Source organism: Clarias gariepinus, chromosome 6 (assembly GCF_024256425.1).
Source record: "Clarias gariepinus isolate MV-2021 ecotype Netherlands chromosome 6, CGAR_prim_01v2, whole genome shotgun sequence".
Classification (NCBI taxonomy): Eukaryota; Metazoa; Chordata; class Actinopteri; order Siluriformes; family Clariidae; genus Clarias; species Clarias gariepinus.
The window spans coordinates 37481291-37538606 of NC_071105.1; the positions used below are offsets into that span (position 1 = coordinate 37481291).

A 57316-nucleotide genomic window follows, 5' to 3' on the forward strand; every position below is an offset into this window, starting at 1 on the left:
GCATGGGGTTGGAATGATGTGTGTGGGGTGGATTTTACTGCTGTCCCACGCAAAACTGTGCATTCAGTGTGTGGCGCGAGGGTTTAGGGCGAGCATCGGTCGCCGCTCTGGAGAACGCTTCAGAGAAGAGCTTCTTTTATAGGGTTTTACAACGGCAAAAACGCACCGTAGAGTTCAGCAAGTGACAGCAAACCGAAAAGGCTGCTCTGAGCAAGTTCATGAGAGTGATGTTAAACTGAAACGAGCGATTACATCCTGTCTTTACAATCTGCGCTCAGGAAACGACATTAAACCAAAATGTCTGCTCGCTTTCAGTCCTCATCTCAGAGTAACTCGCGTAAGGTCATCGACTCCGGGTTCCAATCAGAATGTCTGAAAGTCTCCTGTCTTTAAATCAACAAGTGACGACAGATCGACACGGCTGGTCCAGTGCAGTGGAGTTCAGAAAGTGACGTCAAATCGAAATGGCCAGAATGTCCGCTCCTAGCATGTAGTCGGCTCTACGGTCATCAAGGAATGCTAGATTGAAATTTGCAGATCATGTTCTGTCTTTACCTCTGGTCAAATAGAAACAAAGTGCCTGCTCACGTCACATCACAGTGTTAACTACGAGTTGATCGAGTGACTTCAAATAAACACGACTGCTGACTTTCCGTCCTCAACTCAGAGTGAAGCAAGCGACGATCAACTCGAAACAGTTGCCCGAGTACGGTCGCCAACTCGGGTTCAGCACGTGGCGTCAAATCAAAATGTCTGAAAGTACAATCATATCCTCAAATTTGAGCTCAGCAAGCGACGTCAAATCAGAACGGCCGCTCGCATAAGGTACTGTCTTTGTCTTCGAGGTCAACAAGCGACGTCAAATCAGAATGGCCGCTCCTATCTTGTATTCGGCTCTACTCTAGAATCATCAAGTGATGCTTAAGTTCTGTCACCTCTGAGGTTAGGAAGTGAAGGCAAACCAAAAATGCCCGCTCCTAGCGTGTATCCAGCGCTAAGGTCATCAAGTGGTGTTACATTAAAATAGCCGACCACGCCTTGTCTTTACCTCCGAGTTCAGCAAGTGACGCCAAATCAGAATGGTCGTCAACTGGCTGTGCAGGAAACGACGTCGAATCAAAACGGCTTGTATTCTGCTCCATAATCATCAAGGGATGCTGAATCAAAATGGTCGATCACGTTGGTCATGTTTTTAACCTTTGAGTTTCGAATCGAAGTGGCTGCTCGCGTCATGTCTTCAACTAAACGCTCTTCAATCAGATTGGTCTTTAACTACACGTTCTTCGAGTGACTTTGGATCAAAATGGCTGCTCCTAGCGTGTCTTCAGGAAGCAACATTGAATCAAAATGGTGGATCACACAATCTTGTTTCAAGTAGGAATATTTACATCACATCACTTGTCTCATTTATCTGGCTAGCTTGTGGCTAGGAAAGAACGAACATGGAGATACCTATGTGTTTTTTCCCTTCACGTTGTACAGTAGCTCAAACATACTAGGTTAATCAGAGCTTTTCCAAGTTAATTTCAAAACACACACACACACAAACACACTGATGAGCCATGTCTTTGTTCCCAGCCTACAGTAGAACCTCACAGGTGAGAACAGGAAGCAGAACAGACCCAGCCCTTGAAAAAAAAATGAAAGGGGTCATAAGGTTTCCCCCAACGAGGTGTTTTGATTGACAGCCGTCTATTGTGATGCGACGAGCCGCTGCTCCCCGGCTAATACTCAATCTTATCAGCACACCCGAGGCCAGTGACAGAATCCCCCCGTGCGACAATGCGCCGGAGCGCTGATGTGGTCACCTCGGCCACGGCCACAATGCCGCACATCTGGAGCAGCTGTGATTATTCCAGTGGCTCGATAGCCACATCCGTCTCCTCGGTCCGAAGTGATGGCGGGGGGAGGACGGGGCGAAACCGGAGCAGAGGGGGCTGAGTTTATGCAGAGCGGAGCGCCGGCCTCTCACAGGACTCCATTTTAATTTCTAATTCATTAATCTCTCCTGTGCAGACGCTCTGGGAGGTAAGAAGATGGGTCTCGTAAGAGTCCGGTCCATGCAGGGTCATCAGTGAGGATCTCTGTGGTCTGAGGAGCGATGGTCTGAATGCGTTAATGAGCCAGAGCAAATCATTTACGCCAAACAACGATTTAATTCGTGTTTAACGTGTTAATCGTAGCGGGCTTTAATCACATGTCCGAGATGGCAAATCTATTATAAAAAGGAAAGCCCATGACAACAGAACTCGTGCTTGTAAATTAAATACAGCAGAGAAAAGATCTCGTAATTATAATTGTTAAATACTTATTCATATGAGCCTAGTGTACAGTATATTACACTTCCTATAGTATATATGTTTAAATAATATCACAACTGAAGTCGTACTGTTGTACTGATATTGCTTTTATGCAACAGTTCCAAAGACACTATTTATAATCAACAGATTATGATGTGTTTCCTGCCCACACATATCCTTCTGCAACTAACTTATTGTGACTTTGATTGTGAAAGAATTTCATTATGAAATTCTTACTGATACTATGTACCCAGAATAAATCATGGAGGTGGTGGACAGTCCTGAGAAACTTAGGGCCCAAGCACTATCCATAAGCCCTATGCCATCATGGTGTGTGAGGACTCTTGTTCTTCTAAGGACTTTTTTTCCCTCCAACATCTGGGGCTTTTTGGGGGTCTTAACATGCTTAAAAAGTCATGAAAATTGGGAGACAGGTTGGAATCTGCTGCCATTAGGATGTCTGACAGTCTGGGCCCTGGGCGTGGGATGGGTGCCCTCACGCAAGATTTTACTGCATAGCTCATACACACTTGCACGCATGCACACGAACCCCGGTACTCATTTACATCTCATTAGGCTGAACAACTTTCACACTGTACAGTATCATGTGTCATGGGCTCAACTCAACAGGAAGTCAATTATTTTGGGACATTTGCAAAACGCACCCGATAGATTTTAATGTACTCCTCCTGGGGAATTTATACAATCGCCACCAAACCGGGCCTCTGTGATCTCAATACATCAAGGATGCAAAATTGTGGAGGAATATTTGATATCTTGGATGGTTCAGCTATGCTGAAAGGTGGTTAATAACCATAAAAATTGAGTCACATCATCGTGTGATGCTTTTTTCCAGCATTTGGAAAAAAAATTGAAGGTCTTGACTTAATAGTCAAGTCATAATGATATTGGTATGTCCCCTTCAAGTGTATGTTAACATGTTTAAAAAATCACACAGGTTGTTTGGAGCACCCGGAAAGCGATAGCGCAAGGTGCTTGGGCCCGCTCATCGCTGCTTGCAACTATATTTCCACTTATTCCACTTTAAAATATCAGCACCTTTTCTGGGTTTGAATCCCAAATAGCAATAAATGGAAAGATAGTGCACTGTGTAGGTTGTACAATCACTTGTTCCACACACCAATTAGTGCCCTTGATCAGGGTTTAGAGATGGCCTTGTGTTTGTAGCCACATGGACGGGTCAGATTCGATTCTAAACAGGTATTAGGGTAACGGCGTGTTGTTTAAGATGACATAACGTTATCAGGTGTGTGTTGTTGCTGAAAGTGGTTCTGTGACTGGTTGTAAATGTGGGTTTTGTCAGGCAGCTGCTCTCTCCGCAGTACTGCGGACGGTACAGACCTACTCTCACCCACGCAGGTGACCGACAGTTGGTGTAATTAACCACTGTACAACATCTGGAGCACAGAGTAATAGAAATGATTAAATGTGCCGTTCCCAGTGCTGTTCTGCTCTATATCTATATCACAACTCGTGGAATACCTCTCGTCCAATCAGGTTACTCGGTTGTATAATGAGGTTTATGTCATTGATTTGAGGAACTTAAGAATTAATATAGATTGAGGAAATTAATCAGGAAACAATATACTGTTGTAATGAAGCAGGGGTACAGTTACTGCTCCAACACTGATTATTTTTCTGTAACAGCACAAAACTGTTTTTTTTTTCTTTTTTTCTGAAGATTCCCCTCTGACCACAGGATGGTACCCATGACGATCCATTCAGCGTATCTCCGGTGCTTGACGTCAGAGCATTGCATATTCTTTCCAGGTTTCTAACTGTCTGATCTGGCTTTAATGGAAAGGTTTATATCACCATGTGCGAGTCGAAAAACAAAGATGGAAATCCCCTATTATTAAAAAAGACCTGTGTATGTGTGAACTAACAAGACAAAATAGCAGAAAAACTGTTTAAAGCTCTAGTGTTTGGGATTACAACATGCTTAACCTGGAGACTCCTTCAAAAAATCTATAATATAATATAATATAATATAATATAATATAATATAATATAATATAATATAATATAATTCTATTGAAGAGAGAAAGAGCACAGGTGGATCATAAGAAAGCATCATAAAGCTACACAAACATGCCGTTAAGCAACAAAGGAATTTAATATTGATTAAAGAACCTTTTATCCAGATTGTTAATGAACGACATCATTCCAAACGAAGAGTTTTGACATCTTCATACATGCAGTATATGCAGTGCTTATAACTGTGTTATAAAGGCCAAACGGATGCCCCAATCTAAGATGTGCGTATCGGAGTCGAGGACGTGATGTTATTGAGGTTGTAGAATATAGTGTTCTGCGGGTCCGAGGGCAGAAAGTTCTCAAGCCAAAAACACAGAGAGACCACTGTTTATAGGGACTTTCTCACACACACACACACACACACACACACACACACACACACACACGAAAAAGAAACTGGTTCTGTTATAAAAATTACATCAGATGACTTTCAGTATGACTAAGTGAAGAACATTACGCATATCTTTCTTATTTGCTAAACAACAATTTGTACTTTTCATCCATACGAATGGTCCAAGTTGCGTCTGATGTTGTGGAGTGTGCATGAAAGTACTGTTCCTTCTCATCATCACTTACATCTCAATAACCTCTTGTTTTTCCTCGCTTTTTGGTTTAAACTGAAGGTTGCAGCTTTACTTCTGACTGTTACAAAACGCTGACACTGGAGACTCCTTCCAAACATTTTACACAAACGTCTCCCTTTACAGTAAGTATAAGAATGAGCTCATTAATAAAAAAATAAAGCCACCTTCATTGAAACTTAATCAACACACATCCTGACTACAGTAAAGTAAATGAGATGAATAAATCATTTCAGAACTCTGTGTCCCTGCTACTTCCTAAACTAGCCTACAGGGGGCAGAATCACATCACAGCCTTTCCCCAAACCTCTGTTTGCCTTGCACAATTTCTTTTTTTTTTTTGTGAAACATTTTTTGTTTTCAAACAAATTCAAGCACTAAACGTTAAAGAATTTGTTTAATTCTTTAAAACATCGTCCCAGTGTTCCTTCTCCGTCATTCTATTTACACTCTTCGATTCGTTCCCTTGAGCTGCATTCTGATTGGTCAGATCTGGTCTTATGAGAGTAAAAATTCGCTTTATTTCTCTCTATAATCCCCTGCTGTACTAATGCACTTATCCCAGTGTTTCACTAGTGCTTGAATCCCATCAAGGTGGAAAGTTCTCTCGGTACGCTGATCGGACTGCCTGTCTGATTCAAGTCTGAAACGCTGGCCTCCCAGGAACTCCTTTAACAGCCAAAACATGTGGAAACGACTTCAGGACTGTTTTTATAGAGTATATCTTGCTACAATAGAGTATTTAATATTTTTTGTTATTGTCTACATTTTGTTGTATAGTCTATATACCCATATATTCAATCTCGCTTCTTGTTTTTTAAAAGAGAGTAGACTCATAATTAACACAAAATTAACAAGCTGAAAGATGTTTAAATGATGATATTTTATATATAATAGATTTATTATATACATTATATATACATTACAACACGACTTAACTAAAACTTAAGCGAACTCTTAACTCTCGAGCATGTAAAGCCGCTCACCCTGTCGATGTTGTGTTGATCAGCTCCTACTGACTGTGTGCTGAAGGTGTGTACAGGATTTACACACATCCTGATTCATCTCTCTGATTCATATTAGTGGCATTTAAACAAACTTTTTTCAGGGTATTTAAATGTCCTCCGTCCTCCACCGAGAGCCTCGGGGAACGTCCTCGGCCCAGATCTCTCATTTCTCACTGTTTGGCTGCCATTTATTCAAATATATTTCCTTATACTTCAGTGTATGAGGATCTCACGTGGCTTGAAAACAAACTCTGTGAAGTGAGGGAAGAGAAAGAACAGCTCTGTTAAAGAGAATGGTTTTTTTTTTCATCGCGTGTGCGTGTGTATGGAATGTGGAGCTAGCCGAAGTTTTGGTTTTTACTTTAAATTTTGGTATAATAGCAGACGCCCTTATCCAGAGGGACTTACATTTTAATCTCATTTCACATCTGAGCAGGTGAGGGTTAGGGGCCTCGCTCAAGGGCCCAACTGGGACAACATAGTGGTCATGGGATTTGAACCTGGGACCTTCGAACCAAAGTCCAGTGCCTGAACCACTGAGTGACCCCTGACCTCAGATGAAGTACAGATGATGTGAAGAAACTACAAAAAAGCCTAAACTCCTCCTGAACTTTTGGGAAAACTTCCTAAGTCTGGAGTTAATAAAAGATATAATAAAAGTTTCCCTACAAACAACATGTCAACTTATTAACGACTTTCATTTGTTACCATAGAAACATCAGAACAAGCGGCGTTATTACATAATCCAGCCGTTTGTCCGAGACCCTGTTACAGGAAAACGAACCCCCACCCTCTGATGAATCAGAATCCAGAATTCAGCATCGCAGTCATATAAAAATATACCATAAAGCCATAAAGCGTTATTAGTTGCTTTCTTCCACACGGCCTATATTTAGGAAGCTTCACCACGCTCGTCACTGACGCGCCTCATCCACGGCTCAGCCATTAGATGTTTTTTTCTCGTGTGCTTTCTGTAAGACGCCGATGGTTAAATGATGCTAAATGACGGCCGGCTTTGACAAAGAGCGTCTGCTTTCATTATGAAGATCTGACATGAGGATGTTTCCCGAGATGGAGCTTCCCGAGGTCCTTTCAAACGCAAATGCTTTGACCGTGTGGCGCAAAAAAACAAGTCGCAGGGCATTTTCTTCTCCTGATATATATATGATATATATAAAATCACTTTGTTATATTTAGGCTGAAAGACAAAGGGGATTGATTTTGATATTTATACACTAAAAGTTTAAATTCAAACAAGAATTCAGCTCTGTATTTTCAGCCTAAGCACCTGGGTGAAAAAGTGAATTTTCAGACAGGCAGACAGGATCATATAACACCATTTTTACTTAAATGCGTTTTATCTTTAGACCCATGCTTTGGTTGTTTGTAAATATGCTACACATTTACATTTTTATCAAATAAAAAGAAACACATTTGCCAAACACAATCTCATGCCCTTTTATGTCTGTCGTGTCGGTTACTTTTTTGAATTCAAATCTTTCAACGAACTTAACTGTCATTCAGATGAAACTTGGCCAGTTCTATTCTATTTAAATGTAAAATTTTTAAGATATTGCGACATGAATTAGACATGGTTACAGACACTACAGATTTTTTCCTTTTTAAGCTTTTACCAAAAAACTATTTAAGCAATGATTTTTACAGGCCATACGCTTCTAGAAGCTTGTACAAATTTTTGTGTTAATACTAAAATAAAGAATAATTATCATTTTAAATGAGTATTGTCTGACGCAAGACAATATCACGCTGAAAATTTCCCATTTTTCGGTCACATACTGTATCATCTCACGGCTGAAGTTATCAACCTGAAACTTTTAGGGGAAGCGAGATCGGTCACATCCATGTTTGTATAAACTTCAGAAGTACAATAACTCTTTTAGCACACACATTTTCTGTTATAAATTCAAAACTAATTTAAATTCAAACCTTTATTTGTCACATACACAACCATACACAGTATGATACGCAGTGAAATGCGAGGAAATCTATGAGCAAGGCATAAATGCTCATAGGAAATAAAAACTAGTATAAAATGATCTTTTGTTACAATAAAATAAAAGTTAATAAAATTAAGTGTACATGTAAACAATGAAAAAATGTAAGAAGAGGAAGAACTGTACAAGTAAACTGTATTAAGTTTGAAATGTGCAACATGCGGGCGGCAGCAGTACGGCGTGCTCATGGAGTGTGAAATAGAATGAAATAGAATGATGATCTGCGGTGATATTGTCCATCTTTAAAGTGCAGTACATACTGTATGAGAGGGAAATCAGGTTGCTGCTCAGGTTGTTAATAAACATTTTTTTATTTTTAAATTGTAGACACTTAGCAGCCTGTCACAGACATTTGTTGTTTATTTTAATTAATTGAATCTACATCATGTAATATTATATACAGTAAATAGAATTGGGGGGGGGGCGGCAATACTTTTGCACAGTACACTGGCGACTCCTTACATAAGTATACGTATAAGTCCTTTTTAGAAAAATGTTTTCACTGGCTTATATGAAGCGTTGCCTTAAGAGTCCCTGTGAAAGAGCTGTTACTGGATAAACACATTAATATCACACTATAAACCTGTGATTTAGAAAAATTTATCAACGCTTTCCGACCAATCAGAACGCAGAGCTCAGTAATAGAATAACATATAATAAGCTTTTAAGTGCTGTAATATACGAATGCATGAAAAGTGAAGGATGCAAGAAATGGCCTAGCTCGCTACAATACGTGTGTTTATCGAGTTGCTATGGCAACCCTGACTCGTGTTCTTTCATGACCATAATTAGGGTGCTTAAAAATAGGCTGGAATACAGGATGCAACCGTACATGAAAAAGAGGAAGAAAAAAAAACCAGTGGTGGTCTTACCTGACTCAGAGCTTAGCATTAATAATTGTCCTCATGTCTTTGGTCATTTAATGATAGTAAGAATAAAAAAAACCAAAAAAACAGATAACTGCTTTTTAAATACTCGGAAATAAAAGAAAATACAAATAATAAGGTATTAATGTAATTTAATGTTGGATTAAATATGAACCTGGAGTTTCTGGTTAAGCGTGTGTGAAAAAAAATGTAGAATGCTTAAATTTTAAAACTTTTAATGCTTGTAATTTTTATAATTGAAGTTCATATTCAAGAATTATTAGATTTCAAGAATTAAACACTTATAAGTAACAAAAATGATCAGGCAATATACAAAAACGAAATCGACTCAGAACAAAGTTTAAATGAAGTTTAAAAAGTTGATAATTATTTTATTAATTTAATATTACATATAATAATAATAATAATAATTTTTTTTTTTTAGAAAAAATTGGATCTATCTCTATTTTTATATAAAATATTAACAAAATGCATGCTATTAATGCATGAATGTAATTTGAATCCTTAGGCTACCTGTAGTTTCTTTCTTTCTTTTTTTTTTTTTTAAAAAAAAGTTTTTTTTACATCCTAAACTGTTATTCAAATCTATAACGTGTAATAGACAGATTATTTTATTTCCTTCAAAATAAATAAATAAATAAATAAAATGAATTTTTTTAGCATAATATACTCTCATAATAAAAAATATACAATAATTTTTTCTATATGCATTCGTTTGTTAATATATCATTTGCCTGTGTGTGTGTGTGTGTGCGTGTGTGTGTGTGCGTGTGGGTGTCCTTCTCCTAATTGGTCTTCGGGGGAAGGTGAGCAGGTTAACAAGGATCTTAATGCACGCCTTAACGTTACCGCGGCGTCTCGCTGGGAATTGTTTGTTCCTCGAGGACTCCAGAACGTTCCTCATCTCCTGTCCTGATGAACTGCAGCTCCGCTCCTAATGTCATGACTTTAACTAAGTGCACCCCTTGCCACAGTAATGCTGTGTTCACTGCACATGACTATACACACACACACACACACAGAACAAATATCGTTTTTTTACACGGAACTACGGTACAGTACGCAGAAGAGCTGCTGTTTCTCCACAGAAGCCCGGAGGTTATTAATAAACTCTGAAGAGCTGTTAAAGCAGGGATGTTAAAGCAGGATATTAGCGAGTGCTTGTTTATGTATCGAGGATCAAAGAGGGTCTGGACCATGTTTTTTTTGTTTTTTTTAATCTGAAAGCAGTGATTGAGAATTGAGGTTATTAAAGGGCACCATAATGGGCCGAAAAGGAAAAATCGGTAAAAACACAAACATTAAGATGCACACCGAGAGCACCTGGGGCTTAATCATCCTATAAAAAAATCATGCACTGACTAGAGTTTGAGGGCAAGGTGGAAAATATAATGTCTTAGAAAGGCAAAAAAACAGTACAACTACAACAGCAATATGGCAATTATCAAAATGACTAAGGTGCTTATTAATGACGTCATCACTGACATCATCACCATTTTAACATTAAACTTGCTTAAAGTTCTTGTCATGTTACAAACAAACCACACACGGTGTAGACGCCTCCGTTCTAAAAAACCCCACCAACAAGTTCGAGGCACGGACACTGGAGACTCCTTACTTACACACTTCAATAAGTCAAAGTTCCTGCAAGGATTTATGTATTTCCAGGTGGTATCAAAAAGTTTCAAGACTAGTTTTGTAACACGCCACCAGATGGCAGCACAAGGCCGCACACACAGTCACATGGAGCTCGGAGCTTCATAAGTCAGCGTGCCTAAAGACATGGTCCTGTGTACACCAGGAACTGTGCGACTGGTGCTCTTCTGACCCCGTGCGTTATCACGTCTGCTGTTCCTATTAAAGCAACAACAATGTTTTAGAATGCGAGTAACATTAGCATTTTATCGTTTATCATTTGTACAATTCCACCTTATATTAGACGCTTACATTATTTATTATATCTTGAAAAAGAATCCACATTTTTTTGACCAGATTGCAACAAGTGACCTAATCAACCTTTAGCAAACACGGCAAGGCGTTCTCGAAGTGTTCCTCAGGTGTCTGTTACTGATAGCGACATAACGCTTATTCTCAATCTCAGACTCTACTCTCGCCAGTCTCCTGTTTAAAAAAAAGAAAAGAAAAAAAAAAGCAATTAAACCATGCTAATGTCCGTATTCCCTGGACAAGACGGACTCCGGGCAATTACGGTGTTAATCAGGACCCTGGGTAATAAAGTTTTTTCTCTTTCCCATGGAAAAAAAAAAGAATCCTGGCGTACAGGACGAGAGCGAGATGAGGCCGAGTGAGACGTATGAGAGGACACGGCTCAGTGTCCGGGGATCGTTTCACCTTGGACCAGTCAGCGCAAAGACATTTAAGGATGTGAACTCACGTGTGTGTGTGTGTGTGTGTCTAAATCTGTCCAATTTCTAAATTCTGAATGGACTCTATAAATCACACACAGGTTGGCTCAAAAGTCTGTATCCATAGGTGTTTTTATTACAGTATATGGAATTTAATATTTGTCTTTCTTTGTTTGTAAAACCCAACATGGCTTTGAAACTAAAACAGACCAGTTTACACTTTTAATGCAGGTTTACTTTAATTCCGTCCCGGCTTACTGGGCTAGTAACCTGTTAACAGCTTACACAAGGTTACCTTTTATAGCTGTCTTATAACATATTATACACCTCTTATAACCTCCTATACTTATCTTATAACCTTTTATATGTCCCTTATAATGTCTTATAACATCTTATTCCTCTTCTATACAATACGTCTCTTATAACCTCTTGTTCTTATAACACTTATTCCCCTCTTATAAGCTTTCTATAGACCATGTTATACCCTCTCATAACTATTATTCCTCTCTTATACCTCGGTTATAACCTCCTATACTTTCTTATAACCTCTTATAACCTTTATTCCCTTCCAAGACCTCTCTTTTAACCTCATTGCCTTCTGTATAACCTTTTATGTCTCTTCTAACCTCTTATAACCTTTCATATGTCTCTTATAACCTCTTAGACCTCTCCTATAACATTTTGTACCCCTTTTATAACCAATTATACTCCTCTTATAACATATTACATCCCTATTATAACCTCCCAAACCTCTCTTATAACCTCATATTCCTCTCTTTTACTTCCCTTATACCCCTCTTATAACCTCTTTTAATCTCTTACTGTATACCCCTCTTACAGTATACAGTAAGGCCAATGACATGAAAACTACTGAATGCAAACGAATGTCATTTTAATGGAGAAGATGGAGAAGAAGCATAGAGCTTACATTTTGAGTCTGGTGTGTGTGTGTATTATTATTATTATTATTATTGTCATTATCATTATTAATATTAATATTTTTTTATGATTATTAGGCTTGTGAGTGCGTTTCACCAGGGCCTGGCGTTCCCTGCTGACTCCGGCTAATTCTAATTAAGCCTAATTAAAAGCTTGTTTATGAGAAGGCCTGTGATAGTTATGCAAACATCCCCGGTTGGCTGCGGCTCGCATGGTAATGACCCTCTGTCCCGCCTGTTAAATTAAGACCTGCTCCTTAGCAATTAGGAGCACCTGACACACCAGTGCCCTCTGCAAGCGTGCAGTGTGTGTGTGTGTGTGTGTGTGTGTGTTTAAACAGAAGGACTGGGATTGGGATTTTTATTCAACCTTCCACAATTACCCACAGGAACCCCTAATGACCCCGAGTGTACGGAATCCGCTCCGCCTCATTGTTAACGTCTCAATTCTTAGCGATTTACGGTCGTCTGCTCAAACGTAGCGCAGTTTTCATCCATGCAAATTATGATTAAGTATTACAAGGTTTGTGATATTTTATGGTTCTACAGCTAAATGGGAAAAAAAAATCCACAACAACGATGATCTACAACAACGACTTTATAATGAAATTCTTTGGAATTCCAGTTATTTGCTTCTACATTACCCAAAATGCAGTGCCAACTGTGTTAACCTGGGATTTAACCCCACGCTTGATCTTCGTCTAAAGACAGCGATGCGGCGGCGCTTTAGTTCTCCAGTCTGACTGAATGTGCACAGCATCAGCTGCATTGCATTCTGGGCGTTTGAGACTTTATTAAAGTTTTTCTTTTAATAAACCATTATGTACAGCTAATCACGAAACAAAGCCATTAAAATCTCTCCACACACTGCACATTACATTAGTTAATTCTTGGACTTTCATTTTCTAAGGCTTTGTTCCTCCCACAAGTCTCACACACACACACATCAGCCCCACGGTTATTCCAGTCCCGCTGACGTCATGGTCTCAGAGCTGGCCTTGTTGACTCAGGCAACTTCCGGCGCAGACATTATTATTCTCACTCACCGCTCCTTTCACTCAGCATGACTAAAGGCATTATGCCAGGCTAATAATAATAATAATAATAATAATAATAATAATAATAATAATGATGATGATGACGACGACGGTGATGATGATGATGGTAATGAAGATAACGCAAAGTAAACAGGAGCCTAACACTTGCATGAAATACGACCGCTCACAATAGTGGCGCCGAGTTCCACGGCTCTTTTCTCAAGACGCTAATAAAACAGTTCTAGGACTATTAATGGCAGGAGGGAGGGTTAGAGCTCCAGCGCTCAATAATACACACGGATTTAATCTCACAGATCTGATTTTAGAGGTCTGTCAGAAGACAGAAGGCTTTTTCCCAGGCCCTTGTACACAAGTTTATTTATTTATGTATTCATTAATTAATTTAATAATAATAATAATAATAATAACAATAAAAAAAAATAATAATAACAATAAAAATAAATAATAGTAATAATAATAATAATAATAATAATAAATTTAAAAAATAATAATAACAATAAAAAAACAATATAATAATAATAAAAAAATAATAATGTTAAATAATGCGTATGTATGAATCCCAAGAAAAAAAACTTAGAATATTATTACTCTAAAAAAACTTTATAAATTGCCAAAGAAAACATTAACAGTTAAAGTTAAATGTAAAAATATACGGTTAAAGATTTATTTTAAAAATTTGAAAAATTGTACTTAAACAAAAAAAACTTTACGTTCACACAAGTTCTCCATAAACAAAAATGTTATTTAAATTATTTAATTTAAATTTTTTAAAACATTATTTAAATAGTATTATACTGTATTATAAAATATTATATATTCCAGTACATAATACACTTTATATAAATACATAAATTATATGACTTATTAATTTATTTAAAAAATGTAAAAAGTGTATTAAAATTTTTTTTATTTATTTTACGTGCACTTTATTTCAAAGTCTACTATAACTTTAGGCCAGAACTGTTTTACAATTAAATACACCCTCGCACTTTCTTGTTGTGAAATTGTCCAGGAATGTAGATGATGCTTGTTGTTGTTGTTGTTCTGTTTTTGTTTTTATGTTTGTGCAAGGTGTGTGTGTGTGTGTGTGTGTGTGTGTTCACATAACGCTGTTTGTTCCCTGGTGCTTTTTTCCCCCCAAATATCAAACAGGCCAAAGAAACTGTATCAAACATCTGAGAGAAGGAGCTGCCTTTGTTGGAGACAAAAATAAAAAGGCCAAAAAAAAGAAAAAAAAAAAAAAGAAACATGGGTTCTGACTCTCTGACTCTCCAGGAGCGCTGAAGATCTCTAGTCATCATTTTAAGGACGAGGTCGCCTGGGGGACACTTTGTAAGGCGAAATGACGTTGTAGCCTTATAAAGTGCATTTGTATATTTTTAGTGCTTGAAATGCCCGAATCCTGGTTTTGAATGCTAAGTTAACACTGCCATTACGCCTTAGAAATGCTGGAAAACACCCAGACAAACCCAAAGTCCCCACGGTGGCTCAAATACACCAAACACAGCCATTTCTCAAACATGATGCCCTGAGGACGTTTCTGGAAAGCTCGCTTCTAATAAGGCGACTCCCTTTCAAAACAACATGTACAGCACATTCACACTCCCAGCCTGAAGTCACTCTATTGTGATTTTTTTTTACCCCTAATGTGACACAGATCTTGTTTGAGATCTTTGACGTGTTTCGGGTCGGATCCGAGTCACTTTCGAACGCAGTCCTAGTTCGGAGACACGGCCGATACGTGAAAGAGAACGGCCGGATGGGAATTCATGGGACTTTCTGGGCTTAGAGCACACAGAGCGCTCGCTGACGTCATCCATCAGTATGTGATAGCAGCGCTAGCAAACAGCTGCCTAAACAGCTACAGTGAGACGTCTGGTTTTCTTCCTTCTTCTGGACGTCCAGAAATACAGCCGACTAACTGCTCGCCGTCCTCCAGAGAAAAACCCTGAGCGCTAAGTTTTCACTAAAATTGCATCTATTGTTTGAAATGAACGAGCGCTCGCACAAATATCACATGTTTTAACCCAGACGGCGCGAGCAAAGACATATCGATGTGTGCGTACGTGGAGATCCGATCTGGCAAAAGAATGGGAATGAACAACAACAACAACAACAACATGGCTTGTAATGTGAATCTAGGCTTTCGAACAGCAGTTAGTCGGCTGTATTTCAGTTTGATCTGTCAGGAGATCATATGTAAGAATCGACTAAAAATATTGGATTTTTTCAAATCATCCTTGGGACGGAGTTCTGCGCGTCCCGAACCCTCCCACTTTTGTTCGTAACGAATCAATATTGTTTTTAAATATTTGGGTTCATGTGATTGGACCATTCTCAACAAGTCTTATTAACGGTCAGCAGATCGTTCACACTTCTTATGGCTATTTACAGGTAAATATTAAAAGTTACATTTTTATTTTGTTGCTGCTGAACATCAGGCTCGCCTATCAAACACCGTGACACGGCCCGTAGTTATAGGAGCGTTCCCCCCGTGCTTGCTCGTTCTCCATACATGTTCTGGGAGCTGGTCTGACTTTAGGCCTTTTTGCTCAGCTGTAATGTATGACCAGATGTCCACCGCTTTGATCCCCACTGCACTTACACGCTCCCTAATCCCTTCTTGACACCTGCTGTAGCTGGAGAACACGTCTCCGTACACCCGCCAGCTCTGTAACTCCTTATTCCTGGAAATTAATGGCTCTTGGTGGTTGTTGGATCCGGCGCACGAAGACATGTCCAGAAAACAGTGAAAATTAGGAGCCGAGGACGTCGGAGCTGTCACTCAAACCTCATGATGACCTTTACTCAAGCTTCGACTCTTCTTCTTTTAACAGCGGCACGAGAAAGAGCTCTAATTGGGATCTAATCTATTTTTTTCCCGGCTCAGGTAGTGACGGGTTTGTCAGCGCTCAGACCCTGGGAGTGCTGCCCGCTAACCTCGTCCTCACAAGCTGGCATATACTGTACTTGTGCCATTACTAAGCAGATAGAGCTTTTTGTAAAACTTTATGTTTCAGTGCAGAATTGTTGGCTCATTCTGGGGGACAAACTTTCTTTTCAGGAACTTCTTTTTTTTTAAAAACTCTTATCTCTTTGAATAAAAAAAAAAAGGACAAATACAGGTAGCTAATTAAGGTTCCATGTATTGAACCAAACTTAACATCGTGTCCAGATTTAAGCGTTTAAAACTAAAAAAGAAGGCTATTTTATTTATTATTTTAAAATATCCAGTCTATGGCTCGTTATGGGCCTGTTATATGTCCCAGAATTTGATTCCAAACTGGTACGATCTTGAGGTTGCCGGGAGTCCTAGGGAGTTCTTTAGAAAGTTTATCACAGCTTAGCGCAGTTCAAAAGAAATCGCAGAATTTATAAGACGCTAGAAACTTTGAACTGTAGTCACTTAAACACATCATCGCAAAAGTATAAGTATCACATGTCGTCATATCGTATTGTAGCGTATCATAGTGTATCGTATCCTATCCACAGCAGCACTAAGTGAGAGTAAGTTGTTCATATGTGGATCGTAGCGGTTTTTCAGGACTTCGTCCATAATTCATGCATCTTTTAAATGAATAGTGACTGAGAATATGAACCATTTATAACCAGCTTCCTGTTTCTTCAGGAGGAAAAACCGAGACAGCAGGAAGTTGCAAAAGATGGATGTTTTTCGTAAATGTTAGGTTAAGGCCTAATTTTTTTAAATAGGGAAAAAAAGTCTTTCGGGCCATGACACCACAACATTATGTCTAACACCTTACTCTGAAATCTCTCAATGGTGTTAGGTCAAGATCTGGTGACTTTCCGCGAGTCCATGGGTCCTGTAAATGTGGATGGGGTCATAATAAAAAAGGCCACGCCCATTAGGGGAGAACTGTTTCTTAGGATTCAGTAAAAGTACCTTTAGGATAAATTAAAGTCAGAAGAACTGCCTCATGATTACTTGAATGTGCACTGACTGTCTTATACAATATTCTCTATAACTTTATACAGGAAAAACAATCGTATCGTATCACATTGCATTGTATCGTAACATATTGTATCGTATATTATCATCTTATATTGCATCCAATACCTATTGTATTTTACCATATCATATTGTATCGTATATTAGCATATTATATTGTATCCTACCACCTGTTATCGTATCATATGATATTGTATCATATCCTATTTTTTCATATTATATTGTTTGGTATAGTATCATATTAGATCGTATCATATTGTTCATATCACCTGGTATTGTTTCATACTATATTGTATCATACTGTATAACAAAGTATCATATTGTACCATATCACATAGTATCGTAACATATTGTATCGTATCATATATTATATTGTATTCGATCCCATAATATTGTATCATATCATATGGTACCATATCACATCATAGTGTATCGTATCATTGAACCGTATCACATTGTATCATATCATATTATATCACATGGCGTCATCATATTGTATCACATGGTATCGTATTGTATCATATTGTATTATATATATATAAAATCATATATTGCAACGTATCACATGGTATTGTATTATAACATATTATATTGTATTATATTGTCTTGTATCATACTGCATGATATCACATTATACCATATGGTATCATATTGTCTCATGCTGTATCGTATCTTATCCACAGCAGCACTGAGAGAGACCCAGGATCACTTGTTACTTTTAAACTCCTGATGCAGTTCCACATCCCTGACTTCCTGACCTCCAGTGCCTCTAGTTCCAGCAAAGGCTGACGCTGAGGTTATTATGCTTATTATAATCGTGCAATCTTGGCGGATTGCCACGGCTAGTCTTACATCTGCTCAGACGAGGCCGAGGATTAGCGGCAGCTCTGCGGCTGCGCTGCTGGTTTAATTGCATTGTCCTGGAAGCTGATCGCACCGCCGCGGCCTTCCTTATCCCTCGCTGTGGAGCGGTTCGTCCCAGGGATTATTGGACAGGCAGATAAAGGGACACCTTGCTGCTGAAACATGGACATATGGGCCACGTATCTGTGCTTCTCATCAATCAGGAAAAAAATAAGCGTGTAATAGATTTCGACTGCGGATTTAAAGCCAATTAGTTTAGACTAGAGAAGAACTGTACTGTATATGCAGATATCTGTGTGAGTGTGTGGAACGAGAGGCAGGAAGAGAGAAGGAGGTGAACTAAAGAAGAAACCCAAAATGATGCAACCAGATATGTTTAATTGTGTTTAATTGTGTTAATTCTGGATTCTCTTTCAAGAATGAATAGAGTGAAATATCATCCGCATACGACACACACAATCAGTCAACACTGTCATACTGTACGCTGAACACTGGCACCGGAGAACATCACAAAAGTTATTGTATGAACGGTAACAGTAATAACATAGACAAAGGAATTAAAACAGTAAAATATATAATTGTGCAATCATCATCAGTGACTTCTTGCTAGAAAACAAGGCACATTAAATGTCTTCCGTATAAACGCTAAAGCTAGCACAAACTGAAGAGCGCAGTAGTACATGGTATGTAACTCCTGAAACATATATACTAATCCTAATGATTATTATAACACTAATAATGATAATAATAGTTAGATTAAAATAACAATAATAATAATTATAATCATGCAACTAGCAACAAGCTGTAAAGATTCAAGACTACAAAAAGTTATTTTCTTTTTGGTTAATTGACACTGGTCCGAAAACATTGTGCGTATTCAGGCAAAGAAAAAAAAAGACAGCAATTAAATATTATCCAAGATCTTAATTAAGCAACGCAAAACAATTTAATAAAAGCACAAATGAGTAATACATTCTAGTGCTATTGGCACACGACCGTGCTAGGAAGCGATCACAGTGTCCAAGCACTAAAATTATGAAATAATAAACTTTTTCATTTGGTTTAGTATTTCGATAAGACATGCACAGTACTGTAGACAGACCAGGTAAACGGCAGGAGTGCTGGAGAATCAGTCTCAATACCAATATCAGTATTGTATTAGTGCATGTGTGAAATTGTGCAGCGAGTGTAAACTTAGACAGGAAGAAGAAGAAGACGTGCAGGAAAAGTGCATCACAGTAGCTCCGCCCACGGTATCACGTTCTCCCATACAATCGCTCAGGAGTGTCCTTGTACTATCACATTGTACAACCTTAAATAATGGCACAGCTATAGAACTGTAATATGACATAATATAATATAATATAATATAATATAATATAATATAATATAATATAATACATGTGCTAGGATACTAGGACACGAGGACGGCACTCGTCTCACTCATACTGTACACACACCAGTCATGCTAACCAGCTATGAACGTTAATGGCACCGCATGCGTTTGTGACGGAGCATCAGAGCAGAGTTCAATTATTATTATTATTGCACAAGTTTACGAAGCAACAATTTGTTAACGACAATATAACGCACGCTAGTAACGAAACCAACGAAAACAAGTTTTGCAGCGTATTTCAGCTCAAAATTTACTCAAGGATGCCAAAAAAAAAAATTTATTAACAGTGTGTAAGACTTCCAACTGTATTATAAAGATTTAAACGACGTTTTATTTTCATAACGCGATGGTTTCTAACAATCTAACTAGCACTATAGCTAATAACAGCACCACCTGCTGGTAAAACGACATCTGACGTGGACGCGCGATCTTTCGGGTGTGGTCAAGAGATAGTGGGTTAAATCTTCCATTTTTATCATCACCAATGATGATAATTTCAACTTTGAGGCTGAACAGTAAATCATATTTACATTCAAACAGTGATTAAGGGGTCCAAGCACCTAGTAGTAGTAGTAGTAGTTCTGTTCAATGATTATTCAAGTGATTCAGTTTAATGTTTTCATGAGCATTTGATATTCTCTATTCATCGTCACTCTGATGGTGGAATAACCTTAAACTCTTCTACTTGATAATGGAAATGAACTTTATTAGACACGGCCTCAATTCTTCTTCCTTGGCATCGCTGTTAACTTTCTCGTCTGATTTTGGTTATGAATTACATACGTGTACTCATTGCTAGCTTTTGTTTTAGGCCTGGTTTCGTGGTCACGTAACTCGAGTTCGGTGATGACTCGAGTTTCACAATATCGTGGCCACTGCAATATAGCAAACCTGGAATCAATCAAACTCAATAGATGACCCACAGATTCAAAGGAAATTAAAGCACTTCCGGAATAAATTGTCCGATTTTTTATCAGACTTAAAAGACTGATCAGATGAAGTGTGAAACTGATCCAGTGTCCCATGTTTCATAAAAAAATTAAAATGCTCGTTGACTGTTCTGTTGCCTGCCATAGACTTTCATTGCATGTTTAATCAATTATAATCAAAATAAGAATAACAAAACACTATAGTATCCCTGGACCCCAAAACAGTGTTACGATTCCTGTACTTTTTCCCAAAAAAAAAAAAAAGTTCCCGGGAATGAGGGTCAAACCAAAATCAGTAAAACGACTGGACGGCCGTGTTGTAAAAGTATTCCCAATTAAAACGTTCATTATTATAAACGTTCACGACTGCGCTAGCATACAAACCTGTAGTGTGTGCGCGAGTGTCTCTGTTCTTGGGTTGCCAAATATTCAACCGCAGGGTTTTCAACACTGACCTGTTTTCAAACAAGCTTAATTTGCGAAATAGAAAATGGAAAACGATTATAACCGACGTTTGTGTGTTTAAACAACTTCACAGATCCTGCGATCACCAGGTAATATTCTATATTAATATTCTATAACAAACTTCGGAAAAGTGTTGTTGATATGACCCACATTTTCTTGCCAACATCATTATCCTAAAAGAATGTTTCCCGGGAATAATGTTCAAGTGCGTCACAACTAAATAAACGATTATAACGCGGCGTGGGTTGTAATTTAGTATACAGTCTTGTGAGTGTAGTGTTAAAAGGTTCAGAGTTCCCAATGAAACATTGTTGTCATAATAGTAACAATTACAACTCACTTGGCGTTGCTCTAACGTGGACACGGGTTCGTGGGTTTGCGTTCTGGGCCGTGAATGCTTATACAGTAGAAACAATTTTAAAGTATGGAATTTAATAAAACATCAAGCATCCAGGACCGGCAATTACACCGACGCTATTGAGAAACAAACCCTAACCATTTTATAGTTTGCTTAATCGTTATCATTTTTGATTGCTCAGATGGTCGTCAGGTCACGATGACGCGGTTTCAGCACAGGCTCAAGTAAATGTTGTCTGAATTTGCAGCCTCAATGATTAAGAGATCATGCATATCCAAAACTTTTACTGTTAAATAATTGCGTTAAATAAATGCGATGCAAGCTTAAAATTAATGAAAATGAAACAAAGCAATTTTTAGTTATTTTTTTCCCACTTGTCCAAGTGGACACCTCCTGAGATCTGTGACTCTGGTCGAAGTTCTCGGGCCTCACACTCCTCCGCCGCTGCGGTCCACAGACACCGGTCGCCTGGAGTCCAAGCTCTCCTCCGCCGTCTTCATCAGGATGGCCAGTCTGCTGTCGGAGATCTGTCCCCTCTGAACCGCACTCATGAGCTGAGCGGATTAAAAGAGCAGATCTAAATCAGACGCGTCGCTCGTGAAGAAACGTCCTTGCGTACACGCCTGTCCGTGTCACGTGACATAACATTATCTCGGACACATGCACAAAGTCCGCACCAACCAACACACGCAGACACACACTCACACGGTGGCCTCTCATTAAGTCCATATTAAAACTAACAAGTCATCATCCTACAGTACTTTAACACCTGCCCTCTAGCCGCTGTCAATTATCCCAGTAATCTCAGTCATGCTCGGTTGCAAGCGGCCAAAAAAAAAAAAAAAAAATCCACACGCCTCGCGCTAATTTACCGCACGCTCGTTATCGTAAGCGCCGCGAGGACACTCCAGCGCTTTTAATTACAGCTGGTCTGTCAGGACCCAGGTGAGGACGCACATCGCGCAGTAGTTAAGTGTCCACACCTTTGTCCCTCCCAGCACGACTTTCTATCAAGCTAATGAGGCGCGCGCAAAGATCCATGCGCTATAAATACAGCGCTTGCAACGTAATCATCAATCTGTAAGTCTCACTGATATCGTACCTGCAGGAACTCGTCCAGTTCCACCTGTCCGTTTTTGTTCAGATCGACCTCGTTGAGGATCTCGTGGAGGGCGTTCTCGTCGATCTGAACGCTCAGTTTCTAGAAAAAAACAAAAAACAAGACAGACAGACAGACAATACAATCAGTATTCATATGAGAACACAGGAACAGATTTTTTCCCTTATAGCGAGTCAAGAAATTGTGGATTTTTAGAGAAAAAAACAAAAATATATTGCAAATAAGTTAAGGGAAATTCCTTTATTTATCTGCTTTTATGACAACACGTGTTTGTATCTCATTACAGTACCTTTACTGTTTCCATAGTAACAGAAACTAGCAAGGTGGACGCTCCACAATAATCCAAGTCTCATGAGGTCTTAGTCAAACTTGAAACCATCAGTGTTGCGGTTTAGTCCGCCCCGTGTGCCAGAACTACCTTTAAATCCCCCATTACCCCTCTGCCACTCCTAGATTCCACTGCTATAGAGTACATTATATAGCCTTTGCCCTGTCAAGTGACCCCAAAACATGTCACTCAACATAATATTAAGCACATAACATATACAAACATGATGCAACACTATCAATTATAATCATCTCATTCATATACTATAAGCTCTTGAATATAAATTTGTACTGTAAAATAATAAATAAATAATAAACAGTCTATAACAGACATGCAAAAATTATGCAAAATAAACTTTTTGGTCATTACCTATTACTATTATTTAGTCTTTCCGCTGTCCGGTCCCAAGTTGAGACCAACAACAACTATTTATTAATTTTTTTTTTTGAGCTAGCCGTACATTAGCCAGGTTTAAGCAAGACAATTGGATTTTTCCCTCTAACATGACCCAGCTACTTGCTCAGCTCCTGCTGCAGGGGCGCGGCTCAGCCGTATCTTATTTACATAGACACTGAAACAGCGTGCATAGAAGAGGAGTGAAACAGAGAGAGTTACATGTATGGAAGAGTTATCAGACTGATGCTTCGGGGCTGACCCTTAAGGCCTGCAAACCTTTTAAATCTACTTTAAACATGAAATGACACTATTTCAGACAGCTGACCTTGCTGTGACCTTGATAATGTGTGAAATGATTTCGTAATCTAATCAGTTCATCTTCTGGTTATGATAATCGTTCCTTATTTAATCACCCGTTCTTGCGATGTCACTCTACCGAGAATCTCCCTCTATTGAACAGTTAACACATTCTATTATCATATGTTTAGGTTACCATAGTAACAATGACGCATCTGATACACTATAATATATACTATAATATATACACTATGTATATGCTGTAAACCAGCTGCACTACCTTTGGCGTCTAGGGAATTAATCAACACCTTCCAACCCATCAGAATCCAAATGTGACCCAAATATTAAATAAATTAACAAATAAACAAACATTTCATTAAAGTGCAACCTGACTATAATATAAATAAATTAATTAAATGCATCATTGGTTATTTGTCATTTAAAACTGACACCCAAATAATTTAATGTTTTTTAACTGCTATTAAAATTTTATATATAATTATGCATTAAAAAAATTTTATTAATAGTTTTATTAATTCATGAATAATAATAATAATAATAAAAAATAAAATATTTAAATATCAATATATTTTTTTCAATATCTAAGTGTCAATTAAATTTTTTTTCAATTAATGACATATCAAATTATTTCATTCTACTTCCCTTTTTCATTCATTTATTCAATTTTTTATATTTTTAAAAATAATATTATTGTGGTATAAAAGGTTCTCACCTCCAGGACTTGCTGCACATCTAACGTCGTAATGAAACCTTTGCTCTCTTTGTCAAACTTATAGAAGCGCTTCTTATACCTGGAACAGTTAACAGATAATTAGTGCAGGTTATAAACACACACACATGGACACACACACGGACACACATACACACACACAGTGTACCTGGCCACTTGCTCGGGTGTGAGTGAGATCTCAGACGTCTTGGTGAGCTGCTCAGAACGAGCTTTGTAGCCCATCTCCTGGTACAGAAACTGTTTAGCTGCCTTCAGTTCCTCCTGAAAAAAACACCCAATACGTACACACACACACACACACACACCGTTTCCAAAAACCACCCAAAAATTACTACATAAACATATACAGTATATACTTTTTAAGAGTGATTACAATGCATTATAATGCGTCATAATCATACATATGATATTGAATATTTAATAACTTACAGCGTTCAGCGTAAAACAAGTAAAAGCTTATGTATAAAACGTTTTTTTTTTAAATACAAACCTTCATAATGTCAAGTTACACGATGCATTACAGCATCTTTTCCCCATGAGACCCTAATGCAGCATTATGTCAGGTTGGAATATACAGAATATAATAAGTTTAGTTATTAAACCATTATTATGACTTCATACTCTCTCTCTATTTAGTGTTATGCATAAATCCATTACGACTGTTGGGATTAGTCGTATACTCAAAAGTTATAATGCATCATAACACACAAGACAGGTTCTAATCAATGTAAAAGTAAGGACTATAATGCACTTTGGCAGGTCAGTACGGAATGAAGTGAGCTTTTAAAACATTACTACAACTCTATATACAGTACTGAAACCATATGAATAGTGCTATCATACATGATGCCATTATGATGCATTATAACGTGCATACAGTACACCCTGCGAGTGCGAAAAGCTATAAGCTATAATGCATTATAACATACAATGTAGGTTTCCAAACGATTGTACAAGACTACAGTTTGTAGATGTGTTTATTAGACACACTGTAGCATTGACGCTTATGAGCTCTTATAAAGGCACTTCGCGCAGGCCTGTTTAATGAGTAATAAGGTATTATGAAGTGCTATAAAGGGCACGGTACAGTATATTATAATGCATTATAACATACACTTTAACATTTTCTGTACTGTCAATAATTGATGTTGAAGCATTAAGTCATTAAGTGACAAAGTACATTATTTGTTGAACAACTCACTTTCTTAAGCTATAACGCATTATAACATCAAATATCAAACAACATCAACACACTAAAATAACTGACTCCTGTAGAAACTTTATTTGTAGTAAGTGTGAACACAGCATGGGCGTTTCTTTAATGTATGAGAAACTGTGTGTGTGTGTGTGGGGTGTGTGTGTGTGGGGTGTGGTACACCTGTATTGTGTGCTTCGAGAAAGCCTAAGTGTTTAACTCCTGGGAAGCAGCTTAGCAATCTGCGCTATTATTAGGCCTTTTGTTTCGACAGGAAACCTTGGATGTATGTGTAACTCTATCACACACACACACACACACACACACACACACACGGACACTGGGATATACCCCCTCAGACACCCACGTAAGACGCAGGTACGCTACCCAGCTGATATTGTGTAATTCAATGGTGTGAGTATTTTCAGCTGGTGTTAACAATAGCTCGGGTCTCGGGTGCGATCACGTGACCGCGCCGAGACCTTTGGCGTGCGCTCCTGAGGGCATTGTGTGAGGAAAAAAAACGAGTGTTTGGAAAACGTTAATAAAAGAGCGATTGGTACAAAGTAAACAAACGCACGATCTGGTGAAGAAAACACACACACACACACACACACACACAACAGTGGTATAAACTCTACTGTAATGATTTGACCTTAAAGCGCAGACGGATGACGTTCACGTTGTTTTAATAAACGAGTAAACGAGTGACGCACCTTCTTCCCTTCCTCGCTCCACTTCAGCTCCTTGGCCATGATCTCCACCACGCGCGGGAGAGCTTCATCAGCCGCCTGCACGTTCAGGAAACCCAGACGCGTCCGCCGCGAGATCATGTCTATGGCTGTGCAGGCGTACTCTTTAATACCGTACATCACCTACACACACACACACACACACACACACACACACACACACACACACACACTATTAGTACTCTTTAATACCGTACATCACACACACACACACACACACACACACACACTATTAGTACTCTTTAATACCGTACATCACCTACACACACACACACACACACACACTATTAGTACTCTTTAATACCGTACATCACCTACACACACACACACACACACACACACACACACACACTATTAGTACTCTTTAATACCGTACATCACCTACACACACACACACACACACACTATTAGTACTCTTTAATACCGTACATCACCTACACACACACACACACACACACACACACACACACACACACACACTATTAGTACTCTTTAATACCGTACATCACCTACACACACACACACACACACACTATTAGTACTCTTTAATACCGTACATCACCCACACACACACCCACACACACACACTATTAGTACTCTTTAATACCGTACATCACCTACACACACACACACACACACACACACTATTAGTACTCTTTAATACCGTACATCACCTACACACACACACACACACACACACACACACACACTATTAGTACTCTTTAATACCGTACATCACCTACACACACACACACACACACACACACACACACACACACTATTAGTACTCTTTAATACCGTACATAACCCTCGCGCACGCACGCACTCGCGCACGCACGCACTCGCGCACGCACGCACTCGCGCACGCACGCACGCACTCTCGCACGCACTCTCGCACGCACTCTCGCACGCACTCTCACACACACTCTCACACACACTCTCACACACACTCTCACACACACTCTCACACACACACACACACACACACACACACACACACACACACACACACACAATTAGTACTCTTTAATACCGTACATCACCTACACACACACACACACACACACACACACACACACACTATTAGTACTCTTTAATACCGTACATCACCTACACACACACACACACACACACTATTAGTACTCTTTAATACCGTACATCACCTACACACACACACACACACACACACACACACACACACTATTAGTACTCTTTAATACCGTACATCACCTACACACACACACACACACACTATTAGTACTCTTTAATACCGTACATCACCTACACACACACACACACACACACACACACACACACACACACACTATTAGTACTCTATAATACCGTACATCACCTACACACACACACACACACACACACTATTAGTACTCTTTAATACCGTACATCACCCACACACACACCCACACACACACACTATTAGTACTCTTTAATACCGTACATCACCTACACACACACACACACACACTATTAGTACTCTTTAATACCGTACATCACCTACACACACACACACACACACTATTAGTACTCTTTAATACCGTACATCACCTACACACACACACACACACACACACACACACACACACACTATTAGTACTCTTTAATACCGTACATAACCCTCGCGCACGCACGCACTCGCGCACGCACGCACTCGCGCACGCACGCACTCTCGCACGCACTCTCGCACGCACTCTCGCACGCACTCTCGCACGCACTCTCGCACGCACTCTCGCACACACACTCTCACACACACACTCTCACACACACACTCTCACACACACACTCTCACACACACACTCTCACTCTCTCACACACACACACACACACACACACACACACACACACACACACACACGCAGAGCTTTGTGTACCTCGCTCTCGATGTAGGGGAATTCTGACACCAGGCGTTTCCCCACTATCGGCCACCTCTTTCCTGTCACCTGCGCCATCTTGGCGACTTCGAACGCCCTCCCTCCGTACGTCGCGGCGAGGTGCTGGGCGACCTGTGAAGGGAGTGTGTATCAGCTGAGAAAAAAAAAGAGTGTGACATGTCATTCTCACACACACACGCATACACACGCACACACTCCAAAGTGACACGTTTCTGTTCTGTCGTTCTCTTTTTTCGTCCAGGTGAATCAGCTGTGTTTCTCGTACACGCTAAGCGTTAAACGTTAAAAGAGGAAGGAAAAAAAAAAACCTGAGGCAGTTACTTCGATTCGAAGCCGTCCACCAAAGGTCAAGTGCTGTCAGAAATATCTGCATGCTGACCTTTTTAAATATGCCGCAAAAACAGCGTCTGTCGTGGAGGCCAAGGCTCCGCTGAGCTCGTCGCGGCTCCTAACGAGGACGATGCCGGCTCTTCTCTCCCGACTGAACCGCGGGGGACGACAGCAAACCGGAGTCAAGCTCCTCGACGAGGAAAAAGACGGCTCGCTTCCTCTGACCATTGTTCTAATGGCATCATAAAACGATGGGGAAATAAACGGCGCATCATGATAAGTGACTCTAGAGAGGAAAAGCTGTTCGGTTAATAACTCTGTGTCTGTATCTGTTTCTCCAAGAGAAGATACTGTAGGTTACTGAGATGAACCTAAACTGGTAGAATTAATCACAAGTGCGATATAACACTTAACAAATAAGGAATAAAAGAAACCCATCTGAGGGCGTCGTGATTTTGCGCGACAATACACGTCCGCACACTTCTGCTCCACACCATCGACACTCTGAGGTATTAATGCGTCCTCCCTACAGTCCTGATCCTACTCCATCAGATTTTCACCTGTTTGGTCCCATGAAAGCAGCCCTACGAGGACGAAGATTCACTTCTGATGAAGAAGTAAAGACAGCGGTATATTCATGGCTTGCAGCTCAGCCTGAATTTTTTTTTTATGAGGTAACACGAAAGCTTGTTGACAGATGGACAAAATGTATTGAAAAGCAAGGAGGTTAAATCGAAAAAAAAAAATTATGTGCAGGTCGTCCCCGACTTACGAACGAGTTCCGTTCCGGGAGCACGTTCGTAAGTCGGATTAGTTCTTAAGTCAGACAAAGTGAGTTCTTTGACATGGATATACAATGTAAAGTTAAACAAACGACTTGACTACATCCCTGTACCCTTTTCCCAGGCAAAAACAGTAACTGCACCTAAGGAAATGAATCTCACACGTCAAATGTAACAGTGTTGTCTCTGCGCCTTTAAATTGCAAAGGGAATCCCGGACCTAAATTTTTTTCCAGAGCTGTTTTCCACTGTATTGTACTGTTGAGGATTTTCCAAAATAAGGATTTTTCACCATCAGGATCGCACACATGTCTTCCTCCATATTTGAACAGTTAGGTTTTCTTATATTTATTTTTCTCATATTGTATATTTTGTCCTATCTTCTATAGATATATTTTTCTTTCCTTCGCTAAAGTTATTTTCTATATTTAATTTTTTAAATTTATTTTATATTTATTTTCTATTAATAATCTTTTTATTTATTTTATTTATTTGTAAGGTCACGGGCGGTCGTTTAAGCCTTTCACTGCATATCGTACTGTGTATGATTGTGTATGTGACAAATAAAATTTGAATTTGAACTTGAAGACAGATTTACAGAACAGACATGTTCTATCATCAAATCAAATTCAAATTTTATTTGTCACATACACAAACATACACAGTACGAAATGTAGTGAAATGCATTATACGACTGCCATCGACCCTAGAAGAGAATTAAAGTTTACAATAAGAAATAAATATGAATAAAAGAAATACGATAGAAATTAAATAAAAAATTAAATTAAACTAGGAAAAATAGAACTAAAAATTCAAATAGAAATATGATGTGCAAAAATAGAAATCATTGTGCTCCTGGACTGATTCATTAAAACTGGTGAGGCCGACTGATTTCCTTTGCGCACACACACACACACACACACACACACACACACACACACACACACACACACACACACACACACACACACACACAATATACCAGACTTTAGACATTTTATACTGTACATTCACGTACCACTAAAAATATTGTATATAATTGTGAATATTGGTATCTGGTGCACTGCAGTGTCTATTTTTTGTATAATACACGTGTACTACTTCAATGACTTGTTTGCATCTACGAATGTTTATAGAATCGCAGTCTGTTCGTATCTGCAGAAATTTGTAACTGGAATGTTCGTATGTCGGGGACTACCTGTAAAATACAGAGCATTTTTGACTCCCCATCGTTTAATGTGCTGCCTCCTTTTTTGGTAAATGTTTTTTTTTTTTACTTGGTTTTACTTTTAATTTTATAGTGGAAAACAAATGTTTAAAAATCAGAAAAACTTATGTTCTAACTCAATAAAAGAAAAAAAATCTAGAACAAAAAATACAGAAAAAAAAAAACAGGGTGTCTAGACTTTTGCACACCATTGTATTTTTTTGTTTTTGAGTTCTGGGAGCTGACCTCGTTCTCGAGACCGTAGTCCTGCACCAGTCTGATGTAAAGAGTTGGGGTCCAGTCCTTCCCTCCTTCCAGAAGCAGGCCCACGGTTCTGCTTGGTCCGGCCTGAAGCTTGTGTTCTTTTATCGCAGCGTCCAGGGTCTCTTCAGCCATGGAGCGGTAGGTGGTCCACTTGCCACCTTGAAAAACAGAATCGACATCAAAACACTTGCACTTGACATTAAATGTAAATAGAAACAGATGCTACCGTGAAAACATTTTTAGATTCCAAACAGCTCCTAAAGTTCTAACCCTAAAGATTTTTTAGTTACTCCTTTAGGGGGAACACTTAATGATCGTATCTCACACCTTACAACAAAGTGTGTGCTCTTCTAACAAAGTTAGATAATCCTTTAAAAAACAAAAAAAGGTTTGTGCATTTTTTTTCTGGTGCATTTCCACATTTGACAAAACTCTCTTCAAGAACCTTTTTTTCCTCCCTCACTGATTGTGACTTTATGTAATCCAGATCTAAGTGAGCGCAACATGCGTCACTTCTGACGTTGTGGGAATCTGACCCACAGAGAAGACAGAAGCGCACTGCACATTCTACACCAGAGGCGCTCAGAAAACACGTAACAGGACTTGTTTCCTGGAGCGGCTGACAAAGGCGGGATTGTTTTCCGCTGCGACTGACCGGCGATGGTGACCAGGCCGCTCTCGCTGATGTTGACGACGTGGTTGCGGCAGATGGACTGGGTGTCTTTAGAGTTGGGGTCAGTGACCAGTGGACGGATGCCGCTCCAGGCTGCCAGGACATCGCCTCTTCGCACTGAGATGACAGAAAAGACACACACACACACACAGACTGAGCACAGAGGAAATGTCACAGATACGAGTAGCCTGATTCCAGCACTGGATGAAGAATCCTCGGCTGGTGTTTGGTCTCAACTGAAGCAGATGAAGCACCAGATTTCCATCAGGACAAACGCAATGGCAAAATAACTAGAACATCAACAATTACAGAAAAAAAAAAACCTATTTATTATTAATATATTAGAACATACATTCTTATAACGTACATAAATATAGAGTTAAAAGCCATGTGGTTTGATGTTTAATCCAAAAATTTATATAAAAACAAAACAGCATCAAGAAGTAATGTGCGGGATCCAAGCAACTGCACAGACTAAAGTGAAAGAATTTTTTATTATTTTTTTAAAACAAATTGGTTCGGTATTCACACTGTATGTCTACTTTCTATTATTTCCACCTTCTGTTATTCCCAACCTTACATTACTCCTACCTTCACACCCAACTTCCATTATTCGTGCCTTCTCTTATTTTGACCCACATTTTGTTATTCCCACTTTCTTTTACTGTCTTCTTCTGTTATTCCTGCCGTCTTTTAATTGACACCTTGGTTATTCCCTCCTTCTTTTACTTCTATCTTCCCTTATTCCCACCTTCTGTTATTTTTGACTTTAGTTACTTGCACCTTCTGTTGTTCCTACCTTTTGTTATTCCTACCTTCAACCCCACATTATCCGTGCCCTCCTTTATTCCCTCCCTCCATATTTCCCACCTTCATTTATCTCCGTCTTCCGTTACTCCTACCTTTAATTATTCTCACCTTGAAATACTCACACCTTTTTTATTCCCACTTTCTGTTATTTTCACCTTCCATTACTCCCGCCTTCCGTTATTCTTCCCTTTAGTTAATTCCATCTTCCATTACTATTAACTTTATCCCAACATTATTCCTTTATTCTCACCTTGAATGACTCACACTTTTCCCAGTCATTTCCACCTTTCATTATTCACACTTTCCGTTACTCCTGCTTTCGGTTATGCCCACTTTCTATTATTCTCACCTTTCAATACTCAGCAGAAAAACTTGTAAACAATCTGTTGCTGCATTTACGTCGCACGTTATTCCCAACCAGTCGTCTAACCCTGGGAGTTTTTACAATAACTGTATAGTTTTTACACGTACTGCACATGACCAAACCACAAAGACGCATCAGTTACACTCTTAGCGCTTCTCCGCCGCGAGCGGGTCCTGACTCGATCTCCGTGCTGCGGCGACATCTCCGGCATTAATTATTAAACCTGAGTCGCATTTCGATCGAGTGGTAACGCACCTGCCACTGTAATATGCTGGTTGATATTTCTGAATGGGTGCAAAAAAAAAAAAAAAGGGAGAAAGAAAGAAAGACGGCAGCCTCATTATCAAAGGGCATCTCTGAAACATTTATGACAAGGCTGGGCAGCTGAGCAGACAGCAGGCTCGAGAAGGAAATAACACACACACACACACACACACACGCATGGGAAGGAACTTGCTTTAAGAAATATTAACAGTAACTCTTAATGGAAAAAAAAGTATGACATTTTCTAATTAATAATTAATAAATAAATGTAAATTGGTGAGGCATAGGCGGAATAAAACACTCCAAGGTTTTACATTAACTGTTGATTATTTTTCTTCAACAGCATGACACACACAGAATGATTTAAACCTGTTAAAAATCATTCAGGAGAGAATCACAATGTCACAAAAGAATATCTGTTTGAAGATTTTCTACCGTTTGTTTAAAAGTTTTTTTTTTAAGATTATCAGGAAGGTGAATGATGTTGTGCGAGAGATAAAAGCTGAGTGATTCTCTGCTCTCTGATTTGAGTAACCTCTCCACTCTCTCTACACTTTAACCCCTGGAAGCTTTCCACAGCCCCAGGCAAGGTCTGTCTCTGTCATCCACTGCCTCTGTCACTCCGTCATGATGCTGTATTCATGAGTCCACGTCCCCCGTCCCCCCTGAGCGTCCTGAAATACTGTACGCTAGAAGCCGAATCCGCTGCATCGTGCTCTCCGTGCTGTGCGTTACTCCGCTGTATGACTATCACAGAGCTAACGAGGCGCTTAACCCCCCCGACGCCACATGCCGTCGCTTAATCTATCTAATCCGCTCCTGATTCAGGAAGAGGTCTACTCCTATCAGCTCAATCAATCCAACAATCAGCCGCGGCACTCCGTCCAATTAAGAGGGCTGCGCGGAAAATCAATAGCTCCGCTCTCTGATGAGGATCCGGAGCAGTTGGATGTTAGCAAGCCTGCCTGCCTGCCTGCCTGTCTGTCTGTCTGCCTGTCTGTCTGCACCACCAGGGAACACGGGTGAGAGCGGGGTGCCAGAGAGGCTCGGGGCGAAACGCGCGATAATGTCACGGTCGTAAGAGTCCTTTCCACTAAGCCGTAATCGATGTTTATAGTCTGTAAGAGTGAAAGCGCTGTTATCTAAGTGCTGCTTGGTCAAACTTTACTTTACAGTATACACACACTGCCTTTTTATTATTATTATTTTAAATAATCAGGCTAATTGGTCAATTGATAAAAAAAATACTATGTCCCCGTCCCCGCTACCTAGCTATCAGGTAGCTAACTAGCCTCGCCTGTTAACAGGATAAAGTTTATGATTTTCAGTAATGCAGATGATATAAAGCTTGGTGTCATTTTAGTAATCAGGGACGGCGTCTGTCTCGGCCTCGGCTTAAGAGTGATGTCATAAATCTCGCCATTTTTTCTCACTAACAAGGATACGCTCTTCTCTCAGGTACGCTTGTCACATGTTCACTCAGAAAGGAAGTGATTGGTCGGTTGTTTTAAAACAAACAAACTAAAAAAAAAAAAAAACACTTTCTGATATCCAATCCATTATTAAGCATAAGCAATCCATTACTAGATTCAAATGTAAACACACCCAATAAATAAATAAACAAATAAAATTTCCATGCTTTACAAGTGAAAATGAAACAATTAGAGGTTTAATTTATATACAAACACACAGTGGTATCTCGGCATATGAATTTAATCCGTCACTATTATTTTTGCACGTAAAAAAAATCTAAACATTTAGAAAAGACATGCAAATGAAGTAAAATATGAAATAAATCAACATTAAACTTCACGTAACCGTAATTTATGATTCCTCTCGGCACCAACTGTTTCAAAAACCAAACTGAAAGCGGCTCCGTTTTCCTCTTGCTACCGTCCTTGCTAACATTTTTGGGAGCCATGGTGCTACGTCTTTACTGATTCTGTTATTATGAACAGTTATATATGTGGTCAATAAGTATTTGATCACACTGTGATTTTGCAAGTTTTCTTACTTAGAACTCATGGAGGGTCTACAGTTTTCAGCATAGGTGCATTTCCACTGTGAGAGACACTTGCTTATCAGCCAGATTTCTGACCCTCAAAGACCCGTTATTTTACTTTTAAATAGTCCAGCTACACTCTGCTCATGATTCTAAATTAGTAGCACCTGTTTGAGGTCGTTAGCCGTCATAAAGACACCTGTGCACCCCACAATCAGCCAAAGTCTAAGTAGATACATGGGGTATCAGTGATGCTAAGAATGGTGAAGAATCAGCCCAGAACTACACGAGAGGAGCTGGTCAATGCTGTGAAGAGAGCTGGGACCATCGTTTCCAAGGCTACTATCAGTAACACACTAAGACGTCATGGTTTAAAATCTTGCATCGCACTGAAGGTTCCCCTGCTTAAGTCAGCCCATGTCCAGGCCCGTCTGAAGTTTGCCAGGGACCATCTGGATGATCCAGAGGAGTCATGGGAGAAAGTCCTGTGGTTAGATGAGACCAAAGTAGAACTTTTTGGTCTTAACTCCATTCGCCGTGTTTGGAGGAAGAAGAATGATGAGTATCATCCCAATAATACCATACCTACAGTGAAGCATGGGGCTGGAAGCATCATGCTCTGGGGTGTTTTTCTGCACAGGGGACAGGACGACTGCACTGTATTTAGAAGAGGATGAATACATATGTCACAAAAACCTCCTTCCCTCAGTCAGAGCATTAAAGATGGGTCGTGGCTGGGTCTTCCAACAGGACAATGACCCAAAGCACACAGCCAGGAAAACCAAGAAGTGGCTCCGTAAGAAGCATATGGACTATTTAAAAGCAAAATAACAGGTCTTTGAGGTCAGAAATCTGGCTGATAGGCAAATGATCAAATACTTATTGACCTCACTGTATGTGTGTTTAAGTGAATGTTTTAAACCAAGGGTGCCAATAGTTCTGAAACTCTAACTCGCCCTAAAACCTGCCATAGTTGTACCTTTTCAATCCTTCACAGTGCTCAAGTAAAAAGCATCTTTTATGATCTGCCATGTGACCGAGTCTGCATCACGGCGGTGTCGAGCGTACCTTCGACGTCAGGGCTGAGGTAGTGTCGCACCTCGCTCAGGATGAAGTTGATGTCCTCCTCCATGGGGATGGGGTGGGCCGTCACGTCGGTGGGCGTGTCCGTCGTCCCGGCGATAGTCATTTTCTCCCAGGGCAGGAAGAAGATGACACGCCCATCGCTGGTGGCCGGATCCAAAAGCCCCATGTTGTCTGGGCTGTGAGGTGGACACGTTTAATATTAGAGATGGAGGGAAAAAAAAATCGATTCAGTGATGTATCACGATTGCTTCATGTTTCAAGTTATGCATCGCCACACTGGATCGATTCTCGTTCCTCTATAAGCAAAGCAAATATTTAAGTTTGTATATACAAGATAAAATGTACATATACTATATATATATATATATATATATATATATATATATGGATTTGTTGTAATATAACGTGTATCGCTTAACTCTCATCATTTTATTATCTCAGAACGCATATATCTTTATATACGTTATTTTATTTCTTTAATGTACATAACTTGTGATGTGACTGGAGGGTCTGACCTGTAGTATCCGGGGATGACGATGTGCACGCCGGCGCTCGGCTGGCAGATGTTGGCCGTCGTCTCGTTGTCCATTTTGCGCAGCGAGTCGGTGAAGGGGCCCGTGGCGTTGATGACGCACTTGGCACGAACGTTAAACTCCCGGCCTGCAATCAGCCAGGATTTGAAAATGAGACAGGACTCCACGGGGGGAACCACGAGCAAGTGGGAATCACACTCACACACACACACACACACAGGGGCAACAACATTCGTCAGACCAGTTACAACACGTCAGCTTTAAAACAAACAAACAAACAAACAAACAAACAAACAACAATAATAATATTATTTTATTAAGTTTATTCTTATTATTTCTTAAATACTGAAAATGTATGAAATGCAGAAAATGTTATGAATAAATAAATAAGTGATCAGATATTGTGATATAAACTGTTTGAAAAAATTATATAGAATAAAAAGTGTAGGAAATCCAATAATTAAAAAAATACTGCAATACTAACGTGCCTTTAAAATGAATAAAAATAATATAATAAAATGTCTTTTAATAAATTTTTTTAGAGTGGAAAATGCCTTAAAGGGGCGGTCTGTAACTTTTACTGGAGCGCTTGATTAGCCTTAAAAACTTTAGCCCCCAACATACACATATACATATAGAGGATTTATACTGTACATGCACATGATGACTGTGTGTGTGTGTGTGTGTGTGTGTGTGTGTGTGGGTCCTTACCCGTGATCATGTCTCGGCAGCGCGCTCCACATACTTTCTCTTTCCCCGTGACCGGGTCCGTAGCCTTCAGCAGCTGCGTCACTTCCGTGTAGTTAGCGACGGCGGCGCCGTAGCGAGCTGCCGTCAGTGCGATCGCTAAATTCATGCGGGAATCGTTGTGCTGGCCTGCGACATCATAAAAATAGGATCATAACATGTTAGGAACAAGGGCCTCGCTCAAGGGCCCAACTGTGGCAATTTGGTGGTGCTGGGGGTTGAACCTGAAACGTTTAACAATTTTATTCAAATTAAAATATAATATATTCGTGTCAGAACAGGCTACAATGTGCATTCTGCAGCTAAACGCTTCAGTAAGCTAAGTGAGGTGATTTGAAAGCACTAAAAAGCATGGAGCTTGTGTAATGACATCATAAAATTCATGACTCCGCCCCCAAATCAAGCTCCATGAAGGAGGAAGCTTCCTTTAAAATGTGAAAAAAGAAGACGCCTGTGTGAGCAACTTTTTTATATCTCCTATAATATAAATGATATTTACAAAAAGAATAAAACACTTTTGTTCAAATTTTCATTATTTTTATATATATTAATTTTTTCACACTAAGCACTGGGTCACTCAAGCCTTCGTCGATTAGTTTTCTATCCCGGCACCACCAGCACCGAGTGTTTCTTTCCTTAACGCTGTGTTTAAAACATAGAAAGCGGAACTCATTATAGCTTCACGTTGTGTTCCTTCTTTTTCTTTAAAACTCTGTATATAATGTAAAAGGCCCCAGAAGCGAGGATGTCGCTGTCGATGGTACCAGAGGGCTGCGTTACTCACAGAACCATGTCTAATGCTAACATGCTCACGGCGACTCCAGCAGACAATAAAGTAATAGCGCAACCGAGGAGCCCCTTTAAAGGGCAAATTTTCGAATGAATTACGAGCGGCGATGAGACCGGCGCGCTCCGTTAGACATCCCATGAACCTTTGCTGTTAGTGACTGCACGAGATATACAGCGGGGGGGAAAAAAAGACGTCGTTAAGAGCGCTACGGAACTAGCTACGGTACAAATATGAACGGCTTCACCAATATTATGATCGACAAAAACTTTAAAGACCCAAGACGTTCGTGTCGGTTTAATTCACGACAGAATAAAAAAAAAATAATAATAATTTAACGCACCAAGTTTAACAAATCAGATAATTTTTTTTTTTTATCCATCCCAGAGAAAAGAATGACGTCTAACAGATTAGCAAAGGTCTCTGTGGATAAAAGTGAAGTTTTGTCAAAGAACAAAAAGAATAGATGACGGAGAGATCGTAAAAAAAAAAGCAAGAAGGGAAAAAGAAGAAGACGAAGAAGAGGACTGAAGGAGCAGGTATGAAGGAAAGGAAGAAAGATTGAAAGCGAGAGAGATAGAGGGAAGGGGGTGAGGGAGAAATAGAGGGAGGCAAATAGTCTCAGGCAGAGCCGCGATCTCCAGCCGAGAAGGTCAGATTCGGAAATGTCACGGCCGTGATTGTTCCAGATTGAATAATTGGAAAGAAAAGCCAGCTGACAACTCGGAGGAAGAAGAAGGAGGGATGGGGAAGAGGGGATGTGTGTGTGTGTGTGTGTGTGGGGTTAAAATGAATAAAACGCATCTCTAAACTGTCATTAGAGTGGCCCTGTTTCAGAACACCGCTCTCTCTCTCTCTCTCTCTCTCTCAGACGAGGCTTAGCGCCGACCGAACCACGCCGAGAGTCTCCTCGGCCTAAACTGCCTCCACCCGGTGACATGATGTGACAGATCCCTGCTCAGATAGCCGCCGCATTCCCTGTGCAAAATATGCCGACTTTACGCTCGCGTGTATCATCCCGGCCCAAATACGGCCTGACAGGAAGTCCCTCGCAGGCAGCCAGCGTGAGCAGCGTGCCTTTATTTACCTCGCCAAGGAGGAGACCTTGAATAAAAAGGACGGGCTTGAGACACGCCGACTAACCGGGAGCATACGGAGGCACCACACACACACACACACACAGAAAGGAGACCAGTGGCATTTCCTCCAGCTGAGATTAGCATTATGACACACCAGGGAAAAACAACATCCTTACTGGTTACCTTAAAATCCCCCAAAAATGCACAAAACTATTTTTTTCTGATTTACATGGAACGCTTTCTAATTTGTGTCTCGCTTAAAATATTTATTGTTTTACAGTCACTGATAATCTAAATTCAGACCAATCAGAATACGGAGTTCAGCGAGAGAAATTACGCCGTACTTTGCCGCGTATAGACGACATGATTCCTCACCGTCGTAGTAGACGATGGCTCCGACCAGCTTGTCCTTCTTCAGCATGGGGAAAAGCTCCAGGGCTTTGCTCTTGCTCAGGATGTAACTGCTCTTCAGGCACTGACTCCCAGCCACCAGGTCGTACATCTTTATCCCGGCCCAGTAATACGGCAGCTGCCACCACCTAGGCGCAGAAACAGGGACTTCACACAAAGACGACTACAAACATGGACAGCGCATTCGACTCGCACCACTTACTCTCGCCTCTTCGTACCGGAATTACGTTCATCGTGCAGTTCTAGGGTAATATACAAGGGGGGTTCTGAGAGTAAAACCTGACTTTATTTCTCTATACAATCCCCTGCTCCACTAATGCACTTATCTCAGAGTCACACTAGTGCTTGGATACCATTTATTGTAGGAAAGCTTTCTCAGTTTCTGACTCATGTCTGGAACGCCGGCCTCCCGGGAACTCCTTTAACGGCCGAAACATCAAGAGGCAACAAAGAGTTCCTGTCATATGCATGTGGTGTTGGTGAATGATTGTGTGTACAGGGACGTACGGTCTGCTTTAAAACGTTTACACCAGTTCAGATGTTTTACTGCGGATTAGAGTCGCAGCACCATACTGTGCTTGAAGTCTTATGTAAATGTCAATCGCTTGTCAATCGCTGGTGAAATTTCATTCGACAGAAATTTCATCGCAAGTGCCAGTTTGATTTGAACGCTCCTTGTAATAATGCAAGATAAATCAAATTTTAAAAAACTTACTAAAGAAACATACTTTTCTCCCAATCTTCCTAATTAATGCTGATCAAACCCCTATATCAGATTCGAGATCCATAAATCTTTTTTTTTTTTTTAAGTACTTCAAGTTCTTATCCGTGTATTTCATTTTCTGTCCGGTCCCGCGAGACCTCGCGACACGCTTGCTACAGATTTTGCGATGTCTGACAGGAATGTGATGTGATCATGAGGTCGTGGTGTTCTGTAAGCCCTCGACATCACTCGCGCTCGTTTAAATATCAGATCCAGGCCTAAATGCCAGGAGTAATTAGAGACGGTGATGGCGGCGAGTCCGGGCTCCAGTCTGAACTCTGTGGGACTCGGTGATGGGAGTCTGAAGACTGTGGAAGATTCCTCGAAAACTCAGTGAACTTATCGCTTTGTATTAAAAAGGTGACGCTCATAAGCCTACACAACACCTTTATAAACCCGTCCGGACGACCTACGGACACATTTAGAAAGATTTCAGTAATGACTTTCATTACATACAGTATATCTCATTTGATTTCAGTAATGTGCAGTGTGGGTCGATAAATGACTATGTCAAGTGACATAACACAGGATTAGGTTATAACACTTGCACCAGAATGGAATAATACAATAGGAAGCCCACAAATGTGACATGTACAGTATTAATTACTAAACTTAATCTCAACTGTTAAACTAATGTTACTTAATGTACATAACATAGCTATAGGTCTTTTATAGCAGTCTTTTAAAACGGTAAATTTGACTCAAGAAAGAAAGGTTTAATTAATGCTTTGTCAAGTGTCATAAAGTGTACGTAGTCCCAATGTCAAAAGCTTTACAATGCAACAGGGTAAAATCTTTTCACTAAATCTGATATGGCAAGCTACACTTGGTGCAGTCATGACCCTGACATCAGGACTGAAATTGGGCTGTCATGAAGTGCTAATGTATGTCAACGTATAAGTGTCATAGCACACCCCTATGTCAACAAAATTCGAAATGACTTAGCTTGGGTGTAATGTCCATGTGACATCCACGCCAAGTTAAATCAGTCTCTCTGACACTGATGCCAGTGCCTAAAAAATTTACATAATGGTTATGTCAATTGTAATAAAGTGCTTATGTAGACCTAATGTCGAAGCCTATATATACAGACATATCACCTGTATGCCATTGCCAACATGTTACACCACCTTTATTATGGCTCTTATGGTAAACTTCAACATCAGATGTTATGAAATGCTAATGCAAATCAGTCTATAGTGTTATAACACTACCCTTAAATTCTTAATTTTTTGGCTCAGATGTTATGTGAAAAAAAGCAGATACCTGCTGGAATTTATAAACGTTTGTATAGATGGATCACAAGTGTCATGAAGTAATGTCATAAATTAATCAATCATTTTTTAGCATTTATTAAAAGTTTGTTATGTAGTGCCAATGAATATCACTAATCAAAACCTGCACACTGTGTTAAAAAGAAGACGCATGTATATCAGGGTTAAGTCTAATTTACAGCACATGCAAACACAGGTATACGGGGAGGGGGGTAACGTATGTCATGCTATAAGGTGTTCTAACACAACCCTATGTCAGCTATGGCACTTTGATATCCAAATGAAAGACTTTATAATGCAGATGCTTTTTAGATTTTTTTTTTTCTTCATGTTTACAGTATGCAAAGTTCTTACGAAGTACTGGCTGAGTATACACATTAAACAATACAATGCGTGCGTGAGTAGACGAGTGTGCTGTCGGTCTTACTTGTAGACAGGGAGCATGATGGGTAGTGGAGCGGACAGGTGAGGCGCGATCTCCAGAAGGTTAGCGCGCTCATGGAGGGCCTCTTTCACCATCATGTACTAAATTCAAAGGGAAAAACAAGCTCAGATAGATAGAATTTTGAAATAGATTGACTGTAAACCGGTTCTGTCTAGATTAATTAAAAATAAAAAAATAATTCCAGCACTTTTATTCATAGTCTTTTATCCGAAAGTCTCTGCAATGTACAGTATTTACAAGATTTCCATTTTCACAAAAAAAGGATTTTTTTTTTTTGCTAAAAAATTTGAAAAGGGAAATTTAAACTTAAATGATTGATAAAGGGAAGAAAAATCTGTCAACCTTGAATAATTAAAACTTAAATTACCTTTAACAGTTTTATGAGCCTAAATATGAACAACTTTTGTGTGTAACTATTTTTTTGTCTTCTTTTATTGACTTAACTTTTCTTCTTGACTTTCTTACTTTTTTTCCCGCTCCATACTTTCCGAGATAGACTCTCGAAATGTCAAAGTCCTCGATCGTGCCTCATCGCAATCGCTTTTCCTAACACGTAGGTAAACTGTAAAAAGGTAACAAAAAAATAATAATAATAAAAAAAAAAAACCTGAGAACCTTCACCTGTTCATAATCTAGCTTCATGATGGCCTTCTGCAGATAGCGCACTCCTCCGTGGATCAGCTTGGTGCTCCTGCTGCTGGTGCCTGATGAGAAATCGCTCCTCTCCACCAGGGCTGTCTTAAGATCTGAGTGAGGACGGATACAACGATGAGGAGGAGGAAGAGGAGGAGGAGGAGGAGGAGGAGGAAGAGGGAAAAGGAGGGAGGAAACAGATTAAGTGGTGCACTGGCATTTCGAGCTCCCACGGCTCCAAATATTTAGACTGTGCTCGGTGTCATTTTCATACGGATCTCCCTACTGTCTGTAATATGCATGAGGACGCAAAGATCAGAGCATGCATATTGCATTCGGCTCTATATTGCTTTCTGAGGAGGCCAAGGCGACAACAGGGGGACATTTTTATTCATTATCACTCAAAAAAAAAAACGACAAAAAAAAATGGCGAGATAAAGCATGGTGTTTTAGTAAACCGTTTAAACCTTAACTTAAATATCAGGCCGAAATGTAAAGAAAACTAAAAGATGACTCATTAAAAAAAAACATGACATTTAAAGGAAATCCTGCAAATCGAAGTTAAACAACTAAAGTCTAAAGAACAAAGCCACCAATGATAATAAAATAATAATTATTATTTTTAATATAATATAATTTTTTAAAGGTACACCTTTAAATCTGTAATCAAACAGCCTAACCTTACAAATACAAAATGTACTGTATGTTCCATTTATACACTAATATTGCAAATTTAAATTTGCTTAAAAAAAAATAAAACTTTTGGTTCTTCTTTTTTTGAATTTTTATTGTCATTTTTGTGTTTTGATCTTTTTTTACTCTTATTATTTTTTTACTCATATTATTATTATTATTTTTTATTATGACACTAATTATGGATGTTCTCTCACAAGATTAAAAATATTTCCCATTACTCATATTAAATCATTTATGTATTAATTTGTATTATTATTTTTTTATAATAATAATAATAATAATAATTGATTATTAGACTAATTATGGATGCACTCACAAGGTTAAAAAATAATTTAATAATATGTATATTTAGTTATTGCTGATGTAGTAATTCATTTGTTTACATATTTATCATTTTAATTATTTCTAAAACTTTTGAGAACATCATGATTAATTTAATAATCTATTATTATTATTATTATTATTATTATTATCATCATGATGTTTTTAAAATGTTTTAAAAAAAAATTAATGATAAAAATGAAAAAAAAAAAAAAATTTCAAACTTATTTTTGGTCTGTTTTATAACTGAATTTTATCCTAATTTTTGATGGGCAATTTAATACAGACCTGGAAAATGTATACATCATAATTAATGATATTAAATGCTAATAAATACGATCTCTGAGTTAAAAAAAAAAAAACAGCATTTTTTTAGTTTCCCAAAAAGAGCATTTCTAAAGTCTCCATGAACCATTCACACATGCTCATCTCTGGCGCTGACCAGGTTCATCATGCAATAAAATCGTTCTCACTTCGTGTGACTGCGTCTAAAGCGCATCCTGATCCTGTAGCTCCACCACCCACCACCAGCACGTCGAATTCGGGCGTGTTCTGGAGCGAGGCAATCTGTTCCTCACGCGTCGGCAGCCTGTCCTCAAACGGCATCTTGAGCTGCCCTTCAGCCTCCACGTACGCCAGCCGAGCCTGGTCACGATCAAACACAACATATTAGCAAACAACTATGGGCTGACTGACATGGTGAAGAATTAAAAGAATTAAAAGTTTGCTGCATGCAAAAACATTAATTGTTTAATAATCTTTTATTTTCATAACGAGACAAAGAGATTGAAGAAGAAGTCAAATTTAAACAGGTTAAGGTTTTGGATAGTTGGCATAAGCTGATCATTATTTGAAAAATAATCTGAAATTATTTGAAAAGTTAAGACAAACCTCTAAGAAAGAAAACTGAAATCATCCACATCATCTGTACTGGACACCGTGAACGACTGTAAATGTCTATGAAAATAGCTAAAACTAAAACTTTTTTCACTATTAATTATTAACCTTTGCCAGTGCCCTCATAGCTAATAATGAGTTAGCATAATTTTTATTACATTAGTCAAAAAACTCTACTTAATCTACTACAGTAGCTAACACTACTAGTTTCTAAAAAATAAATTAATAAAATAGTTAGCCTATTTCTACTTTGCTTTCGTACTGTTTTAGTCAATATAACAGTTAGCTAGCTTGAAAGTGACACGGTCTGCAAAATTAGTCAATATACTACAAGCCAACTTGCTAGTGAATTTAACATTTAAACTAATGTAAACTAGTTTTATCGTTTCTCAGGCTGCTATTTATTCAATACGATAACTAGTCGATTATTAGCTAGTCTGCTAGCAAATCTGGCTGCTAGTTTGGTCTATATAACAGTAAGCCTAGAGTTAGCTAACTATATTTAATATAATGCACAAGTAATAATTACTAATAAAAATGAATATAAATGTTAGCTAGCTTACTAGTGGATTTGACTGTTAATTAAGTTCATTTAAAAGTTACCCTAATATAAGCTAGTTTCATGGTGACTTTTTTTGACTAATATAATGAATATACTTGTTTGCTGGTGATTTTGGCTAATAATTTACTAACTTTACTCACTACAATAGTTAGCACAGTGCTAGCAAGCTAGAGAGTTACTTTGCTTTAGTTAATACAATGTTAGCTAATATACTAGTGACTTTAAATGGCAGTTTAGTCGATAAAATAGTTAGCCCATTGGTAGCAAGCTTTAGTCAATAAAATAGTTAGCCTAGTATTAGCTATCTTGCAAGCAACCTTGGTTAATAATTTTCTTGCTAGTGACCTTGGCTAGTTTTTTTATTTTTAAAGTTAAAGTCACACTAACACTACCTGTCTTGCTAGGAAGCCAAGCTAATAATAATTTAGCCAAGTATTTAGCTAGCTTGCCAGCAACAGTGGCTACAGTTTTGTTCAATGACACAAGCTATTGTTTTAGACCGTATAATTGTTAGCTAGCATGCTAGCAACCCTGGATACTAGCTTAGTCAGATTAATGATTAGCATGGTGTAGTTTGCGCATTATCTTTTATTAGCTAGTTAGGTTGGTGATTCATTGGTTGATTAGCTCACTTGTATTTCTACAGTATAAACAACCAGGCAGTCTGTAGCCGGCTAGTCAACCTGGCTAAACCTGGGTCACACCTTATAATAACCTAATGATAACCTAACTAGCTTGTGCTTTTTTACTGTAGCTTGAGCCTTAGCATGTGGACTAACATTAGCTAGCTTGTTAGATCTAGTCAAACTTAAGAATGTAAGAATTGTATGATATAATATAATATAATATAATATAATATAATATAATATAATATAATGAGCATACTGTGCGGAAAATATATTTTTAAAAAAAATCTCCCCACAAACAGTAAACTGATTTCCAAATCTCTCTCTCGCTTTCTCGCTCACACACCCATAAAAGACTTAAGTAAGTTCTCTCAAAGTCAATATTTTTTTAAGAAGATGAAGTGTGTGTTTGTCTCATTGTGTCCTCAGTTGAAAAAAAAAAAAAACTTGAAAAAAAATTCAAATTAAGTGAAGACCCGACGCGGGAAAGCAAGATATTGAGCGATATTTAGTCGTAATGGAACGTTTTTATTCATTTTGTCGTTAGCGTTTCGGTCTAAATGATTACATCAATCTTTCCCCCGAAAGCCTGCGGGGTGCATTTGACTTGCAAATGACCAAATGAAGCCAGACATTTGCAATTTAGACCGTAACAGCATGTAAAAACAAGATTCAATAATTAGTGTCTGTTTCCAAGGACGGACATTTTATTTAAAACATCCACAGACAATTAAGCGAGAGGCTGTCCTGCAATCACGCCCGCGAGCGCACGGAGGAGACGGCGAATTTCATGCAAATACGCAATCGGCCACCGCCGAGCGACTCTTAGCCAGATAGCCAGCTAGCGTGGCAGCGCCCTTGCCTTAGAGGAGACAAACACACACACTTACACACTCTAAATTAACATTACAATCTCAAAGATTAGTCTCTGACACATGCATGATTGCAGATTAATTTTTAAAAATCAAAATCTTTTTTTTTCCCCCGTTCTCGTCGTCTTTCCTTCAGCTTACCCATTGAGGCTGCGTCGTTGAGGTAAGGCAGGAGGCAGATGAACGAATAAACAGATGAACAATAATAAACATCAGGAGACAGAACAGAAGTTTGTGTTAATGGGAAGTTACGAAAGTGAACGCAGCATGATGCTGTATAACTCTTTTAAAAGACTTTTACAGCCACACACATGGACGGTCGGTGCCGTGGTTCACCACTCATCCATGATTCAATGACCTGAATCAATAACCTGATTCAACAGTCTCGAAACATTTCATATTAATGCTAAAGTTCTTGTCTGTGAATCAAATTATTACATAAATTATTATACAAAATATAAACAAATGAACACAGTGATCCCAAAAAAATACAAACAGAAATGCTTGCCATGTTAAATGTATAAATAAACAAAAAGATATCATGTTAGATAAATGTAAGAAGTTATATAAAGAAAAAAATTTGAGTATAAAGGAAGGAAGAAAAAGGAAAGAAAAAAAGAAAGAAAGGCAGTAAACGTTTTAAATGAATAAAAACATCTAGTTATAGAAGGACATGAAGGTTATACAGAAAGAAAGATGAAAAAGAAAGAAGAAAGAAAAGCAGGTTATCAAGTAAAAATGTAGAAATAAATACAGAGAAAAACAAAAAGAAAGAAAGAAAAAAAGTTTTCATGTCAAATTAATTAATACATCTAGTCACAGAAATTTAAGGTATAAAGTTAAAGGTTTAAAATTTAAGAAAGAAAAAGAAAGAATGAAAAAATTAAAGAAGGCAAGAAGAAAAAAACTTTAAATTAATAAAAAATAAATATGGTCAGTGATAGAAAGAAGAAAGTAAAAAAGAAAGAATTAAACTAAGGCAGTTATCATGCTAGTCATGAACAAATATAGTCAAAAAAAGAAAGAAAGAAAGAAAGAAAGAAAAAAAGGGAAATGTATGACGGTGGGCAGAGCACTGACTCTTTAGACAAGAAGTGATGGTAGATGAAATACCAGGAAGGTAAATGTAGGTGTAACTGTAGGTGGTAAATGAGGTAAACGAGTAAATCATGAAATCTTCTTTATTACTAACCACGAAAAAACTCCAGAACTATGTGCACTGAGACACTTTTTTTTTTGTTCTCCAGACTCCATCAGTGACCTTCATTAACACTCTGACACTCAGCTCTGCTTTCTAAGCGAGAGATTCTCACGCCTTACAGAGTCAGGAGTCAGGTCTGAAGTTACTGAGGCCTTGACTGGATTGCAAGTCACATGACCTGTGGTGAAAACGCAGACGGCTGGTGCTGCATGTGGACAGAGCGTCAGTCTTTCACTGAGGTTGGAGTTTGACCAACAGCTGATGAACACAGCGACCCAGAAGTAATCACGGTACTTGCCTACTCTCAGTTCCCTTCAGAAAGCATCGAATGCTGATGTGACGAGAGCCACGCTCGCCACGGGAGCACGCAAACGCTCTCCCCGTGCCACACAGAGACGATTCCGTAAGCTCACACAACACGAAACCCTTCTGTTTGTGAAAGCTGACGCTGTTCTTTCGTGCATCAGCTCTCACGTTTAGCCGCACGGCGACCACATCAGGCAGCTCCCTGGCAACTGAATGCTTGAGAGGCGGTAATTCTTTCATTCATTCCCCCTGGAGTCTGAACGCAGAGGGATAACACACAAAAACGCTTTGCGGCGGATTTGAATAGCTGATGAGAGAGGAAATCAGGACCCCCGTTGGTCTTCAAGAGTGTGTGCGAGCACTGTTTCTTCCCCCCTTCGTTTGTTTCCGAAGGCCTTGTTGATTATCTTAATCTACTTGACCTTAAGTTATTTAGCGCAGCATCCAGACGAGATGAGACTCTGCACCCCCTAGGGCTCTTGCCAGTCTAAACACAGGTACATTGTGATGAGCGCTGCGGTCCCTGGTGGCGTGAATGGGGATGAAATTGGTCGTGATTTCATATTCAAGTGAGAGAACGATTTGTTTGGTGTTCTTTTAAGTACCGACTTCCATCAGAAAAATACGAGCGGATGATAAGACCATGGTGTTAAGAGCGTGGTACTGAGAATATCAGACGCCCGTCTCATTCTCCAAGCATCTCTAATGCCTTTCTTCTGTGTTTTGTAATGTATTAGTTAATTACTATACCTCAGCGCTATTTAATTCTGTGCTCTGATTGGTCAGCAGGTCAGCGGCTCTGACTCCAGTTCATTCTATTGCCTTAACACTTGGACGTGCGCAGGCTTACTAGATTACTATAAATATGCAAAACTGTGAAGTTTATATAAGTTTATAACAGTGAAGTTATATATAGTTTAGAAGAAAGGAGGAGCAACAATGGAAAGAAAGAAGGAAAAAAGAAAGAAAATCAAAAAAGCTATGTGCCATTTCTAATGAATCAATTAATATAGTCATAGTAATAAAAGACCTATTTAAAAGAAAGAAAGAAAAATATTTATGTCAAAAAATAAATCTATTCAAATAAATAAATAAAAGATATAAAGAAAAAGGAAAAATTGAATGGAAAGAGAAATAAAGAAAGAGAGAGAAGAAGAAAGAGAGAAAAGGATACAATAAAAAAAGCTTGTATAATGTAAGAAAGAAAGAAAGAAAAAAAGAAAGAAACCAAGAAAGAAATATCATAAAGAAAGTTTCAGTGAATAACGTGATGAATGTTGTGCCTGTGGTACTGTAGGTCCAGTGACTCAGTGTGTGTTTGGTATCAGGTGCTCTGGATCCGTGCACTCTTTGATGTTGTGGAAGGAGTCTCCACTGTCAGAGCTTTGCAACAGTTAAAAGAGAGAGGAGTTTTTAACCTTTGCAGTTTTTCTATAAGCTTATTTCTTCTCTTTTTCAACATGAAGAAATACAAAAGAAGCCCTAGTGCTGGATCAACTGTTCATAGTGCCGTCACATGTGAGAACAGGACGTTCCGTTAATTTTTAACATGAAATACTGAATGAATCATGTTTGGTTGTAAATAAATAACGCTGGTCTTCAGTTTATTCAGAGTTACTGGACTTCAGGTTTTACGTGTAGAAATGTTACAGACGTGCACAAAAGCAACACATTCCTAGGTTAAGATCAGACATGTAGTATAAGGAGCTGCCTGGAGATTCAGCCACTCCACCTTCTCCACCTCCTCCTCCTCTTCCAGCTCATCTTCGTGCTGATTCTCTCAAACACAAACTGAACAAGACTTCAGAATCTGACCAACAGTTCGGTCCAAACCGAACAACGAAAATGTCTGACAAAATGTCAGAAAGCTGATGTTACAGCAACACGGTCAAACCTGGATGATAAACACTTACCCGAGTCCTCCTGTATTCCAGGAACTGTGACAGGCCAAAGACTGTAGCGATGGCTCCGCCCCCTATCAGGGTCCCTTTCACTGCCTTCCGAAATGCCATTGGTCCCTGAATAGTGTCAATCAAATATCACATTAAAGGATAGGGATTTCTTTTACATTTTTATAAATTATAAAACAAACAAAAAAAGAAATAAATTCAATCAAATATCATGTTAGAAATTCACAATTTATTTTACATTTGTATGACGTATAAAAGAAAAGAAAAAAGTAATACAGAAAAATAAAAAAGGAAGAAAGAAAGAAGGAAAGAAAAAATTAGAATGGAAAGAAAGAAAAAAAGGAAGTCTATCTAATAATTTATTTTTTATTTTTATAACTTGTAAAATCAAAGAAAAAAGTAAAAAATAAGAAAGGAAGAATGAAAAGAAAGAAAGAAAGGAAAAATAAGAATGGAAATAAAGAAAGAAAGAAAGAAAAAATAAGAATGGAAAAAAGAAAGAAAGAAAGAAAGAAAGAAAGAAAGAACATGGTCGAATCAGGTAAATGCCCAAACATGTGTAAATGGCTTTGATCGAGGTTTGGACTGCACAGGAGAGTTAATGTGCCAGTGGTGTTGCTGAATGATTGTGTGTACAGATCCCACACACAGATGGGTCTCTTTTTCTTTTGTCAATTTTCAGGGATCAGGCCTTCCAATCGCTGAATGTTCACGGGAACGACTGCAGAGAGCTCCTCGGCTGGGATCATCTTTCACAACAGTTGCACCGTTCAGATGTTTTACTGCGTCTAAGAGTCTCATCACCGTTCTGTGCTTAAAGTCTTCTGTAAATGTTAATTGCTTTTATGCTTTAATTCACAAGAAATTTCATCCCAAGTCCCGGTTTGACTTGAACACCCCTTGAATACACTTGGATTTATGCTAATAATTAAATCATGGATTATCTGTATTCATGGACACATATACTGTGTACTATATAAAGCGTCTCTGAGGACCTTTAACCAGTTTCATATGACACACATTAGACTACTTACAGTATGAAACCTGTGCTTCCAACCTCTAGTTTATATTTGTCTCCTTCACCAAAAGGTCTTCTGTCCCATCTGTGAGTTAGAGGAGACCCCGACGTGACCAAACGTCAGAAATAGAAAACGCCTGACCATTCAGCTGCCGCTGGGACATTCTCACGCATACGCTGTGTGTGTTTGTTTGTAGGTGTGTGAATGTGAGCGTGGGTGTGATCATTTTTATAACCGCTCTTTATCATGCGTACAGGGCATGGCTGAGACATGGCGAGCATAAACATTACATCATCTGACCCTCATTATTGCAGAGATCTAGTATGAGTTCACATGAATTAAGAGTCAAAGTTTTCGACCATGTGGAGCTTTTTATTTTATTTTATTATTATTTTTTTTTACAATTTACAAATTATTTAAGGTAAAAAAAGAGTACAAGTTTAAGTGCATTATTTATCACCTGACTTTAAGCAAAGTGTTTTGCTTTAATGAGGGTTAAACCAATTTATACTTAATTCAGTAATAAATATATGCAAAAAAAAATAAAAAATCCACTCTTATGTTTCATGGATCCTTGGCATAACAATATGGGTATCATGCTATATTATGTCACAATACATATAATTGTAATGTAGGTTTATTATGGTAATTATTAATGATCATTAAGGTTTATCGTCCATTTCTTTTTATCTTTCCTGTAACTTTTCACTGAGGAACTGTACATGATATCTACTCGGCATGGGAACTACCAGGGACCTCCGGATACGTTATTATCGCGATACCGAGCTGCTGATTCAATTTGTATTGCGTTTTTTGTATTAAAGTGTCTTGATTTTATAAATGTCCCGATTCGATATATTTTCTCTTTACAAAATTAGCAAATAATTTTACTCGTCCAACAGAGAACAAGCTGTGCTGCGTTAATAGTTTAGAGAGCACCTCCTGTAGGATTATAGCGGAATGGCAATATTTGACCACTTTGAAGGCCAACTTATGTATTTTGGAATACATAAACTGCGACACAAAAGGATCACGATACATCGATTCTTTTTGCCTCATCTTTAATATATATGTGGGTTTAATGCTGAAATATGCATTAAAGTAAATAAATAAAAAAAAGATAAGGGTACAATGATTGCGCAATTTAGTTCCCTTTATTCTGACAGTGCATGTGTATTATTATTAGTAAGGCATCAATTAAGGCATTCAGGATGCTATTCGAGACATGCGTTTTTTATTTTATTGACCATGTCAAAAATTTTGGCACCCCTGACTTGAAGGATAAATAAATACACTGTGTTTGTTTATTTATTTATTTTGTGGTTTATTTTTGTCCATGTCAAAAGTTTTGGCTCCCCTGACTTGAAGGATAGAGCATGCTTTAAGGATAAAAACAATCTCCATTTATTTATTTCCTTTACTTGATTTATTTTTGCGCTTGGGCAAAGCTGAGATGCACTTGTTCACAGAAGGGGAACCTCTCCTGGGAGTGACATTACTGTAAGTGCAAGAACCCTGAGCATGAGGCATGTGCTTTAAGGAGCAAGGCTTTGCTTTGATTTAGAACAGATTAGGATTCTAACTCATTGTGGCTCATTATAAACTCATTATAACGAACTATAAGGCGTGACAAGAGCTCATAGTGATGGACAAAACATGATAGTGTAACGTTATATCCTGTCTCTCTCACTTCTCTTTCTATCTATCTTTCTATCAATCTGTGTGTGTCTCTCTCTCTGCTGTGACATTGTATTCAAAAGGCTTTCTCTAACAATATAAACAAAAGAATAAAAGAACACACGGTGTACTTACTATTAGACGAAAGGCTGAAGCATAACACACACACACACACACACAGACACACACACTGCTGAAGGCTACAGATAAACGCTACTTTCTCTCTTCCTCATCCAGGAAGTAGTGCGCGAGCACGCTTTGAGTTTGACAGGCACCGGGATGAACCAATCAGATTACGAGATCCTCGGACTTGTCCAATCAGCTCCGTTCAGTTGGGAGCCGCTTTAACGGTAACAAGAATTACAATGTTGCTAAAAGAGTTACAGGCCAATCGCTTCAAAGGAAATGAGAAGGGGCGTGGACTTCTGACGCACTACAGTAGAGAATGCAGGATTGAGAAACGCAGGATGTTTATAAAGCGATAAAACACACACACACACACACACACACACACTCTACAGGTTAGAGGATGGGGTGGAGGTATTGGAGATAAGAGAAGGGAGAAAATGAAAAATTAAATGTTTTAATAAATACTAGTAGGTGGTATGGAATAGGTAACAATAATGTAATTACTAATAAGTGCTGACTAATTGAAGGGCCCTCATTTTATTCTAAGGATAATTTTTTTTAAAGCATCCAGGGCTTTTTTTTAAATTTTATTAATTCTCTAGCCAACAGTTAATTCTCTAGCCAAAGACAGTTATTATTATTATTATTATTATTATTATTATAAGAATAAGTAAAGTATATTATAATAATTACATATATTAACAAGTTATGTCTTAATGGTATAGGTATGTCCCCTGCAAATGCATGTTCCCATTGTCTTTATGGTGTGCCTTGGTGTGCACAGGTGCTTGGGCTTGGCTTTGCAACTATATTTAAGACTTAGATAATAAGGACTTGTTTTTTTTTTAAACTATAAATTTTCTTTGAGTGTATTCGTTTTGGTGGTGTAGAGGTTAGCACTATCACCTTGTACCTCCAGGGCGACGGTTTTAAGGTAGGTTTCTTGGTGGGTTTTTTCCAGGTGCTCCAGGTTCCTCCCACAGTCCAAAGATACAGGAAAAAGCAGTATAGATTATAATAAGTGAGTGAGTGTATTAATTTTGTTACTGAAGTAGGTAGTCTTGACCCACCCAATAACTTCATCTGTATTACTAAAACAGAAATACTGTGTGTTTGTAGGTGTTGGGCAAGGTAGTTCCATTATAGACGTGTCACAGGTATTTTTCACTGATGTGACAGTAGGCAGCTAAAATTTTTTATCTTCAACTTTTGTTTCATACTGTGAGTGTGTCACAGGCGTCCTCACCGAATGTACTAGGAGTGGTGGTCAGCGCCATCAGTGTTTTACGCCTCACTCAGGAATGAACACAGCAGGCGTGTTTGAGGCAGAAGTAAGGTGCAGCCAAAACACAGGATCAGTGTGGAGAGCAGCAGAGAGTTGACCACACACTCCATTCACAGGTAATTGTGACACACAGCCATGGGTCCCCTCTAATATTAAATGAAATTAAGTGATGTAAATGTAAATAAAATAAATAAAAGAAATGTGAACAAATGTTTTACTGCAACAGCCTTCAAAGTGCCTAAAGATACAATAGAAAAATTATAGTGTTTATTCTAACAACCTCAGCAGCAACCTCATTTGTCTGTTTTAACCACTCATCCTTCAGCATCACCAGTAAACTATCATCTGCACCTGTTTTTCACTGGTTCATGCCTTAAAATGTTTTTTTTTTTTTTTATAAATCATTTTGAATAAATCATTGGTCACTGTGTGGCTTAACAAACCAAAAAAAACATTCCTCTGAACTGCACTGGTACAGGAACTAGACTGAAAATGAAAGACAAAAAAAGAAATGAGGGGGTCAAAACTTTTGCACAGTACTTTATTTAAAGAAAAAAAGCCATGCATTTCATGTAAAGTCCCATTAATAAATCTAGATTTAAAAACAAAACACAAGGTGGAAAGGCTTTTTTTGTTATTGTTATGATTTAAGGTGCAACAACAAACAAGCAAAAAAACAAACAAACATTGGTCAATATAAAGCACCATTAATTAATCTGGATTTATGAAATATAGGAAAACTTTTTTGCATTTGTTATGATTATAGATAGATAGATAGATAGATAGATAGATAGATAGATAGATAGATAGATAGATAGATAGATAGATTAATCCATGGATAGTGGTTCATATAAAGTCCCATCAATAAATCTGAATAAAAAAGTGACATATATACTTATGGTATTGGTTCAATTATAGGTGTGTATATATATTAAAAAAATATGTAGGTAGATACAGTAGAGAGATGGATGGATGGGTGGATAGATAGTGGTTCCAATAGTCGCATTATGGATGGAAATAAATACAACTTATATTATGGTATTTATTTTCCTTATGGGTGTCTAAAATTACTGTAGATAGATAGATAGATAGATAGACAGACAGACAGACAGACAGACAGACAGACTTATGGAAAAAATAAAATCCCATGTAAAACCCCTACTTTTTAAAATCTTGCTCATGTGTTTTTTTCCCCTGTGAATTAAATGTGTGGAATCATTTGTGGAAGGACGGGAAAACACAGCCCTGCATATAAAAATTAAAGCATAAAATGTGTAAAATATAGAAATTGACTGTTTGGGCTACAGAAATAAGCTTTATAAATGACTTTTAATGCATTTTCCTGATATTAATAATGTCATTCTGCATTTCTGACATTCAGAGAAACAGGTGTGACACCAGTGACGTTGCATTGTTGATGTTTGTTCCTTCCTCAGGTGTCTTCTTGCTCCAGAGTCAAATGCCAGGTGCAGGTGAGCTCGCGAGCTCAGCATGGTTCATGGGGTATCTCCAGCTGACGCCCGCGCTGACGCAGTCCACCACAGGCTGAACAAAGTCGCCTCTGTCAGCTCGGGATTCCCTCTGCACAATGGACAGCCTTTAGCCCGACACTGTGCCTAGGCTCGGATTAAACAACACGCCGAATTACCGAAACTTCCCCTAAAATGTGATAAAAGAGGCAAGGCTGACAATCACGTCATTATTACGTTTCTAGTGCAACCTACTTCTGTTCTAAACAATAAGCCGCGGGAAGGCCTAACCACACTCACACACACACTCACACACACCACTTTTACGTTATAGTCTAGAAAAGGAACTGGTCATCTGACACACACAAGAAGATCCTGTTTTAACTTGATACCCCTGCAAGTGAACTGTATTTCTGAAACTGTTGGGTTTGTGCGTTGTGTGTGTTCAGCATATGAACCTGGAAAACATGACTGTCTGTGGAGTTTCCTCAACACACACACATTAAGTAATCTTGGAAACAAAGTTAATCTGTTTTATCTTTCCAGTCTATGCTGTGCTTGGAATCATGACCAATGTATGAAATTTGTTGGATTCCTTTCCAGTCAAACTCTCCAGGAAAATTTATTTTATTTTCATTATTATTTTTCACATTTTTATTACATCTTAATGTATTTCCTACAGCCAGAAAATAATTTAAACATTGCTTTAAAGTTTAAATCCAAAATATATCACCTACTTTTTAGAAAATGTGTTCCCTTTACAGTAGTGAAAATATATGGTAGAGTTTTGTAACTTTTTCTTCAGACCAAACAAATCAGAGTTGTTTATTGCTAAATACAGTACAACATACTAGAGATGTTTATTCATTGATTCATTATATGTGTCAGGATCATGTTGGATTCTGAATTTATTCCAGAGGGGAATACATCCTAGACACCATGCACGTGTATACATTTACCCCAAGAGTCAAATCACCTTTGCTGATTCACCTCAGATGTTTTTTGGCAGGTTGAGGAAACCGGAGAACCTAAAAGAACCCAACACAGAGGATAAACCAAGCTCAGGCTCGACCCTGGGACCCTGGAGCTGGTGAAGCAGTAACACTATGCCCATGCACCACCATTCCAAAGCAACTACTCCTACTTGTACTACTACTGTACAACTACTACTACAACACCTTAAAATAATAACAAAAGATATCCTATTGACACTGTAGTTTCAAACAACGACCGTCTTACAGGTCTTAAAGCCACTTGTTAGACTTGTTGTCTGAATAGTGCAAGTGAAATCTGATATCGAGGGTCAAAACGTGTCCGTGGGAAGACGTTATACAGGTTTTTAAGGAATGTCTAACTACACCTTTACATTCACATTTCGTAAAACTTTACACCTGCTTTCATTTTGATTTGTTTTTTTGTTTCCCTTTAGTATTTTTAACATAGTTATTAAGTTGCATATGCATGATTGAACAATGCATGTTTTTATTGAACTGACACGTTAACAGCAATTCGTTGCACAACTTCTTATCTTCCACCTCAGCACGCACTGTTTAATTAATACAAAGGGAGCATTTGTGAATCCTGTAACTGCAGACTAAATTTCTTATCACATGCTCAAACTGCACTTTTTGTCACTCCTCTGTTTTGTTCACTTTCATGTGAAATATGGAGACTTTGGTTATTTTTTTAAATAAAGATTTAAAGTCCCACGATATGCACCTAGTAGTAGACGTTACCAATTATGATACTTTCCCTGTTCACTGCCAGCAAGAGTACCTTTCCTTGTACCACTTTTTTTTTTTATCAGCCATCCATGCAACCCCTGCCTGTACCACTTGTACACCATGGATCGAGTGCTAACCAATCTCCGGGCATAAACGTGCACACACCTACTCATACACTGATCCATCCATAGATAGATTAAACCTCTGTAGTCTAACTAGTGACCGTGG

General features: G+C 38.6%; 1 protein-coding gene across 2 annotated transcripts; it reads right to left on the bottom strand.

Moving 5' to 3' along the window:
* Window positions 1-18415: 18415 nt before the first annotated feature.
* gpd2 (glycerol-3-phosphate dehydrogenase 2 (mitochondrial)) lies at window positions 18416-52704 on the bottom strand. 2 transcript variants are annotated; one of them, XM_053498710.1, is made up of 17 exons: window positions 52617-52704; window positions 49789-49893; window positions 43885-44056; window positions 42383-42507; window positions 41744-41841; window positions 39244-39407; window positions 36967-37131; window positions 36238-36382; window positions 35705-35898; window positions 31179-31313; window positions 30506-30681; window positions 27921-28052; window positions 25996-26154; window positions 24233-24345; window positions 24067-24145; window positions 22295-22393; window positions 18416-21746 (listed from the first exon to the last, which is right to left on the bottom strand). In XM_053498710.1, exons 2-17 carry the CDS (start codon window positions 49885-49887, stop codon window positions 21621-21623), a joined length of 2181 nt encoding a protein of 726 aa, XP_053354685.1. In that variant the 5' UTR covers window positions 49888-49893; window positions 52617-52704; the 3' UTR covers window positions 18416-21620. The 2 variants fall into 2 exon arrangements, with proteins under 2 accessions (XP_053354685.1, XP_053354686.1); XM_053498711.1 differs by lacking the exon at window positions 52617-52704 and adding an exon at window positions 50820-50969.
* Window positions 52705-57316: the final 4612 nt, after the last annotated feature.

Bases quoted from the DNA above. Each gene is read 5' to 3' on its own strand.
- gpd2 (XM_053498710.1), bottom strand. From the start codon at position 49,887: ATGGCATTTCGGAAGGCAGTGAAAGGGACCCTGATAGGGGGCGGAGCC. The intron at 42,508-43,884 runs GTGAGAACGATT...GTCCTCACTCAG, and splicing joins TTTAGACGCAGTCACACGAA to ATCTTAAGACAGCCCTGGTG. The intron at 36,383-36,966 runs GTAAGGACCCAC...GGCTGATTGCAG, and splicing joins CTGCCGAGACATGATCACGG to GCCGGGAGTTTAACGTTCGT.